Genomic DNA, 72,089 nt, shown 5'->3' with positions numbered 1-72,089 from the left:
GGTCTTTGCTTAAATAAGGCAAATCAAATACTTTGCACAGGACTGATGTCTCCTAAGTGTTTGCATTTATGCATTTGCATGGTGATAAGGCACAAATCTCCCACGCAGTGTAAGGTTCCCAACCTTTCCTTTTAGTTTAATGGGATGAGCTGGTTCTGTGTGTTCTGACAGAGGACAGACCTCAGGCAGCCCAGTGTGTCACTGTCCCCAGGAAAGGAGCTGACACTGTTGGGGTAGAAGAACTGGATACATTTTAGCAACAGAGTGAAATGCCACCTGTGAAACATTTTTCCATAATTCCTTAAAAATAATCTAGCAAAGAAGGTATAGGAAGGGGGGAAAGAAATGTTTCCCCTACTCTCCATTTGCTTGCCAGGCTGGATGCTGTGTAAGCCACCTGGGCACTCAGGCTCTTGGAAAGGCACAGTCCACTGGCAGGATTTATCACACCTGGGCACCAAACGTCCACAGTTTCTAGATCCATTTGCTACATTATTAAAACTGAAATATTAAACACTCCAGGGTATTCAGCTGGAAAGTGGGTTTATTATTCTAAATGAGCTTTACTTGCCAGGCAAAAATGTTCAATAGTATTCCTTTTTAACTCAAATAAATTATTTGTTCTACACAGAAGAGTCAACATAACATTATTTACAGGAACATAATCATGCCATCTCTTTTACTATCTCTGTTTTTTTGCATGGCACAAGGGTAAAAAAGGAAAAATATTGATGCTGAAATCAAATCAGATAGAAGATGATCCAGTGTAAAGAGAGCATAAGGGAAGAACTTTTTTGGATTTGTTTTCACTGCTGGCATCTGTTCCTTCTGACACATAAAATTAAAGAGAATGATAATCTGTTTTCATGGGTGAACAAAGAAATAACTGCAAAATAGAAATAATATCAAAAGTATGCAAGAATGTCTGTAATGGGTCACACAAAGATGAACCAGCTGACAGCAGCTTGTGAAAAAGAAATGAGGAAGAGGATGAATAGAGTGTGATGATTCTCCCTGTTCTTCCATGCTGGCATGTAGGGACTGCCAAACCTGAGGGTCCAGGTTGGAGCAGCATGTTTGCCAGCAGCCAGCCAAGCTCCAGGACTGCTTCCAGGACTTTGTTACACTTCTATTTGTTCAGGAGTGTTTGCCCTGTCACTTCCCTGAGCACTCCCTCCTTCTGACTGAGGACAGAAAGGACAAATCACTCCTTACTCAACGTGCCCACATACAGTTTTACCAATCGCTGCGTTTCTGTTTAGCCTCTCTTTTTATAGCAGTGATTATATATTCCCTGTTCTCTGGATCACTCCCAGACTATTCCCATTCTGAAATGTCTCCTTTAAGAGGAGTTACCAGCCTCCACCCCTGAGTGCTGCTTAAGCAGGAGGGGTTCAACAGCCCCTCCTCACCCATTCCCCTCAGTTTCCCATGCAAGATGGGATGTGTCTTCATAAATCATTTTTTACAAACTTCAGAGGACCTGAATGCCTTATGGAGAGATTATTTTCCCTATGGATAGATGATGTGAGGCTGAAGACATGCATTTCCCCACGAGCATCCCTGATGTTCCCAGCACCCTGGGCCATGCCAGAGGCTCAGTCCTTGTCCCTTGGCTGTTGTCCTCTCTCCCCAATCCCACTCCAGCCCAGCTCCCCTCTGGCATTGCTCCTGCTGAGGCTGGCTGAGCTTAGGGTTTGCATGCACTTTCTCCAACATTACTCTAACCAGCTGACTACCCTCCCCTCAGCCCCAATTTAATTTTATATCATTAAACAACAAGGTACAGTCCAGAACATTTAAAGCCTTTGAGTGGTCAATGTAACCTACAGCAGCCAAAAGCTCCTGATCCCCAGCCAAAGCTAACTCATTAGGTACCAGACAAACAGCCGTGGCAACACTGTTTTTCTTTCAGTGCTGACTGCAGTGGGGATATTATATGAGGAATGTTCAAATGGAATATAATTTTTACTTGGCCTGTAATAATTCTGTGAGGTTTACAATCGCTCGGGTCTTGCAGGTCAGGAGTTATTAAATGAAGTTATGAATTTCACATACATACCAGCGTAGGAAATGGGCAGCGACCTCCTACACCACTGGGACACACTCAGGTCTGTGGGGCCCGATGGGATCCACCCAAAGGTACCCAGCCAATTTCCACCATCTATCATCAGTCCTGGATAACTGGGAGACAGCTACAGTCCCAGCTGACTGTAGGGGAGCAAAGGTGACACCCAGCTCCATGCCTGGCTCCAAGGGTGCTGGGCAGTGAGGCAGTAGGGTGGGGTGAGGATGGAGATGGGGATGTGGATGGGAGCACATCCTTCTCTGCACTGCTCCCTCCCTGCTTCTGGCCTCCCCACTTATAACTAAACATCTCAGCCAGCCTTTCAGGGCTGCTTTGTTCTCTTTCTGCCTCTAAAAACCTTGCAGGGAAATGCTGTGCTAACACGCTGGCCAGTCTGTGCTCAGCACAGGGAGGGAGCAGGGGGGAGCACACAGACACCGAAGCCCAGGGGTCACTGCACCGATGGGAAGCACAGAACAGGCTTTGTGCGGATTTGCCCTGCCAGCTCCCTTCATTCTTGACTTGAAACACTTGCTGATAATCCACTCCTTGACCTCTCCTACACAGGATGCAGTGTCACTATATGGAAGCCATATGGAACAAAGGGATCACTCTCAATACACGCTGAGCATAAAAAATAAAAGTTTACAATGGCACTGTCACCGCAGCAGCTGGGTCGGCTGTTTGCCAGCGTGCCCTCGTGTTGGCAGCTGGAAGCTCGTGTGCCTGGTATGACAAAGCACAGGCTATCAGGCTTCAGTAAGAGGAATTTCTGCCAGGGAATGTGTTTGAACATCTAACTGAGCTAGCTTCTGAATTTATTGTCCAGATTTTTTTTTTCCCCCTGTTGAGTAATCATTAAACCTGTGAAATGTTTTCTAGAACCTGAGAAACAGATATGAGCCTTGATGGCCCTGTTCCTTTGAAGGAGGATACCTGGTTCCCATTAATAACTTCTATATTATGGGATGGAGCTATGGACAATTTGCTTTCTAGTGATTACAGATTGGAGTACAAAGCTCAGGAATAATCAGAAAATGCCTTGAGTTTCTGCTCCAAATGCTTTAAATGTGCATACATATCTCATGTCTAAAATTTAGATTTGCCAATAGAATTTAATAAACGTTAAACAACTCCCACCAAGATAAATGACCTACTTGTGCTTCGAGAAGAAGGCAAAAAAATCAAATAAAAAGTTGAATTACTTTGCAAAGAAACTGTAAGACTCTAACTTTGCCCCCTGAATACAGAGATAAGTACAAGGCTTCAAATAAGCCTTAGAGGGTTGGAGCTACAGGTAGGGTTTTGACCTTCTTGTTCCATATTTCTTCCCTAATCTGTCTCTAATAGCAGAAAAGATGTTCTGGCAGATGTAAAAGCCACCTGATGACCCAATTTGAGCCAAAGTTTCCATGTCACTTTTATCAACAAGGTGCTAGTCATCCCCTGCCCTGCATTCCCAGCGCTTCTGGAGCAGATGGCTGGAGCTGGATTACAACCAGAGTCTTGTCTCTACCCTCCTTTGCCTTTCAGGAAGGTTTTATTGGAAATCTCATCTGCTCCCATTGGTTTGGTCCCGTGCCAGCTGTAAATGAGAAATGGCCCATTTCCCGCTTCATTTCCCCTTCAAAATTCATAGGGAGTGCTTGGCAGTTTTCAAACCAAGCCTTGACCAAAAAGCCCAGCACAGGCTAAATCCACAACCCAAAGGAAACCCAGTTACTCAGCCCAGTGCTGTTGCACTGACTGCAGGGAAAGCAAGTCTTGCTTGTTTTTATATCTGTTGCAGAAACCCTTCTGCCCACACCAGAGAGGAAGACACATTTTTTGTTAATCATCTGGATGCCTGATAATGAGAAATTTCTCATCATATGGCAGAGCACAAGCTGTGGTTTCTTCAGCATGACAAGCTAAACTCTTCTCCAATTTTCAGCCAGGAAGGAGGGGGGGTTAGTTTGGGGATAATTATTTAATTATTAGGCTTGAGAGTTCAGTATCCCTTATGAAATGATAGAGAGAAATGTGATGCGTTTTAAGATAGTGAGTGACCTTCCTTGCACACAGATCCCAGCTTGCTACTCCACACTTTTGGGTGGCAAAAAAAGAAAGGGGTAAAATGTGTCTTTTCTTGTATGCTAGCAGCTGACCTCAGAGTCGCCTGAGGGCATTTTAAACCTACCTCTGCCTTTATTATGTGTGTCATATGCCCCTATTCATCCTTTGTAGTTTAAAGCAAAAATGACCTTTTATAGCTATCTAAAGCGCAATTTTGCTTATATTCTCCACTCTCACCATTTGTTTTGAGTTAAATATCAAACATATGTGCACCCATTTTTAACAAAAAAATGTTTAATATTAGAGAGCATGCCCTCATATAAGACTGGGAAAGCCTTTCAGGGAAATAAGCCTTTCAAATAAAAAGGCGTATTAGTAAATTTTAAAGTGATTTTAACTGTATATTTTCAAGCATTAAAGGAAACAAATCCAGCAAGCCATAAAGTGACAAGTGGGAGGTGGGGAAAGATATACGGTACTAGTTAGAAAGAGAAATTAGACCTGGAACAGGGTGGAAAAATCCACCTACCCTGGAGCTATTTGAATTCACAGGTTTGGAGGTAGGGAAGTTGGAGAGAGGGAGGGAGGGCTGCAGACTGGATGGGTGCATCAGCCCCCTGCCTCACCCCCTGGCAGACAGAGGTTGCTGACTATAGGAATCACACCATGAAGAAGGTGGCAACATCCAGACTCATTTTATATCTCAAAACTAAGAGGCAAACAGCAAAGCTCAGGTTTTTCAAAGCCAGCTCTCAGCTGGAATATTGTGCTGTGGCTCCATGAAGCTATTAATCAGCTCAGTACAAACTTTGCTCTTGTTCCTCCCCTGACTCTGCAGCACTGGTGGTGCAGGGCTGCATTAAGCATTCCACATCTCCTAATATTTCTTGGCACTGCACATATTCAAAGTACAGAACTAAATTACCTGGCTTCCATGATCTGCAACAGCCATCTCCTCTGATGGTTAATGCTGAAATTAAAGTATTTCCATGTGGCTGCTTAAATTTCTTCTGCTGAAGGAAAGAACTTTCTCTGCTGAGATATGCCTGCAAATTACATTTCCATTTGGCACCAAAGATGGTTTGCACAGATTTACTCTATTCTGGGGTTATTCCATTTGCAGTTTGGAGGAGAACTGATTCCTCTGGTGTTTTACAAACTTGGGTTGTGTCTGCTGGTGCAGTCCAGGAAGATGTAAGTGGTTATCACTCCATTAGGCTGCTGCAGCAATACCTGAAAGCCTGAATAATCTGAAGGCATTTTCCTTAATGACTGCTGAAGGGAAATGGTCCTGTTTCCATCCACTTAGCTTTGACAATTCAACCAAGCCCAGGGGTCTGCAGGAATTAGAGCTTTGGGGACTTGGGGAAATAATTCTCTTGCTCCCTCACTTTGTTCCTTTTTCAAGCCTGGCTGCCACCTTGCACATCACAGCAGCTCCCAGAGCTGGCTCTTGGCTCCCCTGAAGGACATGAAATACAGGTTCCTCAACTTTGGGCAAAGGAAAGAACATTTCTGTCTCTTTTAATACCTTTGCTTCTCCTGAGTAGTTGAAGTGTAAATGGAGCATTATTACATTTTGAGAAGTGTATCAAGGCAGTAGAAGATTTATTCCTGGATATTGCACTGCTGAGAGCTCTCTTGACCAAGGTCTCATAGTTGGGAGGCTTCTGAGCCCAGGGCAGACAGCAAATTTTGTGTTTGGGGAACCTGTGCATACCCCTGGAATGGGCCACGTTGAGCACAGAGGTCACAGCTGCCACAGGACTGGCTAAAGGAGCAACTCCATCACATCACCATGGCACTGGGGAAGTGCATTCCCAAAGCTGGGCAAGGAGGGGAAGTCAGTGTGTTCTTTCCATGTCAATCAACCTGGCCTGCCACTGCATGGTATGTCCTTTGCATCATGAGTTTTAAGATCAGAAAGCACTACTTTCATCGAGGTATATTCACCTACTTAGTTGAATTATGAAGCCTATCACCACCACCACAGTTCAGCAAAGGGTCATCAGTTCCTCAATTAGGACTTGTTTTGATTGTGTTCACTCACGAAAGAGCAGCTCAGCCATCTGGAGACCTTCCAGCCCGATCCATCTCCCAGAAAGTCAGTGGAACTAAGGTTGGGCCCTTCCTGCTTTCACCTGGAAGGAAAACAATGCAAAGGCAGGCTGGAGAGCAGGAGCAGTAGAGTAGGCCACTTCACTATTAAGGCAACTCAAATCAGGATCCAAGAGAATTCAATAGTGATTTTTAAATTCAGTGCATTAAATCAGGACAACCTAATAAAACCAGTTTTCCATCCTTAGTATTGAAAAAGAACAATGGAATTATCGCTGCTTGCTGGACCTGTTGCCCAGCTCAGTAGGATTTCCCATCCTTTGCTGAGAACAAATACAGAGCTGACAGAATGTCAGTGTGTGGTACTAGGCAATGAGAATCATTTAGATTCCAAACCATCCCATCCTAATCCTCGCCTCCCCACCAGCCCAGCCATTCAGCGGATAACCAGAAACACCTGGGTACAAGGAATTTCCTGCTGCAATTCAGCCTTAATTTCCTCAGATAGTAAAAACCTAAGGCTTGCAAAGGTGAAAGAAACCAGCAGTCAATCAAGTAAATCACCACCACCACCACTGCAGCAGTGATAGTACATTCTAAATTAAATTTTAATTCCCACCTGATGGTTCACCGGGAGTTACTTATATACAAACCATTCATCTGACCCACCTTTGTATTTCAGGCAATTTGTTAGGGTCCCATTAGTTATTAACACCCACCTAAGTTCCAGAATGCCTTTTTTTATTTTTCTGTGATCGTGATCAGAATCAAAATCAGAAGCAAAGAAAGCAATGTCTGCGGGTATTTGCTGGACAGATACACAGACAATTTTACTGTGGAAAGCAATGAACAACAAAGCCAAGAAAACTCCCAAGTTCAAGCACAAAGTATAAACTAGACAAGTTTGAGATCTTTCATTTTTTGTTCATTTTGGGGTTAGAAAGAGCTTATGGTCCTTACTGGGATCATGACTAAGTGCCAAAGATCACCTCTCCCTGTAGTCAACAGACTTAGCAGCAAAAATATCGGAGAGTTTGGCACAAACACTCAGAGAAGCTGTGGTTGCCCCATCCCTGGAAATGTTCAAGGCCAGGCTGGATGGGGTTTGAGCAACCAGGCCTAGTGGAAGGTGTCCCTGCCCATAGCAGAGGGATTGAAAAGAGATGGTCTTTAAGGTCCCTTCCAACCCGAACCACTCTGTAGTTCTATGATTCCTCATAGGCCGGACAATAATTAGAAAAGTGATCAGGGCTGAGGCATGTGGGCAGAGCTGAGTGAGCAAGAGGGGACATTTCAAACCAGCATTTTCAGTCTCTCATCACCTGGATTAATTAATAAAATAAATAAAAGTAAACAAAGTCCTTAAAGCCAGATCTTTAAAGGCCATATTAGTGGAATTTCCATTTTTACGTACTCAGCACAGCATCTGCAGTCATTTCTGTTTGCAATTCTGCCAGATCTGTCAAAGTAATGCACACAATTAAAGTATGTTTTTGGCAAAATTTATTGCAAAAAAAGCTTAAAAGGAAAAAAGTGAATTCAGTATAAGAGTCATCCAAAATTGCTGACATTCCTTTTTCCTTCTCAGTGAATTTAAATATGAATAGTCACAAATGTCTATGAAGACTGGATTCTTTATCCTAGGAAGATGCTTTGCAAGGCATCTTCTAACACTCTTGAAGGCTATTGAGACCAGGGAGTTTGCTGTGCTCACCAGGCAGGGGCTGTGTTAACAGACAGCTGCCAATACCAAAGGAGTGAGACCTTCCCAGAGAAGGTGTTGTTGGGTTTTATTGATGGGACCCATGAGGCAGGAGGTTCAACATCTACTGCTGCTCCAGCACCCCAAGCACCAGGAAATGTCACATCACACTTCTGTGGTAGCAGGCCCTTTGCCTTCCAGGGGAGGTGAGAAATAAGACTTTCTCTGTCAGCTTTACAATTCTTTAGAGCTGAAAAATGCTGTGGTGATCGATGTGAATGCAGTAGCATCTTTAGGAAGGTATTTGCTGTGATATGTTGCAATGTGGGCTTTTAAAGGAAATGCTATTTTAAAACAGTCCTATCATTTGTGTCTGAAGAGCAACAGTGTGGCAACTGGAATGGGTATTTTTAGTGGGTCAATAAGAGACTTTACACACCAGTTGCCTCTCACATCAAGATCAGTGCAAGGTAACAAACCTTTCCAAACTCTCAGACAAAGCAGAAAGTAGCTGTCAGTCAGTGTCAAGCCAGAAAAGAAAAAAATAGGGGAAAAAAACCCCTGCAACAAAGCTGTATGAAATTCTGTCATGGCAAACTAGGATACAGAATGGGATGTTACTGCAACAACTGAATTATGTTCTGCCAGAGTGAAATTCATGTTGAAAACCAGGAATTCTGCACGCACAAGGAGAGAACAAAGCAGACACTACATTCAGGTCTTTAGCCTTTCTGGTTTCTGTTATGCTAAAAAGTCGACCACAGCCAGCTCCCAGAGTCTCTGTCACCATTACAGCTCATAGAAGCTGCTGGGACCTTCTCAAGGAGGAGGAAGATGAGCAGATGTCTCTGTAGAGCCTGGCTCCTCATGGGTCAGTGAACTCCTTGGGACCCTGTTGAAGTGAAGCTAAAGGGAGACTTTTCAAGCTACCCATCATTTCAATGGGCAGCATTGCAAATCCACTTGGTCCCTATTTCTCAAGAAATAAGGTCAGATAAGCTCTGGTCTGGAAGGGGCAAAATTCTGCAATAAAGAACATATTCCACAGACAAATTCCAGCCTCTGGTGCACCAATTTCCCAGCAGAGAGGGATTCCTTTCCTGCTGTAATGACACACACATGAACAACCATGTCCAGCAAAGAGTCTCTGAGAAGGGAAGGGAAATGGCTGCACTGAACAAGGACTGCACCAGGAGTAACAAACACAGTCATATGGAAACAATTAGAGCTGTTTCTCAAGGGAGGAGATCTCTCTCTGCTTCTTCAGGCTTTTCTACATATTCCACCCTTGGAGTTAGTTAGTTTTTTAATTCATAAACGATATTATGTAGGTGGGATTTTCCAGCCTCCTGCCTGTTTATAGCAATCAGGATTGCCTTTGTCAGGATATCATGTCTATTTAAAAATGTTTATCACTCACTACTTCAACCAAATTTCAAAGCATATCTGTGTTGCCCAGCAACAGGAAAAGATGCTCCTGTTTCCTGTACAGAAAATTAGGAGATTAATCACCTAATGTCATCCTGTTCACTGATAATTAGGCAAATTACTTTCAAGGAAATGCCTTATAACAAGGTTACAGGAAAGAATTTTACTTCCACGTGTAGGATCAGATCGTGGCTTCTCCTCTGTGGTTTGTGGGGGAACTTTAAACTTAATGTGTGATGAAATTCTCATAAGTCCTATTCATTCAGGACAGTCTCAAAGCTTAATTCAAACCACGTTATGAGAGAGAGGGAGGAGCCACACTCAGATCTCTAGAAATTCATCTCAACACACTGACCACAGTGTGAGCCCATCATAACTGTGTGCAGATATTTTCTCTGCCTCCCACGGCCAGGAGACCTGCCTGACTCCACAATTCTGCCTACGGCCACAGCTCAGTGGCACACCAGCAATGCTCTTTGAGGTCTGCCCTCCCACGTGGTCCTCTTGGCCTTATTTCAGGTGGATTCATCTCTATATGTCACTGGATGAGACAGTTATTCACCGTTTTGGGTGGCACTGATGATCCCGATGCAGCCTGGTCCCCTTGTGCAAAGGATGATCAGAAGTGGCTCCTCCAGCGCTGCTCTCAGTGCCTGGGAGAGGAAGCCACGGGCATCCTGAACAGTTTAGAGTCTTCATAAAATGAGAGCAATTAATTTTAATCCCCACTAGATGGTGCAGGAAGTCAATAAATGTCAATCGTCTGCTAACACTGGACTTGTCTTTCAAGTGCTTCCATATTCTCCTGAAATACATCAGATGGTTTCTTTCATGAAGCCCTAAGCAGGGTTTGAACCAGAATCTGAGCAGCACCTGAACTCCCTGCTGTGCACCAGAAAGAGTTTCTAAACACATTTTGGGCATAGTTCTGTGTTTGTACAGCACATTATTATTTTGAAAAATAATAAAAACATTATTATTATTGTTATTATTAATAATAATAATAATACCCATACAGGAGTTGCTTGCAAGACTTAACAGAAATCTAGTTCTGCTGACATTCAGAAATTCTCTATGAGATTTAATAAGCAACTGCATCCTTTTTCTATATTAAGGTGGTTTAATGTATCAAAGAACAAGATCTGTTGTCTTATAATTAGATTGTGAATGTACAGACTGTACAGCTTCTTGTACAAATGCTCTAATTCATGGTTAAAGATCTCAAAGATGCTGGAATAACATAAAAATATACATAAAGAGAATAAAATCCTGATGGATTTTATAATTATTTCTGTCTTGCAATATTATAATAGCTTCATACCTTCAGTTCAGTATTTGGAATCTCAGGCCATAAACCAGAGGGGTCTTGCAGGACCAATATGCAAGTTATTTAGAAGACTGTTTGATGCACATATGATTTTCTGTAGCACTGACACATGGCAGCACGTAGATCTAAACCCAGCAACCAAACATGAACACACTGGGGTAAGGATGAAAGAGAGAATGAGCATGGCAGATGTTAGCTGGATCACATAATGCTTGGCATTCAGATACTCTCTGGTGATGAAGGTGGAATAACATCCTGTATAGATGAGAAAGCAATTTACCCAAGAACTTGCAAGCAAATAAAAAAATACAGTACCATACTCATGAAACGAGCCCTCTCTGTTCAGTCCTAAATTCTGCCATGAGGCAGTGCTCTGAAACATCTAAATCTATATGGATCAGATGAATTTCCAGCTCTGAACACAAATCAAATCCAAAGAGATAATGAGCCAAACAGACATTAATTATTTTATGCTGTCATTTATTTTGTGACATTTAATTAATGTCATAAAAATATATAATATACATTTTCAATAAAGAATTTAAAGTACCACAATCAAAGATCACATGACCCTAGTTTCATTATGAAAAGTACCTGGATTCAATAAAAGGAGGACATAGCTTTATCCAAGACATAAATTTGGTTCAGGCAGCAATATTGAGAAAGGTTAAATGGTAAAGAAAACTAATCTCTTAAAGCAATATGAATCATAGAAAAAGAGGTGGTGGTAAAGTGATAATAAAAGTCAGAGCTGTAATTTTCTTCTCACAGGAGCAATGCCTGCTAGGGAATGTACAGCACTGCTGGTGCCTTCACACCACAGCAAGAACCAGCAGGGTGAGCAGGGACCAAATGTGCAGGGTTAGGAGCCACACCTGGGAAAGGGTGATGGGGGGAGAATTTGGAAAGAGGTTTGACTGCTTAACAGGGCTGTTTTGCCACCTTCAGAGTGCCACAGGGGTTAAATACACACACACACAAATACACACATTGTCTCCTGGTGTCAAAGGGTGCAGAACATCACCCTTATCATTTGTGTGGAGCTGTGCCAGTTTACCCCAAATGGACAACTTGGTGCCATACATTTCCAATTAGTAGAATTGCTTATTTATATTTTTGAAGCCAGTTAAATCAAAGACAATTTAAAACTTCTTTACTCTTCAGTGTACATTCTCTCTGCTGTCAGCCTGGAAATGCAACCACACCAAAGTAAGTTGTTTTCATTGCCATTTGTCCAAGAGCTTTAGACTTTGATGAGTTCTGAACTTTGAGTCCAGCTGAGGAGATCCACCTCTCAGTCAGCACATCTGGCCAGTCACTAAGATTTGTTAGCATCCATATGGAGACATGTAGAACCTTCATGTTGTTCTGCTTTGCTTCTCACTTGTTTCAAATATTTAATGTAAACCTTGGTATGTTTTGAGTTCAAGTTTTTTAATAGTCTCTTTGAAAGGACAAATTTGGTCTGACTTATTTTTTGGTTTACTTTAGTCTTCCTGAGCCCAAACTAAAAACACAATGATGTCTGGCAAGGCTGTCAAGCCATATGATTAAAAAGGCTGTGTCTTGAAACCATTGCTTCCTGAAAGGTGGAACTGCAGCATGTCTCAGATTCACTCATTAGGAAAATGAAGACTGGTTTCCCTCCTGCCACCAGAGAAAGACTCTGATTCTGAAAGCCAGTGCTTGTGAAAGTATGAAAAGAAGACTTGGATTAATTCTGCTTCTTTAACAAACCAGTTTATCCCTATATTTTCCTGACACCTATCTGAAAATCTTTGCTGCACATTCATTATCCTGCTATCAACTGCCTGAAACCATAACAAGTGTCTCTGGCACCAGCTCTGTCTCCTAGCCAAACATTTTTGATGAAAACTTTAGATGCACAGGCTGGAATTGAGTTGGCTCATGAGGAAAGGCTGATACTTCCCAGAAATAAAAATCCCAGCTCTGTTACTCACCAGCTGGATGTGGACAGCATCAGCTCATATTCCTAATAATTTCATATATGGGCATCAACCAAACCATGAAATGGATGAAACTTGAAACCTCCTGCAGTGAAGCCTCTCTGGACTGAAAAAGAGAAAGAGCTGAGTGGGTCTCAAGTATTTTAAGCTCTTGATCAAACCAGGGATCTCCTGGCATGCTGGCTGTGCATGGGACATGACCTTCTGTCATGCCAGTCTCCCCATCATCCACCCTTAAACTTGGAGTAAAATATTGGATATATTCATAATTTCTCTAACCCTCTTACTATTTCTTGCCAGACCCTGCAGAAATGGTTTTTCAATATCCCTTCATTTCCATTTCCCTGGCAGCTCTGTAGCTACACTCAGGATTTATTTCTTCTTGAAAGTACAGATTAAGTCCTAGACACAATCACAGTACATCACTGCACAGAGGTTGTCTTCACATTCTGCTACATTCCCTGCAGTTTCTCTATTATCTTAACACTAATTTTTTGTTTAATTACATTAATTCTTCTTTTACAGCTGAAAGCTTCTCTGATAACTAAAATAGAGATATCAGGGTTGCACACTTAAGTATTTTAATATAGTTCCATGTTTCCTGTATGCCTTCTGGAGAAGTAGATTTAGCCCAGCTAATACTGTCTGGATAATGGAGTCCAGGAGCCAGGGAGAATGAGCTCCTTCAGCATGTTTTACACAGTCTAGAGCACTGACAAACAGCATTATAAGGCAAAATAATAAACACTTCATGTGATACATCACAAGTACTGCCTAATGTGAGATACACATCTTTAGGATGCATATCTGACAGAGGCCTTTATTAGATAAAATCACCAAACTTCTTTCTGACGAACCCTCTTGCAGCCTCAATGGATCAAACCTGCTTACTCCAGCTGTAGTGTTCTGTCCCTTTGCTTCCCATGCTATAATCCCCTCCTCAAAACATCAATAGCAATTCTTACACACTGCAAACTGACCATAACCTCTTCATTTTAATTCAGTAATTACCTCAGTCAGAGAGCAAAACTGGGGTTGCCCTTTGCCTTCTGAAAAACTGCTTTCACAGCCATAGAGCTATTTCCCAGATTGAAAGAAAGGAGTGTGGCAAAGCAGAGCTGTGTGTGTATCACAGCAACCTCCAGCACAGCCACCTGCAGGGGAGCTGCACGGGGGCATGGCACAGCCACGGGAACCACGCTGCTCTTTGCAGCAGCAGGGGGACATTTCAGCCTGAAGAGAATATCCTGAAAAAAGCAGCAGACCTTGGTGACGAGCTACCATCAGTATCCTGAATGCTTAAAGCTATGTGAAATGAGAGAAGAAGCTCCTGCACAGAAACCACGATCCTTAACAAAAATAGTGAGTTTCCTACAAACCAAAGTGATGATCTCCTATAATCCTCTTGCACGACCATTTCCCCATCTTAGATTCCTCCCTCCTTATTCCCTCTGACTGCTAGAAGTCAGCAAAAACGCGATAATAATAAAACCCCCATTGTCTGCTTTGTCTTCGGATTGAGGTGATGGCAAGGATCTCTGCAGAAAACAAAGCCTTGCTGCTGATGAAGTCATTTTAAAACCATCTGTCGTAATTTACTGACTAATGAAGTGAAGGCTTGCTCTCCCCAGCCTCACTGCAATTTGCCATTTTTTTGGCACATATATAAAACAACACTTGCCTCCTCTAGCAGTCTCTGTGACAGTCTTGAGGTGACTGTCCAAACAATCCTCAACCCTGGCAAATGTAAAATCACCAAACTTTGTTTGACCCTCACTGAAAAACATTACAATAGAGTTAGTTTTGCAATACTCTAACAGCAATTTTTCTCCCAGCGGCTGTGTGTTGGCAGTAAAGGACAAGATCACACAGAATATACAGCAAATCCAAGTAAAACTGGAGTTCATTGCAGAATTGATTGATTGAGGTTCAGATGCAACTCAAAAGGTGAAATCATGTGTTACCTCACCATCACCTCTTTTATCTTGTACAGCAATTCACTGTCCTTGACTTTGAATCCTTTCCTTCTTCTCCTTTTTTTTTAACGCTTGTTCACTTCTTTTGATGTCTCAAATAAAAATCATTGTGCTGGAAATACTGCAGTTAATATGTGGGAATCCAAGCAGCATATTACTTGTGGAATCCCATCTGATTTCAAGTGCATCCCATTGACCTCATACCCTGTACACTGGCAGCTAGATTTTGTTTAGAAACTGAGAAAAGAAAAATAATATAGAATCATTGAATGGTTTAGGTTGGAAAAGACCATTAAGATCATCGAGTCCAACAGAAATATGAGAAGAGTTTATTTAATTAAAAAAGAAATTGCCTCATCTTGCCAAATTTTTCCACTTCTGGTTTAGGGAGGTTGATAACTTGCCAGTAGCTTGGTCTTCATTCTTTGCACATTTTTCTTCCCTTATGTCTGTAACTCCCTTCCATCCTGGCAGCTAACATGATGTTGGGACTGTAAGCACCAAAGTACACAAGTATGCTGACATCAGGCATGAAGCATTAAACCAGGAGGCTGGAAAGCTTGTTTATAGTGTACCATTTAAAGAGTGGAATGCCATGTATTTTCTCTGCTTTTTGTAGCTTTCTTTAAAAAGTCTTTGTGGAGTGAGCTGCTGATTCAGCATTGCCTCCTGGTGAGCCATGAGAGGGTGATGATGTGAAACTGAAACACGAGACCCAGCACTGGAACATATCCTTAGATCAGCAGAGTCAGCCTCCTGCTATGGCAGAAAGCACATCCATCGAGGCCTTTGGATTGCTGAGGTTTTCTAAGGTGGCAAGCAAAACGTTGTTGATTTTTGCAGTTGGCGAGACAGCGGGAATAAGCCAGGGCTGGCTGTCTGAGCCCACCCAGGCAGGGATGACCTGCCCCCTGGAACGCTTCCCGGTGTTTTTTATGACAGCCTCCGTGGCCACAGCCGCTCTCCTTCTCCAGCATCGGTTGCCAACTTTCCATTTTTTGGCACTTAGTAAGGAGAAAATTCTTCTTTTTGCCAGGTGAAATGTATTCACTGAACTCAGCGTATTTGGTAGTAAATTCTGGCTCTGGCTTTGTTTACTGCTACTTTGGTCTAGTGCAGTTTGTCCATCTGCTCCCTGGTGCTGCACCCATTATGGGTGCTGAGATGCTCGTTTTATAGCTCCTGTTACTCCCTTCTCCCTCCTAAGGCATTCTGCTGACTGATTTCAGAATACAAGCACATTTTCAAACGCAAGAATCTGAAAAACATTTCAATGCTTTCAAACATCTGGACATTTTCTAGAAGGTTTTTCCAGCCTGTGTTATCTGCTTTGAACATGATTTTTGTGGTGCTTTGCACCTCTCCTGTGAGTCCTTTGTCACAGATTCAGTGTCACTAGTTCAGGACAGAACTGGTTTAGATGAAAGCAGTAGTTTTTCTGTAGCCTCTACAACTGAAATTTCAGTCTGTATCATTTGCTTTTCAGTGTTCTGCCTGTAATTCGCATTGTCTCTGCAGCAGTCGAGTTGTGTCATCATGTGATTTCAATGGCTGCCAATTCTCTTCTCCTGCATAGCTCAGAGGAAGTCAAGGTAACCTGGCAGTCCCTGATCTGCCCATCTGGTTTGCTTCCCTTTTCCTCTTTGCATGTTCCTGCCTGATTTGTGTCCAATAAGACTCCAAATTTTATAGACTCCATTTATGTGAGGTTCTGCAAATCATTCCTGGCCAAAAGGATGCAAAATTTCACCTTTAAATCACCACACCACAGTGTAACAATTTTTCCCCTAAAAATTGTGACATAAGGTCTTCCCTGGATGCCAGTACTGCTTACAACTCTATTAACTGTCATTGTTTCTCTTCACAGTTTATATTTATACACCTGTAACACTGATTGCTGGATAACAGCAAAAGCTGCCTCCAGAACAGCACAGCTTATCATAGCAGCATTTACTAAGGAGTTCCTGTCTTGAACCTCAAACCAGAACTCAGAGTGCAAGATAAAGTGATGCCAGACCGCACAGTTCATCTCTAAGGTTGAGATATGAGCCTTGGAACCTGGCTCCATTCCCAGGCAGATGCCAGCCATAGCCATATCCTGCTCAGAAGGGCTGGCCAGCTCCAGTCTCTCTTGCTTTGCCTGTTGTTCAGCATTAGGTTCAGAATAAAGCTCAGTGACAGATGCAATGCTCTCATCTACCTCCCATTGCTACCAGTGAAGTGTTATAATTTTTGTCAGATACTTCTGGACCCTTCCATCTCTTTCAGTCCTTAATGCAGCTTCCAGTGAAGCACTGCCATCAAATCCTACACTGATCTTATCCTAATCCTATTTTTTGCCATTAAGGCAAAAAATAAAACTGTTTGAACTGGGAATTCAGTTCATCTGAACGCTCCTTCTCATGTCTGTTCAAGTATACATAAAAATGACAGATGACTCCTTTATTTTTTTATTATTTGCACATATGACAATTATTCAGCACTCCTCCACCTTACTCCAAATTTGAGGCAAGCAAGTTAATAAACTGCCCGTGCCACCTTTGCAGCAGCAATGTGGTCTACATATAAACAGCCTGACAGGCAACACAGGCAACAAAACTTTATGGACCCAATGCTCTTCCAGAAGTGTCCATAAGAGGCATTTCCAGCTTCAGATAAACCTTAATCTAAGTCTAAAACTGCTGTTTAAATGCAATTTAAACTCCACCTGCTGGCTGAGCTCCTTAATGGCATCATGTCTGCACATACAGATGGTAAAGGGGCTTAAGGGTGCTCCCCTTCCAGTGCTAAGGGGCTTAAGAAAGATCTATGATACATCCCATTAAGAAAAATACCAGGCAAGACTTTCTAAAGTGATTAATAATCTCCACCATAGCTCTGTTTAGTAGAAACATGTCTAAAAGATCTGATTTGCAAAATCACTAATCACATTTGAACATGTTGGCAAAAACAACAGTGAAATACTCTGAAATGCAAATGGGTCTAAGGAGAAGCAACAAATGTCCTCTCAGAAAAAAAAAAAAAAAAAAAAAAAAAGGGAATGCATTTCATGAAGAAGGGTTGAAATAGGGGTTTGAGTGACCACCAGATGTTTTGTTTCCCATATCCAGTTTCCAGAGATACATTTCAAGTAACTGTAGAACACTGGCTGCACATACACACACAGAGAACACAAAGCACACACGCGACAATGAGGGATTTGTGCAGGGAGTTCACATTTAATTCCATTGGGGCTCCGATATGCCTGTGTTTTTACAAAGCCATACATTGAAAGAAAATCAGGATTTTGGTTTTTTTGTTATTTTAGCAGCTAAAAAACAACTCCAGTGGAAAAGCAATCTATAGAGCAGTTTAAGAATATAAGAGGCATTCAGGAAAAATGTTAGGCATTAGTAAATTTTTCCATGTGTGATAAGGGTAATTTAGCATAAAACCATGCATCTTCTATTTTCTTAAAACTAGCCAGACTTTAGAAAAATGTTATGATACTAATGAGACAGAAATCTCTGAGAATTCAGTGCATGGCATACAGGGAAATCAAAAATTAATTTAAGAGGCATATTTCCAAGCTATGAGGGTTATTGACAATAATCAGTACAATCAGGAAGTCATCAAACACTGACTATTCTCTTTCCAAAACAGTGCATAAAAAGATATTAATTTTGTTTCGTGTTCATATTTCATATTAATTTATTACCCAATAAACAGTTTATGTGACTGTATTTATATTGCATGAATTGTTTGGAAAGTATTCACCACAACTATCACCCAGAGAATGCTTTACTTTCCATAGCTCAGTTTGTGGGGCAGGTCAACTGACACTTGAGACTAATTCTGCTTGCCTGGTTAATCCACAAGCTTCAGAATGACCCTCTAAGCACTTCCAAACAAATACCCTGGCCCATCTCTCTCTGATATTCACCCCAGTGCTTTCCATAAGCCATTCTTTAATGGAAAAAAAAGTCATCAGATGAATCAGCAAGAATCAAGTAGAAAAGAATAACATATCCTGACATGAATTCTAGGGCTTTATATAAACACACACACACAAAAGAATATATATGCTACAGGCACCTGCTGATTCTTATTGTGCCCAGTGCCAGAATCTAAACATGACAGAAGGATGGACCTGTTCAGCTCGTAATACCCTGCTAGCTTGATGCTGCTTACCCCTTCAAAAGTAGCACATGTGAGGACAACCATAGTGCAAAGCCTGTTAACAGGGGGAAAAAAAAAAAAGAAAAGAAAAACCCAGCAATAATCATAGGGTTTCTCATTAACATGTGATAACTCTTTAAAAGCACAGGTTCCGAGTAGCTGTCAAGAACCAAGACTTTAGCTAGAAATAATTAGTTACGGTTCATACCCTCAGCATCTGCACCCATCAGCCCACCCAGCCTGTCTGGAATTAGCAGGAGCAGCGGAGGCTTGGCCAGACAGGTAAGGCAGCACTGATTTCAGCTGCCCAGAGCCTGGGGCTGCAGTACAGGTGATTCCCATAGAGGGAGATGTTGCTTTGTTTCTTCCTTATTTTAATTTTTTTTCTGTCCATGTCATGGGAAAAACTTCATGTGCTCCAGTCACGGCACAGACGCTTGCCAATATGTAGATTTTTAAGATGAGCAAAGCATCCACCAGAACTTGTCAGTCATGTTTATTACTGAATTAAATTTTTCCATTTTCCATATGGCTTTTTGAGCCAGCATTACTGAATTTACAGTTCCCGACTGTTTTCTTAACCTGTCCAAAGGATTCCATGCAGATGCCCAGAGGGCTGGAGCATCTCTGGTACAGAGATAGGCTGAGAGAGCTGGGGGTTTAACCTGGAGAAGAGAAGGCTCCAGGGAGGCCACATTGCGGACTCTCAGTACTCAAAGGAAGCTTATAAAAAATGGATAGAAACTTATTGCAAAGGCAGATGTCCTATCTCTAGTGATAGGACAAGGGAGAATGATTTTAAACTAAAAGAGGGGAGACTTAGATTGGATGTTAGGAGGAAATTAGGGTGGTGGGGCCATGGCACAGGTTGCCCAGACAAGCTGGGATTTCCCTATCCATGGAAGTGCTCATCAGGGCTGGATGGGATTTTGAGCAACCTAGTCCTAGTGGCAGGTGTCTCTAACCATGGCAGAGGGTTGGAATGAGATGAGCTTTCAGATTCCTTCCAATCCAAACCACTCTGTGATTCTATGATTCCTAAAGGGGGATGGAGATGGAAACTGTTCTTACAAAGCAATCAAGCAGATACTGCATTCTCTGTGCTCTCTGGATCCTTCAAAAGCCAGGCTGACCACATCACTTGGCACTTTCGACATGAACATACTTCTGTGTCCATCACAAACAGCTGGTACCATCACTTCCTCATTCTGTACCTCCACACAGAGAACTTATTTCAAAATAAACAGAAGGAATGATGGGCTGTCTCTGATGTAATGAATTTATGAAGCTCAGGTTAAACTGAAAACACCCTCTGGTAACCTATGGTTTGCTATGACAGCCAATGATCTTCACATCTGCAAGAGAAGTTTTGTTTAATTTAAGGAGTAGGGTTTGTCTCACGAGATGGATGTGAAAGCACCTGATTTCATTGCTGCCTGGTATTACGGTGGACTCTAATTCCCTTGCCTCCTTCATGAACCATATTCTATATGTCTGCTGTCCAGCACAGAAGATTTTTAATTAATATTCCTCAGAGAGGTGATCTGATTTTGCTTTTGCAGGCAAAGAAATGGGTCTGCTTTAAAAATAACCTCTTATATGAAATGATGCATCATAGCAGTCCCATGCAGAACAGCAGCTAGGAAAGTGTTCCATAGCAACGGCCACATCTTAATAGATGATCATCTCCTGGACATCTCCCTCTGCATTTCTGCAATTACCAACTATGTCTCCTACCATCTGCAATTACATAAAATCCCTCTGGCAAGTACAGCTATTGCTTACATGGAAAATTAATGTAGTGGAGCAACGGGACCTAATAACTAAATATAAGAAATGTGAGTTATTACTACATTACTCTCTGCCAAGCTTTACACCAGCTACCAGGAACCATTGAGCTGATCATCATGTAAAGTAATTTTGAATTATTTGACTTAATAATATAAATCATAGCTCTTAGATTTAATATTTTCTTTGCACAGTAATGCAGAACTTTCCCCTGAAACTTTCCCCTGCCACTTGACATTAAAAATGTAGGAATGCAAGAGGCTGTTTGGAATACCAGAAAGGAATGAACTGATCTGCTCAAAGGACAAGGTGGGAGTCAGGTTATGTTGGGAGAAACTGTGACCACAGGAGGAAGAAACAAGTGCACCTGTTCCCTGTGTGCTCCAGGGTGCATCAGGCTTGTTTCTATATTCTTCTATATTCAATTCTATTATTATATATATTCTATTCTATATTATATTATATATATAATATAGAAAATAATATAATATAATGTATAATATATATGTTATTCTATATTCTATTCTATTTCTATATTCTTCTTCCATATTGCTGCGAAAGAGGCATTTATGTTTCCTGATGCCTCTGTGTCATACTGCTGTTGGGCTATTGGTTATATAAATCAAAAAGCACTTAGACTATATTTGGAAGAAGCAGGTTTTGAAATGCACTATATTGAAGGTTAATTTTATCCCTAATCTACAGATTAATAATTATTTTACAAACTTTGGCTTTTTCTTTTGTCCCAACATCCATTAATTATATGAATGACTTCCCAATCTGGATTAAAACAGTGAAATTATCATAGTTGCTCTCATTTTCCAGTTAAAAATTTAAGATGTTTGCCTTCTTTTTTAAAAAAGTGACATTTTATTTAAAGTATTCTGAAAGCAATTAAACATTTTCTGACAGTAGGTCTAAACATTGATAAAAAATTTCCATAACTGACATTTTTCTAGAAGAAAGCAATGACAAATGGCATACGTTTGAAAAAGTTGTACAAATATCATCTTGGGGAAAACAATAAGAGGTCACCTGCCTAGAAAGATTTGGAACAAAGTAAATTATTGCTACTAAGTTATCTGTCTACCAGCCTGAGAAAGAAATCCCAGACATCCACTTTTTGTGCCCTGGAAGTATTAATCTCACCATAACATATCAGCATCAGTCAGCACTTCTGCTACAGAACAACACGTCTGGCAATTAATAGTCACCAGTGCCTTGAGAATGTCGAGGCAGGAGGAAATGTTCTGAAGAGGGAAGATATCCCAATTGTCATGACTTGGATGTCAAATCAAAGATTGAGTGTTTGAAAATGGAATTAATCCTGTTCACCTGTGGCAGATAAAGAAAGGCTGAGCGTAAAACAGCAGCTCAGTTCAACAGTCAGCTGTCAGGTTTTGAACTGTGCTGAAACCAAGCTGCAATTCTCTGGTGGTCTAGATAATGGAGATAAAAAGGGATCATTCAGATCAATGGCTCTGACCCTGAACCAAACACACGGTGCTTGCAGCACCAGTTTGTGGGCAACCTTAGTTGCAGAACTTCCTGATCTTGATGGGCTAATTTTGAATAACAGGGAAGCTGAGTATCCTCAGAGTGGCTGGAAAATAGAGCAAAGTGAAAGCAAAGGCCTGGCCCACACACGTTCAAGTCCTCGGGATGGCAATGACACCGGTGGATTACAGCAATCCGCTGGAAGGCCGGGGTCAGCCCTCTGCAAGTCACAGCTCACACCCCCCTGGGACAGGCAGAAGGGCTCTGGGTCACATTAGGAGCACGATGAGCACTGAGCAGATTTGGTGCGAGGTCATTGTGCCCCTCTGATGCTGAGGACAAGAATGTCACCAGCATGATGCACAGCACAGGTGTATTTATCTGTGTCACTGCACCCTGAAGTTAAGAAGCATGGATTAGTCACATGGTCTGCAAAGAGAGAGGACGGGAGAGCAGCCAAAGGAGGTTCAGATAACCCCTTCTGAGAAGAAGGTCACATCTGAGGAATCTGTACTTCCTTCTGACCATGGGAAGGTTGAAGGAAAACAGTAGGGATCTGCTGGTTAGGCATACAACATCCTGAAGGAATATTTCAGCAACCTGCAGTAACCTAGGACATGCATTCTCAATAGCCAATAAACGCAAACAACAAAAACCAGTGACAAAAGAGGTGACACATTTCAAATTAGGAGAGCTATCCCAAGGTGAAAATGCTTATCTAAGTTTAAGAGGATTACCCCCAGCCACAGCCCTTCCCACACTGCCCTGTCAGCATTGTCACAGTGAGGGTGGCTGCGATATTTCCTTCTCCACCACCTCTGCTCATAAACAAGTGTTTGTATTCTCAATCACTCAGAACTCTCTTCTGCAAATAGTCCCTTGAGGTTGTTAGAATTGATTATAGAATCAGAGTGTTGAAATAAAATTAGAGTAAACAAATATAAGAATATGGACTGTTTATATTAGAAATAAAGACAGTGGAATGATGGAAAGGTGCTTTTTATTATTCTATGTATAAATAAATACATCACGACTGCCAAAAAGAACAAAATCTAAGCCAAGGTTTGTTTTAGTGAGGTGGTTCATGTAGTGTAGTTTCACAGGCTTTTGCAGAAACTTCTAGACAGTAATGACACATTGTGTGCTTTCCAAATGGGCACTCCTTGTAGACCCAGCAGATGTTCAATATGATAAATCTGTGCTTTGGTGGGAGGTGAGCCAGTCAATACTAACATTACACATTATCAACAGCAGTCTTCATGCTAGCATCCTATTCCGTGAACAAACTGTTCAGGCCCTCTGCAAACTCAGGCAGCTCCCACTCCAGAAATTCTCACCAGCTGAGAAGGATTTGGAAGTTAAAATTGAAAGTTTTGAAGGCTATGTTCAAAAGCATAAAATCCATAGACCCCCCTTCAAACCAGAAGAAAGGAACAATGATAGCAGAAGAGCACAGAAAGCAACCTTTGGGTTGTAAGGGATTTAGAGATCATCTAGTTACAACCCACAACTCCCTACTCCTTGCAGCCTTCCATCAATCCCATTAGACAATGTTGTGAATTCTTTGATTTTAATGGGCCTTTGCAGCTCGTATCAACAGAGATATTTGGGGGAGGGTTGGCTTCGTGGTTTGGATTTGTTTTTTGTTTTGTTGGATTTGTTTTATTTAAGAAAAGCTTGTGTGGGTGACAGGAAAACAGAATGTGAAGAGCCAAGCACTGGAGGACCAGTTCTGTCGGGTACTCTGCACAGCATACAGAAAAGGTTCCTGCGTGGGCAGCACTACCAGCAAGGGAAAAGGGAGTGGAGAAACATGGAGGAGGAAGAGGAGGAGGAGGTGGGAAGGAGATGATGTGTGTGGATAGGAACACAGGGAAAGCAGAGTGTGTCCTCAGCTGCATAAGAAGAGCTGTGGCAGATGGCCTAGTGAGGACAGTATCCATATCCCTGGGCTAAGGGCAATCAGGGACTACAGGGTACTTAGCCAGCAGGGAGCCTTTGTTAGGCAAAACTGCCCCACTGCATGGCACAGGGTACAATTAGCACTCAGGAGTGCAGCCAGGCCTAGGCTGCATTTGACTGTGTGGAGCACTGAGAAGTAATGAGACATGTCTCATGGGAGACACTGAGTTTAGCTATGTTAAAAACCAGACCAGGTCTGGCCATTTAGATGGATGAGAGCACCACAATTATAATGCCTTTTGATGGATATTTCTCAGACCAGCTACACATTTTACATAGGCAGTCCCCACTCCCGTTTCTTCTTTCTTTTAAACCCCCTTCTTCCTTTCTGCTTTCTGTTTTGTATTACAAAGGTCCTGTGATGATACACTGATACTCAGCAAAATAAGGAGAGCTAGAGCTCTGAGTGGTTGATGAGAAGCGCGGAAGAGAAACTCCTCGTCATCTAGTAGTAATGGTATTATGCCACTTGTCACCTGGTACAGTTCTACCCATGAAAGAACATCAAGGGACACTGCGGAGGAGGCTATGGGCTGGCATTCTGCTTTGGGTACTGAAGATATAACATTCCATTCAAATGGCAATGGCACAAGAGTCTGGGAGCATTAGCAAGCCAGGAATCTTCCAGGACTCAAAACTCCAGCTGCTTCTAGTCCCACCATTGTAAACACAGTGGCAGTCTGTTGTGCCTTGTCTGTCCTGCAGCCAAGATCCGCTGTGGCAGCTCCTCTTTCCCACTGGCAGGCAGTGGGTGAGGCAACTGGGGGAGGCAGGAGAGGAGAGGTGGCAAAGGGACTGAACCCTCGGTCTGGCACAGGGCGTGGGGCAAGAGGCAGCGGCAACCCAGCGCTACCAACCTGGCAAGGTGAGCACAAGGACATCCGTGTGGCCCAGGCACAAAAGGCTACAAAGGCTCCATCTGGGGCCTCGGTAAAATGGCACTGAGCCATTTTTGTATAGCACAAGGAAGAAAGTGCGTGTCCCTCATGGAACAATCCAGCTGCTCATGCTCTTCCCTCCATGAACTTCATTCTTCGGAGTAGCACAGCGCGAACCCCTCGCTCTGACCTCCCCGTCCTGACAATCTGGGAGCCAACACGTTTGTACACAATGGCTCGGCCGGCAGCAGCTGCGGAGGCCGCGGTGCCAAAGCGCAGCCCCGCGCAGGGACCGGGCTGTTCAACAGCCGGGCCGGGCCAGCTGCCGCCTGGGGCCCGTGCGGGCGGGAGGAGAGCCAGCAGGGCCCCTGGGAACCTCCGGGATCGCGGCACCGGTGGCTCAGCCATGCGGGACCGTGAGTGGATCGTGAAGACTGTGAGTGGATCGTGGGCAGCCCGTGAGGGAATCGTGAGGGACCCGGTGGATTGTGCGGGCTGGCGGGTCGGCCCCGCCGCCAGGGGCGGGCGGTGGATGTGACGCGCGGGCGCGCGGGGCATTGTGGGAGCTCCGGCAGCCCGTCCAGCCGATCTCGGTGGCCCCGCGGGCGGAGCGGAGCAGCGGCAGCGGGGACGGGAGCGGGGCCGTCGCCGGCCGACCGGAGACATCTTGCCCGCGCCGTAAGTCGCCGCCGTGGCCCGCCCGCCCTGCGGGAAGGAGGGGGCGCGGGGGGCTCCGTCGCGGCGCGGTGACACCCGGCGGCGGTGGGGGGGGCCGAGCCGGCCGGGCGCGCCGTGGGACGGAGGGGTGCCGGTCCCCTCCTCTGAGGGAAACCGGGAGTCAGTTCAGCTGCTTCTTGCTGTGCCTCGGGTGAAGCCGGGAGATCCACCCGCGCCCCGCGAAATGGTGGCAGCGGGGCTGTATTTCCATGGAATCCGCTGTGGAATGACGGTGTGGGGCTGAAGGAGCCCGCGGGGGTGCCGGAGCGGCCGGGGGTGTGGAGCCGCGGTCCCCCCCGTCCCTGCTGCCCCACGCTCCGTGGGGCTCCGTCCTCGCCGTTCCCACCGCGGGTCGCCGGGCAGGGGAGGATAATCGAGGGAGACTGCAAAAAGCACAAGGCAAAAAACAGCAGGACGCGTTTTCCGTGTGTTTCACTTCGGGATGAAGAACCGGTCGTGTAAAAGTTACCTGCCTCGTGTGAATGACTTAATTTTGAAAAAGCCAGATGATGTATTCTAAACCGTAAGCAGAGGCTTCCGAGAGTTGCAAAAATAAATGTTTGTCTGGGAACGGGTGCTCGTTATTCTTTTAGGACTGTCACTTCTCGTAGAGGCTGCAATATGTCTGCCTGCAGGGTTTGAGCAGCCCATTGGGACTGTCTGGGTGTGGGTGTTCCTCGGAGGGGACTGCGAGTACTGCAGGGCGCAGGTGAATGCAGGTCCTGGCGCTCCGCACCGGCCCCAGCACGGCAGCGCTGGGACCGAGGGCCGAGGCTGCCGTGTTTGTGCGTGTAGGAGACAGCGAGGGCAGCACACTGTTCCTGTGCTTTGCGTCTCCCTGTAAGCCTTTTCTTTTTCCCGTGGTCTTTAAAAGTAAGTTGGAGAAGGCCCATAAAATTGTGTCTGAAGCCAGTAGTTGGAACTAGCTCCTATGAGAGCAGGGTGGTGTAAAGCTGAGGTTGCTTCATTTGTAGAGATGAAAGGAGACTTGTTGTTGAAATATACTTGGATGAGGCTTGTTATTTATCTCCTGACCATGCAAGGGAACAACCATTTTTTTCCCCAGGACTGTGTGGCTGTCACTTAGCAACAGGTCTAGAGAACTTGCCAGATCCACTGTGTCCCCCATTCTGAAGAGTAAAAGAATAAATGAGCGAAGGAGCAAGAGTGCAATTAATAAAAACAGTACCTGAGTTCTCAGGGACAGCCCAGAGTTGAGAGACTTATGTTGGAACAAGACAATTACAGTTGCTTTGAAAATTATGTTTTAATGCAGTTTGGTATGAAAGGTTTTGCATCAGGTAGTCCCTAGAAAACTACCCAGTATGTTTGGGAGTCTGGGGCTTTTTTTTCCAAGTGTTGTGAAAGAAAGGAATTACATTGTTTACTTAGTAATGAGTTTTGGTTGTTTTGTTGCATTATGTTTCATAACCTTTCACACTGAAATCCAGGCCTTCTGGGATTCTTAAGAGCAACTTTGCTTTGCTATGTGTGCTGTACCCTTCTGATGGCTAGTAAAGCCAAATGTTGACAGTGTAGATTAAGCCATAACTGGTCTAGAAACTAGTGGCAAGACTAGAATTTGACTTAATGACAGTAAAGTGCCTAAACACTGCTTATTTTTTAGATCAGCATGAGCAAAAAGCAAAGTCCACCACTGCAAGCTGAGTCTTAAAAGAAACCAGTGTGTTTAAATTTGTTCTTAGGAGTTCCCTAGTTTGGCCAATACATAGCAGTGAGCTTTGATAAAAGATATTCTCTTGATAAGGTAGGTGATATAATCACACACTGGAATAACAGTCATTAACCTTTGCCCTCAGAAAAGGGCAGAAATATTTTTGTGCAACTCTGTCAGCTAGGATCAAGGCCTGCTGTCTGTTCCACAGAAAAGGTACTCCTTCCCCAGCAAGGTTATAAAGTAGGGATAAAGGAGCAGGGATCTGGAACTGATGCCTCAAGAGGAGAAAAAAACCTCCAGATAGATCCTCCATTGGGAGAGGAAATGTTGGCCCTGTGGGCAGTGCTGAGCATTAGATTTTGTCATCTTAAGAGGTAAATTGGAAGAGAAAATGCAGCGCTTGTGGAAAGACAGCAGGGCTGGCTAGCTTGTTTGGTAGGGAAAGATGCTGTGAACACATAAAGAAGCTACAGTTCCTTACCCAGACCCGTTCTAAAGATAGGATAGTCAGAATTCAGCTCATTCATGGTCTTTGCTCCAGGAGTGATGCAAGAATCACACCATTCATGACCTCCTTGATGGGTCAAGTTCTTGCAATCCCTTCTCTCAGCAGTATAATATCTATTTTAAGTTTTGTTCTGCATCTGAATTTTGCCTTGGAAGCATCGACATGAATTCTTTATTATGTTTTTATTTTCTTACAAAAATGTCAAGGGACAAAGTTGTTTTCAAAATTTTATTTAAAACAGTTTTTCTGCATTGAATTCACAAATAGTCCAGTGACTTAAGGCCCTCTATAAATTTTTATGCTTTCTATCTAGTATACAAAAAACCTATAATGTATAAATGGTTATTTCAGGCCAGTTCTCCCAGCAGTGGTCAGTGAAGACAATTGTATTTACGTTTTCCTGACTATTGGTGGCAGGATGCCCAGCAGAAACTCGTCACACTCCCAGCACTGTTCTTAGTGGAGGTTTGCACATTAAGGGGTATTTGTTTTGGTGTTTCAGACCCACTGTGGGAGGGAGGGACTTCTGCCAGTTGAATACAATTGTGCAACAGTATTTTGTTTAGCACACAGATTTTGTGAAAACGTTATGCCTCTTTTTCCCATCCTTTATGTTACTGGTATAGAAATTTTAATTGTCTAAATTGTCAACAGAAAGTACACCTATTGTTCATTCCTAGATGAGGAATGTTCTCTTGGCTTTCCAAATGAAAATAAATGTATGGTGCTGCCTTCTCAGATGAGAAGTTAATGGAGTTTTGAAACAACTGTTTTACAACTGGTTTCACTCTTCTGTCTGTTTCAGACCTCAAAGCACTACTGCTTTGATAAAGAACTTGAGCTAAAGTTTGAAATCACATCAGATCAAATGATAACTGAGTGATTGGCTCTTTTTAGTACTGTTTTACCTCAAAACCACAGTCCCGGGCAGAGGCACTGTTGTGCCAGGCAAACATTATTAGAGATCATTGTATACCATTTTATAAATATGCCCGAGTAGCTTCTGATTAGCTAAGAACAGAGCAAGTTCATTGACCAAATTGTCAAAAGGTGCAAAGTCAAATGCACCTTTTCAGCAAGAGTTCAGAAAGTGGCTATTATGGGACATAAATAGATTTAAGAGAGAATAGCAGCACTTACATTGTTAATCTTTTGAAACAATAGAAAGAAAATAGTGTTGTAGTTAATCTCTTGTGATACAGAAATGAACTTTCCAGCTTAGTCTTTGTACTGAAAGAAAAGAAAAAATTACTACATCTTAGTATTTTTCCTATTGTAGTAATGATCTCCTGAATTCCACTACTTACTGATATGATGATGTAGATCTAAATTAAATCATCTCTTTGCTGACTGCAGTTAATACACCAGTGTGAGCCCATGATCAGAACAGCCTCTGTCTGACAGCAGTAAGATTCATAGTAATTTGTTGTAGTCATTAGGAACCAGTACCTGAAAACTGTTAATAACAGACTGGGTTTATTACTGCTGTTTAATCAAAGTGTCAAATCAACTGAACTAATGAAGTGCTGGTATTTGGAATTTGGGTGTTGCTTTACCAGGATGTTCAGGCTGTACTTTAAAAATTATGTGATGTTAAACCTTTCAGAAAAACAGATGCCTATGTGCATTTGAGGAAGATGGTATTTGAAAGTGTGGTTCAGCAGAGTATGTCTTCACACAAATATGGCCAACCAGAGTTACTCCAGCCAATTTCAAAGAGACAAATGTTAATTATGCTGATTTCATCACTACACCTTAAGGTTGTTTCTTAGGAAATGTCTTTCTGGCTCACAAAGATATGACAGCAGAGGAGTCTTGTAGCTTGAATCTTTGCTGTGACCCAATTAATACACCATCAAATCTTGTTTATGCATTTGGAGGTCTTAGAAAGCAGTGTGAATCTTGCCCAGTCTTTAAGGGGTTTCAAAAGGCTGTGAATCAAGTGCTAAATTCTGTATCTAGGGCAATTTGTGTCCAAGCACAGCAGAGCCACTGAAGAATATAATGTTAAATTTGATTTGAAGTCAAAGGTGAACTGATACTTGACTCCTCAGTGATATCCCCTGATTATCACAGTGATAATTTTGTGAACTCTCACATTGAAACAAAATCATTTTATTGTCAAATCTTTGGCGACTTTGCAACGTATTTGGTAAAGTTCTCAATAATTCAATTGCAAAGGCAGGACAGAAGAAAGAAAGGAAAGTACTGGTCCATTGACTGTGATTTATTTAAAGATATATTTACTTAGTTTGATTATACTGCTCAAATCTTGTCTGAACTATGTCGCGTGTGATAAGGTTGCCTTCGGTTGCCTCTCTGATCTGTGGCTCCCAGTGACTCAGCAAACAGCTCTAGTTCATTAGTGTTGGCAGCATTCCAAAGTTTCTGGTGTTACAAAGATAAACCATTTTGGAACATGTAAGGCACACAGATTTCTTTGGTTTTTGATCTGCTGCCATGCTCTTTACATTTCATCTCAATACATTTTCTTGTGTCTTTTGCAATTGAAATCTCTTTCCCTTCCCTTTTTCGGTGGAGAACTAGAAATAGGGAAGAGACATTTGAGGGTTGGTTGGGCCATCCTGCAGCTCAAAGGCAGGACAAACAGGTTCTGCAAATTAATGATCCTGAATACACAATTAAGCTCTGAAAAAGGTTTCCATGCCAGGCTCTCACTTTCACCTTCCAAATTACGTGGTTGGTAACAGTAAAAGTGGTACTTGAAACCTAATTGAAGTTTTCCTCCCTCCACCCCCAACATCTAAATAATCGGAACATCAGTGATTCACTACATGTAGGAATGGGATCCTTGAGATGGGAATGTCTGAAACTCATCTGTATCACATTTCACCTTTCACATTAAAGGTTTCAGAAGTTCTTGCTTAATTTATTATGCAGTGCTGTGCACCAGCACCTTTCAGATTCAGGCAAAATTTCTCCTCAGAAATAAACTTACAGCTAGAAAGGTCTTTAATGTTCCATATACAAGGATCAAGTGAACTGTCAAGATAGGTCCAGTGTATCCTAATATTAATGTGAGTAATGTGGCCAAGTGCATAAAATAAAGAGAGAATTACCTGTAAAATTTGAAGAGGTGATAAAATAAGCTTATGAAAGAAAAAAAAAAGACACCATTTTATGTATGGGTTGGTGTTATTCTGTATTACTGCCTATTCACGAATGCTTTGGTGCAAATGTTACAGCAGCTGATAGCTCAGATGACACTCTCCCAAAGAAGGAAAACATTAGCAAGCAAGGATTTCTGTATTCTCTTCCAGCTGTTCTGATAGCCCATAAACACACTAAATGATTAATAAAAGTTTATTGCTTAAGGCTTGCAGGCTTTCTCTAGAAAAATTATGTTTTTCATCATTGACCTCTCAATTACAAACCAAATATATTGCAGGGCAGCACAGATATTTCTTATGCCCCTTTCCATGGTGTTTGATTCAGTGAACCTCTTAACATTTGAGGTTAAACATCCCTAGTACTGTTGATGAAAATGGATTATGAAATATGAAAATAATTCTGGCAGAAGGTCTATAGACAAGTCAAAGCCCCACCCAGCCTTCCTGCTAACAAAGACAAAGCTAACTAGAGGAGAAAATGCAATTAAATGAATATTTTTAAAATCTTTGGTGAGCTGCATTTGGGTCATTTCTCAAGGCAAGAAAATTGGCTTTTGTCCTCTTCTTCACAGATTAATGGTTGTTACAGAGCTGAGTCCACAGCAGATGAAAGGAGAAGGAGCCTTTTTGATGGCTTCCCAAGGATTCCTATCTGTTTCTGGACATGAGTTTGCTAAATGTAGTGTGACTTTCATCTGATCTACAAAGATGGGATTATTTTGTTTAGCTTTAAAAAACAGTAAACCCATTGCATTTAAATACTTAATGCTCTGTGCAAGTGTAGATTCTGATGAATGGAATGTGGGAATGGAAAGGAAAAGAAACCTCTGATACTCATGTTCCTTTAGCTATCCTGACTGGTCTTTGTTTGGCAGTTCTGTAGCCTGAATCTTATTGACTCATTGAGGATTGAGGGACTGCAGGGTGTGTCAGCACAGAACAGAAATTGCAAAACCTAGAAGTGGGATTGATGAACCTGTTTTGCCTAATTCTGAGATCACTTCATTGTGGATTCAGGCATGTGGGAAACACAGTTAGGTTCATAAGGGTAAGGAGAGAATTCAGAATAAACAAGTAAAAAGTAGGGGAAATAGAGAAATGGTGTGATGGGAAAGCAGGATTAAAGGGGGTTTCATTGTGGAATGTATAAACACATCAGTGAATTTGCATGTGTGTTAGGATTTGTGCAGCAAGGGAAGAAGCGGGATGCACAGAGGTGTATCACTGATGCATTTCACTGCTTTCCCTAGAGTTCAGACGTGAGAGGGGGGACAGATGGGGAGATGGGCACTGTCTCCTTTCCTCTGAGGTAATTTCAAAACCCAGTGAGTTGCCTAAACCTTCAAAGACACCTTGGGAGCCTGTGAACCCTCCACCTCTTTGGATTTGTCAGCTTCTATTTACAGCCCAAGCGGAAATCAAAGAGAGTACAGAATATGTTTGACAGCTGTATCAGCAGTCGGTTCCCTCAGTGAGATAAACTGAGATACAGTTGTCAGATACGTGCTGGGTGTTCAGATCACTGTGCTGTTAGGGAAAGGTGGCAGATAGAAGATCATCAGATTCCTGGAGGGAATGTTGAAGCAATATGGTCTTCACTGTGGAGATGGCTGTTTCAGGAGATTCAAATCTCAAGAGGGTCATTTCAGATCTTTCTAAAAATAGAGCATTTACTGTACAGGAGATGTATTTTGCCATCCAGGCCTTTATTCTGTCAATTCTCACGCATCTGGAAAATGAAGTTTTTAAAGGAGGTGAATACACTTTATTAAAGCTTTAGTGCATACAGTTTCTCCTAGTTTGGAATGAAATTATGCATGAACATAACTGCCCTACTACAGCTGTTCAAATGCCCTTCAAAAGGTTTTCAGGGAGATCAGGAGGTTGTGTCAGTCTTCTTGCAGAAAGCATCCTCTGCTTCAATGCAGAAGTTCTATTTTAAATCCAGTACTTATCACTCTTTGCTCCATTAGTGGTACTGGGTTTAATCTGTTAGGAATTTCAGGAAAATAGATTTTTAGGAAATATATTTTCTGTATAAAATTATGCCAAATTACAATGGGAAGTAGACATTCTGTGTGAAATTATTTTAGGTTCTTGTTGTGTATACTCTCAAAGGCAACTTGTCTGTATGTTTTGGACACTCTAATACACTGCCTACCCCAAAATGCTTTGCCTTGGAATTCAGTGTGTGGTCTTAGAGTATCAGTCCTTATTAATAACCCTTTATCTTTTGTTCCTTTCTTTTTTTCCTTTCTTCCTAAATACAGAGTGCTGTTTCAGACCTGATACAGACAAGATGTCCAGCAGGGGTGGAAAGAAGAAGTCAACCAAGACTTCCCGCTCCGCAAAGGCTGGGGTGATATTCCCTGTTGGAAGAATGCTCCGGTACATTAAGAAAGGCCACCCCAAGTACAGAATTGGTGTTGGTGCTCCTGTGTACATGGCTGCTGTCCTGGAATATCTAACTGGTAGGTTTTGCTGAATTATCTGAAATAGTAGCAGTAAAAGTTAAACACAAACTGAATTTTCACTGAAAAAAAACCCCAAGCAAACTAAAAATCTTACAGCTGAAGTGGGTGTTCTGCTGATCACACATCTAAGCCAAAATCAAGGTACCCTCACCCCTGCCTCAGAGCTTTGATGACTTTTGTTCATTCCAGCATAGAATTCCCTCTCACCACTTGTAAACACACTCCTTCCACACAGACACTCGGGGTTCCTGCTGCCATCAGTGTGTGTGGACTACATTGCTGCATCCTCCTTGCTTTGATTTTGTGCCTGATGACTTTGTTTGGGTTATAATTGTCTGTTAAGCATATACATTAATTTTAAATAGAGAGCTTGTCCATGTTTACACAGGGCTGAGACTGCTTACAGCCTTGTTTAAACATTTTTGTTCAATTTACAGATTTCTTTTCAGACTGCACATGCTGTTGGCAATTTGTTTGATTGAGTCTGTGTACACATGCACTCTGTTCATCTGCCCTCCATCTACGTAGTTTATTTGCTTACAGTTGTAGTTCTTGCTCTGTTCCCCTCATCACATCAGAATGAGAATACCTTAAATAACTATCTCATCCTCATCTTCTTGGACAAAAGTAGTATTTTTTCCTCCATTTAAGAAGGAGCTTCAGAGGAAGAAAATGCTTTGCCCAATGACATAAACCACCATGAGACATGCAAGTAAAGATCTTTACATAGCTGTTTTGTTGTCAAACAAAACTTAACACATGGCAAGTTTACCCCCCCAAACAACATTGCAAAAGCAGACTTTTGACAGAAAACCCCAACTGTAATAGCATCAGCATATGGGCTTTTTGTAATAATGGTTTGCTTTAAATAAAAAAAAAATGGTTAAGAAGCTTCAATCACTTTCATGTGGCCAGGTTGACATCTAAGTATATACCTGTGGTGTAGGGATCTAGCAAAAAGCACAAGTGCCAGATAGAGGAGTGTTTGGAGCCAAATTCTAATAGCATGACTAAAGAAAAGCTTGAATTGGATCTTACTTTCAAAGCAGTGTTTCTTTTTCCAGTGCATCTGCTAGTGTCAATGTTCTTGCCATAGGTTCAAGTGTTTCAATGGACAAGAGACTTTAGGTGTATTGGTGTGCTGAGCCTCTAAAAGGTACAGGTTTTTCTTTGACTCAAGCACAAAGTTATAAAGCACTTTTCTGGGAGTATTTAAAACTGAAGCAACGTGACCTTACCACAATTTTAGATATATTTTATAATGGCTCTTGACATTGAAGGACAAAAGATTTCTTCCTATAAAGTCTCTTCTTCCTCTAAAGACCAATATTGGTAATAATGCCAAATAATTGAGTGCTTGTTTTCTGTAGGGTGTTCATACCATCAAATATATATATTTTTTCCCCCTCACTTGTTGACATTCCATTTTCTTTATTTGGGCCTTTTCTTTAAAAGAACACTTTTAAACTTCATAGATGGCCTTAAAAATTAACATTTCCTTTAGCTAGGTTCCTGCTTACAGCAATAACAACTCAAATAAAAGCCTTCTTAGGGTGAAGGGTGCTTTGAATGCTGCCCTTTTAAAGAAACAGAGCAATACAGGTGAGCTTAAGGCTCTACTAATGAGCAGCACATGTTAGTGGTTAACTGTTTCAAGTGTTGAATGAGGCAGTGATAGTTTAGGCAGTTAAGAATAGGCTGGGGAAATAAAGGTGTTTCTTTAAGTGCTGTGTGTTTTGGGAACCTGTCTGAGGATGTTACCATCAAGAAGAGAAAAAAAACAAGGAAAAGTAACATCACTTCAGGAAAAGTAAAAGATAGGAGGAAAGGATAGCTAAAGGAAACAGTACTTTCCTTCTTTATCCCTTTAACTATTTTTAGGCAGTTTTGCTGTGTTTTTTGCTGTCTCCTCTGAAGGCTAGGTAGATAATCCTAGTAACCTGTATTACAGGGGTTTTTTTTATTCCTATACATAGATGCATCTCAAAAGCACAGGTACTCCTTTCTTTCCAGAGTTAGTACTGGTTTTATCATTGAATGATTTGGGTTGGAAGGGGCCTCGAAGTTCATCTTGTTCTAATCCCCCATCCATGGACAGGGATACCTCCCGTTAGACCAGGTTGCTCCAAACCATATCCAGTCTGGTGGCCTTGAAGCATCTGGGCCATTTCCAGAGATGGGGCAGCCACAGCTTCTCTGGGCAACTGTGCCAGTGCCCCAACACGCTCACAGGGAAGAATTTCTTCCTAATATCTGATCTAAATCTATCCTGTTTCAGTTTGAAGTGATTCCCCCTTGTAGTCCCATCACTGCAAGTCCTTCCCGCTCCAGCTTTCTTGTAGACCCCTTACTGTTTCAATCTGGTGGGGTTTTTTTTTCCCTTTCTCTATGTTTTTCATACTTTGTATAGTATAATTTTTTAGCCTTTAGTGCTCAGTATGTTTTCTGAACTTGAGGTCATTCATCTTTTTCAGTGTAATTCAGAAACAGCCCCTTGAAATTGAATGCTTTGAGATTTTTGGTTTGTGTTCTTTTTACCTCTTGGCAGTTATTACTTTACAAAACCAGAGAAATCCTGACTTCTCTCCAGGAGAGTTTTTAAAGATCCTCATGTTAGCACGTGGTCTGAGACCAAATCAAAGCATTTCAACCAATTCAAAGTAAAACCAGCAACGTGACTTAATAGGAAGGAGACCATGTGAACTGGCATGCTAATAAATTGGCTAAATCAAAAAGCAATCCTCTGCATCCAGGAAGGAGAAGTATAAAATATCAAAAGCAGTCATAGGAAAGAGAAACTTCAGAAGAAAAAAATGGGAGGGGAAATGACAGACATGACCTAATAGAAAGGAACCTACTAAGGTTTAAAAACTGGTTCATCGGTGTGCAGAATATGGAACCAACTTTAATCCTTTAGAAGGTGAGGTGCTAAATTTTCCTGGCCTTTGCTGAGGTTTAACTTCGATGTAAATCTGAAATTAGCCCATAATCCGCTCAGATCTGCGATTTTTTTGTTCAATTTGAGATTTGAACTTCTGAAATACTTCCAGTTGTTCTGGAAGTTCTGTTCTGGATTCTGTTCTAATCTGGAGTTATGACTTACCCACATTGTATTTTGAAAGTAGCTTATTTTTATCATGTATGTACAACTCCTCATCGAAAAGTAAGAGTACATATACTATGATGTCTCATGTCCTTAGATTTCAATACACTTCACATTTAAACAAGTTGCACAGTGAATATCCTCCTTTTCTTACTTATTCATTAATGGTTCTTGTTACCTAGAATAAAAAATTAAAAAACAATTCTCTCATCAGCACAAGCAGTGTATCCAGTTTGGTTTCTTAAGCCAAGTTGCTTACTGTTTCCTGTTTTTTATCTATGGAAATAAAGTGTTATGTCCACTGTAAATAGGATGCAAGTGTGTCTTTTGTGGGTAAATGTGCAGAAAGTACCTTTGAGTGTTACTAATATCGAAGCAGGTGGATATACTTCCTTTCTTTACTCTGGAGGAATAGTCTGGATGCCAAAGAACTAGAAATGCAGAGTTCTTGTTTCTTTTCCTTCTTTGCAGCAGCAGTTCATGCAGTGTTGTGTGCCTTGCAGAGAATAGTCAGAATAGTGGATCAGTTCTGCAGCACAAGCAGAAATTAATTTTAAGCATTATCAACAGTTTTCAGTGGCACATTCAGTGTTGGTAATTTCTTTTGTCTTCTTTTCTTATTGCACTTATTTGCCTTGCCTATTTGTCTTCCCTAATGTGAACTTCAGAAAATTGCAATCCCCTCCTTAATTTCTCTGCAGAGCAGTGCATCAGTATCAGTTTATGTCAAAAAAGGGTTCTAGGTCAGTCAGGAGAATGGCCACAGACTTCACTGGGGGCATTGCAGCCACTCACATGAATTTCAGTGGTTTGCATTTGTCAGAACTGGTCCTGCCATGCATCCCACCAGGTATGATCTTTTCAGATGTACAGCTTGCACAAGTTACAGTATGTAGTCCAACCTTTCTTACTAATGGAAAAAGATACTCCTTTGCCTTGAAAAACAGAAATCTCTTGAGCATATTTAAAGGCAGAAGGAGCCAGGCCTGCAAGTGATTTCTGCTCCCCCTCCCCCATCATCTGTTTTACACTGTAAATAATTTTCAATTGCCAAAATGTCATAGCAAATGAGGATAAGGAGAAGTTTATAAAACAGCAGGAGCACAGGAATACAGAAGAAATGAGACTCTGATTTATATTTGTTGCATACATATGAAGGTAGGAGAAAAAATTAAATACCTCTTTTCTCCATTAGATCTTTTCCTCAGCGGTGTTTCTGGATTTTTTTGCACTGGGGTACTGTTGATCATATATTTTCTTGAAATGTGAAACAAGCTTTTCTTGAACCCCACAGTTAAAATTGCATCTGAGGCATTCCTGCATTTACCTGAGTTTTTGATTTCAGGCTTTCTGATGTCACCAGAATCAAATAATGGGGGTTCATGTGCTGGAGCTCAGTTCATTGCATTTTTATCGTGATTAATTTTCAATGTGAGAAGCATTCTTGATCCAGCTGCTGATTGGCTGCACAAGGGAAGTCCTTCCTGAGAGCAGTAGGTTTAAATGCTCACTTCAGATGCTCACTTTGCAATGTGCAAGCTGAGCAAATTGAGCTGCTGTTCACCTCTTGTGTTCTGCTCCCTGACCAAAATCTTCACAGGGTCACGGAGGAAAACAATGATTTGCACTCTTTGTCAAAGCAGATGTTCCACTGAAATCTGCTTGGAAGCAGAGGGGAGCTCAGGGGTCCACAGTAAAAAAGCATTAAGTTAAAAGCAGATTCAAGCTCCAGGTAGTCTGATACTCCCATAAATAACCATCCTTGGAGAGTAATGAAGTTTAAGGACATAATTAATAGACAATATCTTTTTTATACCATTGAAATGTGCATTCACTACCAAGATACATTTCTTCTATTTAAGCAGGCAGCTTTAGAAACACCAGTTCATTTTATGGTGGTGTACCACAAACTCTGTCCCAAAGATGCCTGAAGTAAATTGGGGGCTTGTAGGACCTGTGCCTTCCCTAAAAATGGTGCTAAACCTTTCTGAATGGATTCATAAAACAATTAAATGCATCCATTGGGTGACTAAACAAGAAGACAGCATTTCTAACTTGGGGAACCACTCAGCTGCACATGGCTGAAATCAGAGGGAATGTTCTGGAAAAATAGCATTTTAAGTTTGCTTGTTCCTTTAATGCTCCAGCCCACCTGCCCTTGGGCACTGGCTGAGGACTGGAGGTCAGGCTGGATGTGGGCTTTGCTCCAAGGAAGTTACAGCCAGTCCTCTTGATTTCTTTAATGTTTAGAAATGCAGCATTAAAGACTAAGCCAGGCCCGGGTCTCAGGATGTGAGTAGTCTCCTGTATTCTTTAAGAGCCAGACCAAAGCATACATGGAATCATTTAGATTGGAAAAGCTCTCCAAGATCATCAAGTCCAACTGTTAACCTGGTGCTGCCAAGTCCAACACTAAACCATGTCCCCAAGTGCCACATGCTGCACTTGATCAGGTAACGTCTGGCAGCAGTCACTTTAATCATGTTTGAATGCATTTCTGGAACATATGTAAGCTGTTAGGAGGAACAGCAAAGTGCACTTCCAGGTAGAGGAAGCTCCACTGAAAAAGCATGAAGGCTGAGTTGAGTTAGATCAGGATTCTTGTGGAGGAGAGCTAGGCTATCTCTTTAAATTAGTACTCAGGGTGTGGCCACTGTAGTAAATAAGGCCCGAGTTGAAATTCAGGTTTCTCTGACGATTGAACTCTCATGTCTTTTATAGATTAATAGTAAACAAGAAATTAAAATAACAAGAATAATTAAGAAATAATTAAAAAACAAGAAATAAAAAAAAAAAAAAAAAAAAAAAAGGAAGTTAAATAACATTGGGTCTCTTACAAAAAAATAATGGATGAAAAGCTGAAAAGACATGTAAGTCAGATCAGAAGGCTCTAAGTGGAAGTGGCTTTTGTGGCCTGAATTTGTGTTTTATATAAACAGCAGTCTGTCATCTGCCTCACAGAAATGCAAAACTTAAAATAACTTGGCAAAGTTCACAGTTTTTTGTTGAAGGGGCCTAGTTTTGATATAGCTCAGATACTCAAGACTGAAAGGATTGGGGTTTTTATCACATCCTAAGAGAACTATTGGCCTGCTGAGAGTTAAGGTTTCATCACGGCCTGTTCAAAGCAGTAAAGTTTCTTGAACTGATTTTCACTGCATCAGATTTCCATGACTTTGAACCAAGGCTGAGAACTCTTTTATTGGAATGCATAAGAGAGAAAGTGTTGTTAAATGATTCTACCTTTACTCTTGCAACTGCAGATTCCAGGGGGATTGGGTGGAATACACAGAGAGAAGAATGCAGGAAACCCTTTAATAGCCTTGGTTGATTTGGGTTGATTGGGTTAAAACCTTCCGGAATCACGGAAAATGAATCTCAAGTCAATAAAATGCTGATGGGAAAGATGATTAGTTTGAAGTACAATAAGCAGATTTCTTGTCATGTAGTTGGCTTTGTAGCAAATACATGTTTTCTCAGTGGAATTGTATCAACATTCGTTTTTCTTTGGTTTCTGGATATTGTTTTCAATTTTCTTTTCAGGAGTGGCTTCACAATTCTTTTAGAAACCCCTGATTTGTTCCTGTTGGAATTTGGATGTTCAGAAATTGGCTTTGTGTCAGCACATCACCTGTTAGTTGTTAAAAGTTTAATTTTCAAAGATATGATTTCATCTCCCTGAAGACAAGGTGGACAAAGAGATTCAGTGCAACAGCTATAATTTATCTTGAGATGTAAACCAAAAATAAAAGAGAAAAAAAAACATTTTGGGGATGAAGTCAGACCAATTGAATTGACTGTTTACATTGAGAAAGTATTACAGCCTGGAATGCATGATAAGCTAAAGGCTTTGTCATTTAGGCTTGAGAGGAGTTTTAGTCAGTAATAACCAGTAATATTTAATTTGAAAACTAGCAATAAATGAACTAGAGCACTCTCCAGGAGTGAGAGGAGGATGCATTTGCTTTTGCAGCATCCGGGTCTGCAGTTTCTACTGTGCCTGCTTTGTTCTGGTTTTAATAGTAATTAGTTTCATTTTAACCACGTGTTGTGTTCTGTTCCAGAATTTGCAAGTGAAATACCAGTGTAACAATACTCAGAGCAGAGAGCAGCCCCCTGTGAAGCAGGAAAATGCAAGTAGTGAAATTGGGAACTTAGTAGGATGTCTAAGAGATGACCAGAGTCTCTGGGAGGAAAGGATGAGGAAAACTGAAATCTGTATCCTGAAACTTCAGGATGAGGTTTCTGTGGAGACTTCTGACACGTTTTGGTTGTATATGAGTAGGAAATGTCTTGAGAACAGCTTTTCCTGTGGTCTTATCTCCAGCTGAAATGTGACTATACACAACTGGTTTACTTTTCTCCTTTAAAAATATTTAACGGAACTTTTTAAAACCTCAGCTGAAGAAAAGCAGTTTTGGTCCAAGTGCTGAGAACAGGCCTAGACCAGTTTTCACTACCCGTATCCCAGTTGTAACTACTGCGAAGAAGTTTTTCAAGTGATCTAAATGAAAAATGCCTTGAAGATAAATTTTAAGGAAAATTTCTTAACTTTTAGGGTTTCCCACTCAATACTTCTACTTTAATAATGACTGAAAAGAAGAAAAATATTAATCATAACTATATCTTTTAAATCAAATTGATATGCTCAGGTTTTCTGAGGCATCCATGCCTCTTTTGCTATTAAACAGCTGTCCATACATGAATATATCACGTGCTGAATGGCATTCCTAATTCATTTTCTTTTCCTCATTATACAGCTCTCACACTTTTTCTGGTTTGTTTTATATCTGTACTTAAACAATACATGTTGGTTTGCATTTTTGTTTAAAATTATTCAAAAGCACAGAAAAAGGCATTTGTGCAGATGGAGTTTCCCTTCATATTAAGCTGATTTCAGTATGTAGTAGTTGAAGGATGCCTTCCAAACCATATAATATTGAAAAACTTGGGATTTTTTCATCATTTTTTAAGAAATAGGGCTCTTCATGTTCTGTGGTTCTGTAAAGTGAGTCCTGAGTGGTGGTGATGTAATTATTCTCTAGGGGGGAAATGCCTTGAGTAAATATGTGAAATGAATGGAATAGACATTATGCAACTTCCATCCTTTTTGCGAGGCCTCATTTTTGTAAAACATTTTTGTTTTGGTCTTCTGGCTGGATAAATACAAGCTGAGTGAAACCTGATGTCATGGAAGCTCTTAACATTTGCTTTTGCCTCAACAATTCTAAGCAAAGCTTTCTCTCTTGACCCTGCTTAGTTGCTGGAGTTGATTTTTGGGTGTCTGTTTTTTCCTACTGTGGGAAGATTAGTTTTAATGAAGCAGAACTCCTCAATGACTCAAACCTTTGAACCTGGTAGAATGACACTTCCAAAGATGAGTTGACCTAAGTGTTTAAGTCCAGTCTCAATTTTAAGTACTTTCTCCTGCCTACTCCTTTTTCCAGGAAAATCCACAGTTACTCTTCTGAAAATTTGAATCAGATCCCTTACAGAGAGATCTAGATTTTCCTTTCATTTAAGATTGGTTTTAAAAAAGGGCAAAACACCATTTAAATCTTCAAAATTAAACCAGCACAAAACAGATGTGAAAGTAGTGCTATCTGCAAGAAAAATCCAGGCAAGTAGTTTGAATCCTGTCTGCATCCAGAAAGCCTTCGTTTCCAGCATTTCTAAGTGTTCTGATCTGTTGGATTTGGATTAGGTTTGTCTCTTGTCAGTTCTAAATCAAAAAACTGTTGCCTATATTGGCTTCAGCTTGAATACCTCCTAATCCTCTGTTTTTAAATAGGAGTCCCCCTCTGACCAGACTTGTGTACATAGCTGAGTTTGGCAGTTCTCAGTGCTGTGGGTCTCTCTGCATGTAGAAGCAATATTTGATTATTGTTGGAGCACTGAGGAGAAGGCCAGAAGAGAAATTCCACCCTCCATGGCCTCCTCCTCTCTCCCTCTCCCCAAGCTCCTCTTTTGTGGTCCTCAATACCAGTGCAAAGCGTTCTCTTCCTGAAGGGGAAGTGGGGTACCTCAACTTCCCTAAAGGACCATTAGAAAACTGTAATTTCAAAGTGAGTTTCCTGTCCAAGGAAGAGGGCTTAGCACTTACAAGAACAGTTCTCCACTGTGCAAGGCAGACATTTTAGTTTTATGAGGAACAAATAAAACATTCCTGTGTGCTTTACAGGCATAACACTTTCTTAGAGTCTTTAGTTCCAGCGTGCCCTGTCTGCATAGCTGTGCTGATCCGTCACAGAGAGTAACACGGCCCGACTGTTCAGCAGGGCCTGGTGCCGGAAAGCAGCGGACGTGGGGGAGCAGAGGCAAACCAAAAAGCAGCAAAGCCTTCCCTTGCTTTTCAGCTGGGATTCAGTCTGAGATACAAACAGTTGCATTCGTGGTGTGAGGAGGTGGGGGTGGTGGCGTTACTCGGTGACAGAGCCTCGCTGAGGTCACTGGGGATGCCCGGGTGTCCGCTGGGAGGTGATGCAGGGCTTTGCCACCACAGGCTGCAGCAGCTAAACCTCACATGGCTGAGCTGGGCCTTGCCAGAAGGATGTCAAAAGGATTGTGCCGGCTTAATTCAGTTCTTTGGAGGTGTGGAAGGCATGGGCAGGTTGACCTTACCCTGCTAGTCCTGCTTTAAAAGTAAATTAAAGCAATTGTTGTCAGCATGAAATGTTGAGTTACTCTGGGGGTTTAGACTTAATATTCTGCCTCATGCTATAATAAAGTTGATTGTGTGCTTTGAAGAACACAAAAACAGTGAAAACACACCAAAGTCCTCAATGAACTTTGACTTTAGAACATCCAGAAGCAGCTGAAAGTTTTCTAGTAAGCATCATGGCTTACTTTTTATTGGACTTAGGATGAAAAATAATTGAAGAATCATGTTAAATTCAGTCTAATGAGAAGCTGTAGTCTGTGCTTCATAGTATTACTGAAGATTTACTGTGTCCTATGGTAAAAGCATGTGGTCACATTAACTTTGATTTTTGTCTTTTTTGTTTCCACGTTAATGCCTTAATTCAGTTCTCTTTCCCTCTAAAGCAAGCTTAGGGAGGAGCTCTTATGGTGTAGTCAGCTCTTAAATGTGAAATCGAGCTCATATATTATTGTAATGTTACATTTTAATATTAGTGTGTAATAGATGTAAAAAAGGTATTTCCTTTTTTTTCCCCCCTCTTTTTCTCCAAACATTACCAGATAAGCAAAAGGAAATCCACCAAATGCAATAGAAAAACACATATTGTAGAGAGGGAAATGAAAGGTTAGGTGTAATGAAGACAGAAGTAGCACATAATTGCAAAGTCTGATAAACATGTTATGTCATTTTTTTAAATTGTTCCCCAGACTTTCTTGTAATTAATTGCATCCTTGCCCAAGGCTTGTAGATAGATCAGTCAGCAGGTAAGGCTCGCTCCTTTCTCTTCAAAGATCCTTGCAAGTGGAGCAAGTTTATCTTTCCTAATTCAGTAAAAGCCATTATACGCATAGCTGTTAAAACGTTTTGTCAGCGCTGGAAATATCTTCTGAGGAAATAATTTATAAGGAGCAAACAAACATGATTCATCAGTTACTTTTTCTAGTTAAAAACTTCTCAGAGAAAAAAAAAATCCTTAAATGAGTGTAGCAACAGAATTTATATTTTTAGTGTCCTGACTTGGATGTGTGCTTACATGGTTCCCTAATGCTAAAAATGAGTCATTGAGAATAGTGTCTTTTCCAGTAATAAAAAAGTAGAAGCAATGCAAGCCAGAACTCATATTTGACAGGTTTGAGAAAAAGACCTGTAGAATTTATGTGTCTACTGTACTCTAGAGTCCCCTGTTATGAGAGGGTTCCTAAGAGATGAGCACACAGTAGCTTTGAGAAGATCACTGAAAAGTGAGGAACCTAGGGAAACTGCTTCAGAAGAATAAAAAAATAATAATTCTAGTTTAAAAGACTGGACTTAAGTGTGCATTTGTTCTTCAGTGATTAGACATATAAAAACAGGATAATAATTTTAGAGTTAGATGTCTATTGAGCATATCTACAGCAGTTAGGAGTAACATGATGTAATTCCCACACCTTTTTGCATGGATGCTAAATAACACACTGACTTTTCTTAATGACCACATTGTAATTAAAAGAAGCTTACTTTTTCCCCAGCGGAAATTCTGGAATTGGCTGGAAATGCAGCAAGGGACAACAAGAAGGGTCGAGTCACTCCTAGACACATCTTGTTGGCTGTAGCAAACGATGAAGAATTAAATCAGGTAAGAAAAACCTCTGCCATGTGAAGGTCAGGATTCCCTTTAGGGCTTCTTAAATTGTCTTTCCATATAGCTGACTGGTAACTCAAGACCTCTACTTACTGAGCAGCACAGCAGTAAACACTCACTAGCATGCTGGCTGTGTAACTAACTACAGCACTGAGCTTAATTATGTATTTCAGTACTCCTAAAACATGTAAAAATGCAATGGAGATGTAAAATGATGTTTTCTAACACTATTTATAACTCTTTCTGTTCAACTAGGGTATTGTCATAAATTCTTCTAGGATACAGAGGAAATCCTGCAGATGCTGGGTTTTTGTTTGTTTTTAGTTTCCCCCTTAGGCAGCTGAGAACTCAGTGGGACCTGTCCTGTTCTCACTGAAGTCTCTTACTGAGACCACAGAGGAGCTCCAAACTCCTGCAAATCTGTGTCCTTTGCAGACTTAAAGATGCCTTTAACCTGGCCACAAAAAAATCTGGCATTATTATTACAGTGCTGTGGTGTCAGCCAGAGGCTGTGGCTGAAATTAATGTACCTTTGTACGAGGTGCTGTAAAAACCCATCTGAAAAGATGCTTTTTCCAAATCTGTGTATCATGATGGAGCAGGAAAAAAATAATACTCCCCAACCACCCTCCTTCTGTCTTTGCCTGAAATTTGGTAATACTTTCCATTTATTATCCCTTTGTAAGCTTGGAGCCTCACTGAGTTGAAAGTGGGGAGCAGTAAAGACAAATCAGAAGGTGGGAGTACCTGGGGGACTTTGATGTCACTGTCTGTATCTTCCTGAATAGTGAATTAGTCCCAGTTAGATGTATAAAATTGAGTTAAAGTGGTTTTAAATGCAGAACATGATATATTTTACCTCTGCTTTTAAAGGCTTGAATGAACTGATCTTCAACTGTATATTTTTTTCAAGAAAGATTTACAGGTATAGAGATTTGTGTAAATATTACCCTCCATTTTGAAATTTCTTTTTCTAAGAAAAAATCTAGTATGTGGTCAGCTCCATTTCACTCTTATCTCTTCTTCAAGGATAATGATGGAGAAACTCAAGGCAGTATACAAAATTTGCAGTAAACCCTATATTCTATTTATTGGTGAGTAATTACTAGAATTTGTCATTTATAACTTTTTTTTTTTTTTTTTTTTTTTATTAGCTATTGAAAGGGGTCACCATAGCCAGTGGTGGAGTGTTACCCAATATTCACCCAGAGCTGTTGGCAAAGAAGAGGGGATCAAAAGGAAAACTGGAAGCCATCATCACTCCACCCCCAGCAAAGAAGGCAAAGTCTCCATCACAGAAAAAAACTGTATCAAAGAAAACAGGCGGCAAGAAAGGAGCAAGGAAATCCAAGGTAGAGTAATGTGTTTAAAATAAACCCAAACAAGCTTGCCAGCAGTAGCTGCAGGGAGCTTCACACTAGGTCAGCTCTGCATTGCGTGTGTTGTGACCAGTGGTGATTTCAGCCTCAGCGTGAACAGGGGAGGAGGAGCTCTGCCCTCTCCTGGGTGCAGCTGGAGCATGAACACCCTCAGGAGTGGCCCAGGTCTGCAGCACAGACAGATGGGCCATAAATACTCTGTAAGAAGCATTCTGAGGTGGGCAGAGAGTGTACCAGGAGAGGAAAGCATCTGGGGGCTGTACTGGCCATGCCTTACAGGTTTCAGTTTGTAGGAGCAGGGAATCTTTCTAATGAGTACATGTGTAGCCAAGGATGTTTTTAATTCTGCAAAACAACTGCAGTTAAGCAATAAATTAGGCAAGTAGGAAGAAAAGTAAAGGAATTTCACATGAAATGGACAAGGAATGTGAAAGTTGCCTCTGGGTCAAGCAAAGCTTCTTCATCCTGTTGCTATTTACTGGGTCAGTCTTCTGATTGTTTCACTCGTTTGACTTTTTAAACTGTTGAATTTAGTTTTCTGCCTCAGAACACCTATTAGTTGACATTTCAAATGCAATGCTTCCAATGACATGCACTAATAATTCCCCTAAATCTGGAATGTTTTTGCCCTGCTTGATTACAAAAGCAGGAAGTCTGTTGTGGGGTTCTGTTTTTCTTCCACACAATAAACTGTATTGTCTGCTTACTATATTGGTATTTGGCTAACAGTAAACTCCTGGGGAATTGAAATAAGACCCATGCAAATCTAATTTTCAAAACACTTGTGTAAAGTAAAGCATGGTTACAGCTTCTAAGTACCCTTGTATCAGTCATTTTACTTGTTCAGCCTCAGACTCAGTTTCTATACTTTGGAAAGGGACAATAGGAGAACAATGGCTTGCTCAGTATTCCAGGTGTCCTTTTTGTGCTTCAACACAGATATTGCTGAGGCACTATAACTCATAATCAAATATTTATAATAATCTAATAACCAATATTTATAATGCCCAAATATTTATATGAAATTTTAAGTAATAATTTTATTGAAAATGTGAAATTGTTCTTGGTACCAATTGAGTTTATAACCACAGCCTTCGTGAATTTACTTCCTTTTCAGATGTTCCTAATTCTCCTTTTTGTGCAGTAAATCAGTTAATTCCTGAAACCTGGTATTTCACTGCAGTAATAAAGTTGAAAAAATAAATGGTGATTGAGGGAAACTCCTCTCTCCTCCAGCAGTTTCACTGGAGGTGAAAGTAGGTGATGATGTTAAATAAGACAGAAAATTGTTCAGCCCATTTCCTGCAAGCAGGCAGATAGAAAGTAGATGTATTCTTTTGACACTGCTTCTAAGGACAGCTGCATTACAAAGGAGAATTTCTAAAAATAAGTCTGTGGAATCTGGGAGCACCTCCCTTCACAGATAAAATTTATTCTCTGACAAGTCTGTTTCTAGCTTAGAATGAATGTCTGCCCACACAGATCTGTAATCTTTGTCCACACAAGCCATTAGAAAGCTGTTAGAAGTTTGGGGCTGTTTATATGTTTTCCTGCAACATTTAAGACAACTGTCATCTCAACTGTGCACTGTTGTGGGCAAGAGGAGGCACCTGTAGCTCTGCAGACGTTGAGGTCGTTTTTCCTATTGATCCCTTGTGCTGTTATCAGGGACTTTGGCTGGACTACAGGATAAAATCCACCGCCACTGTTTGTACAGGCGTTTTATTGCCTGCTAAGCATTTAGTGCATGTCATATATCTTAGTGGCATTAAACTGTTTTTCTCAGAGGCTTGAGTTAACTAATTAACTGTATTTCTGGAAGAAGAAGCAGGGAGAAGTGAGCAAATCAGCCAGTGCTGACAGCACAACAGAGGGAACTCCTGCAGATGGTTTCACAGTCCTGTCCACCAAAAGCCTGTTTCTTGGCCAGAAGGTATGATCCTGCATTTTTATGAATTAATACCTATTTTTCTGTGCTGCTTAGGGAATAGCCCCCTCCTACTACCCCCTTTTCCAGAAAACATCTAGGTACAATGGACATTTCCCCACTGAGCAATCAAGGAGATGTATGATACTGGTTTTTATAATTTCAAAGAAATTCTCCAAAACATTTCTAGAGCATTTTAAAAAGTACATAAATAAGTCTTCATGTGACCACATAATTAAATACTTAATTAGAAGGAAAGCCTGTGTGCTTGTAATCTGCCTCATTCATAAGCAACATAATTGTTACAGATAAGCATCTGCCAAAGAGATGATTCTAAGCATAAATTCATTTTTCCAACAGTCAGCCCACTTCATTGCTGATGTAAATGATTTACAGGTTTTTATCAAAACCTGTTTTAGACATTTGTTCATAATAATGGTTTTATGCTGTGTTCTGCTTTGTGATTTACAGAAGTTAATGCTGTGTAATAATGAATGATGTGTTTATGAAAAGCTAGAGATCAACAATTCTTTTTTTCCCTGTGAATATGATTTGGGATGTGGGTTGGTTTAATGCAAATACATATCTGCTTAAAGAGGATCCATTTAAAGAGACAAGTCATTAAATTAATTTGGTCTTTTATCCTGAAACCTGCCTTTAATTTGTGATGCAAAATTTTCATAAGTAAAACTGCATCTTTCTGCTATCATTCAATAATCAAATCATTGTGTCGTAAGCCATAAAAGATGAGCCATTGTCCATTGTGGAATGTAACTCCTCTGACTCATTTTTATTTTATACTGAGGGTGTTCTCCATTTATCCTCCAGTTTGTTTGCCAAGTTTAACATGCACGAGAGTAAAATTTTTTTCAACATTTCTGATTTTCCACATTTAATTTTACAGCTACAGCTAGATGGCTGGTTTGGTAGGGTTGGTTTTTTTTATTTTGCTCCTATTAGGGGGGTGGCTTTTCAAAGACAGTTTGATGACTAAATTAGAACCCAAAATTTATAGTCTACATTACTGTTTCAAGAAAGCAAGTAACGTCAGACTTCTGGAGCTGATTTTGAGCTCATTTTAGTTACCATAGGAAACCTGTAATAAGACCCAGTGTGTTCCAGCAGGACTGACGCAGCAAATCAGTGGGGCTTTCCTGCTGGGCTCAGTGGAAGAAAATCATGAGCTCCAGGACTGCTTTAAGCTGTGGTGGGCAGAGTCAGAGTCTGTTGTAGAGCTTCCCAGTGAGTCCTGGTACTGGGAGTGGACTGTCTGGCTTTCTCATTCACTGGAGTCCAGCCCGTGAGAAAAGTCCTGGTGTGACACATCCATCCCTGCGCTGGCTCTGTGTCAGTTAGCCCTGCACATGAGAGAGACCAGGGGTTAGCCCTTTGTTGGAACATGTAATGAAAAGAGAAATTAAAAGAAAATGAAAACCTGTTTGTCTCCTGTGAGGGAACAGTCCAAATCAAACAGATCATGTTCTGAGGGTTAGAGAAGGCATTTGAAGAATTGCTGCTGAGATCAATCAATCAGGATCTTTCAAACCTCCTGTGACATTCTTGAATACCTTTTCAGCACGTCTGTTTGGTTTACAAAACCATTATCTGCCAGATCAGAAAATCCTTTGCTAAATGCAGAGAAGAAAGAAAATAATCTTGGTTTTGATATCACATCATTCATAAGTGTTTAATGGGAAAAATCTTTTTCTTGGCTCCATGTTTACAGAAGGGAAGGAGATTACTAGCAAGAGCAGCTCTTCATCCTTCTAATAACCCCAGATTTAATTTGATGCAAAAAACACAAATGAGAATGTTGCAAAACTGGGTATTGTTCAGTTTTTAAAATTACAGTTATTGCATTAAATCTTCAGGTAACTGCTGACATTGAGCTGGAAATTCTTAGAGGTCATGAAATGGCTAAGAACCCTTCAGTTATACCTGTAGATGTTTATTAGTGCCACATTAATTATTAAAATCTAGTTAATATGTAAATGATTGCACATCCACAAGTGACATCCCAGTGGAAATGTGGCATTGTGCGCATTAACTAGTTTGTTTTTCCTGAGAGGATTACAGAGTAGAGGCAGAGTTGCAGAATCTCAAGTCTAAGCTTTAAGGTTTGGACCTTCCAAGAGATCTCAGTTTGTGGCCTGCAATAGGCATCTTCAGTTTTCAGTAGGAAACTCATACCAGAAAAAGCTTCAAGACTTTTAAGGTAATTTTGTCTGAAATTAGAAATGCCAGGCTTGGCTTAGGAAATACTCATGGATGTGCTAAGTGCCATCTGCATTTTATCTAACTAACATTTAATTGAAATGTTACCTCAAGTTTTGTCCATTCTTTGTTGCACATGTATATGCAAGTTGTGTATATATTTTTTTTTAAGTGGCCCTTTAGGGGATCACTTGCTATACATGCTATTGGGTAGTGAAATCAAGCAATTACTCTTTGGAGGATTTAATTCCACGGGAAAAAATTTGATTAATATTTGATTTGTTTTGGATAGCTAACAGTGCATTGAGCAATAAATGCAGAATTTTGTAAAATAAGACTTAGCTGCCAGCCCATGCTATCAGTCATGGGCAGCTTTTTAAACATTTTCTTGTTGTTGTGAAATTGAAACTTTAATTACCAGCTAGCTGTTATGTAAATCCCATATATGAGTGGGCTCAGAGACAGATTTAAGGTCCAAAACAAAACGAGTCTGCAGCTGATAGATCTGGGGCAAAAACTTGTGGAGCTCAGAATTAGGAATCAAAAAGATCACTTACAGAATAAGCAAAATATGTTTAGGAACATACTATAATCTCCACAATACAGTCATGGTGTGTGCATGTGTTTTGCTGTTGTTTTTTGGTTTTTGGTTTTTTTTAATTTTAAATTCATGAAGTTTTTTTAACATTTTGGTTTGATTTGATTTGACTTTTTTTTAAACAGCAGTTGCTTGTAGTCAAACTCAAGACTCAAACTCCAGCATGAATAACTCACCACGTGTGAAGTATTAAAGGATTCCAACCTATTTGGAAAGGAAGCTTTCTTAGATTTTATTACAAATTCCTGAACAGACACATACTTAAAACAGGGCTGAATTATGCTCATTTTTAGTCAAAATCACCCTAGTTTGAGGTAACATAGTTTACTCAAGCAACATATGCAAATTAGATGAAATCGCAGGTTTTTAAAAAGAGAAAAAGGGTCATTTCATAGAACCAAATGAATGAAGTGGAATTTTTTTCCAGAAAATTTAAATATAGGGATGGTGGCCTCCTTAAATGTCCCATTCACTTGTATGGGTTTCATGGACTGGCTCATATTCCCTGTTAATAAATTAACATACACAAAGAAATGATTTGAAGAATTAAGTTTAAGAACATGGGCTATAACAAACAAGAGATAAAATTCTGATATTGATGATATGAAGTACCATGCCTGAAGATGTATGTTATGCTTTGTAGGCTGAGGGCTTTGGATTAAAAGGAAAGGCTGGCTTAGCTGCAGCTGGTTGCAGGAATTACATAAATGAATGAGAGCTTTCTCCTTCATGGTTGCTTTCTGTATCACCCAAACAGCTGCTGAAAAAATAATCTAAAATACGTATTGTAACCACAGGCATAGGTCATGCTGTAGCTAATGTATTTCCCGAAATGAAAAAAAAATCTGGAAAATCTTTTGCACTTTTAAAGTATTTAAAGTTTTGTCCATATAAACTTGGTGCCTGTGAAATCAGACTTCCAACAGAAGCCATAAAGCAGCGTCACAACCTGCTCAAACCCTGGCTAGAAACTTCCCATACCTGCAGTTTTGACCTTTGCCAAGTTCAGCATTCCCATTAGGTTGCCTCAAATTGTAGAGTTGCTTCTGTGGTGTTGGTCACATCCTATGAGAAGACACCCAAACTGTGTTTTAAGAACACCTGGTGCAGATGTGAGGTCAGTCTCCAGATCTCTGTGCTGCCTTGCAGTTTCCTGTGTGCCCAGGAGAGATCCTCCTGATTTATAACAATAAAGAAATTGAAAGACATGCTTGAAATATATGGGGGTGCTTAGAGGAGTAAAGAGCAGTAATGGGTGGGGTTAAAAATCTTTGCTTTCATAAGGGACAAAAGGAAGTAAAGCAAACAAAATAAATACTAGAAGCAATGAGCACATAATATCATATGCCTGCTTACAGTACCTCACCAGACGTTCCCAAAGGCTGCAGAACTGTAATGAGGACTGAAGTGCTGTGATACAGAACATGGGGACCACTGATAAGGAAAGAAAAAAAACCACATCTCCTTGTTGGGATGGAGGAATCGCTGGAGACAAGTGTCTGCTTTCTCAGAGATAGGCTCATGTTTGCTGGCTTTAAGGAGGAGCAGCAGCTTTGATCCTGTTTCAGGGCAGAATGGTCCCAGCATCCCTGTAATTGATGCTTAAGGGATGCTCAGGGTGTCCTTCATCTTTACGTGGGGAAGAAACAAACACACTCATTTAATGGCAAAATTAGAATCACAGAATAGTTTGGAAGGGATCTCATCTCAATCCAACTCCCTGCCATGGGCAGAGACACCTTCCACCAGACCAGGCTGCTCCAAGCCCCATCAGCTTCTCTGGGCACCCTGTGCCAGGGCCTCACCACTCTCACAGGGAAGATTTTTTCCCTAATATCTAATATTAACCTCCCTTCCATCAGTTTAAGGCCATTTCTCTTGTCCTGTCACTCCATGCCCTCATGAAAAGACCCTATCCAGATTTCTTGTAAGTCCCCTTTAGATACTGGATAACAATAAGAATCCCAAATAGTGATCAGCATAAAACCAAAATAGAGCTTGCTAGTAGATACATTCATGTTCTCCCAGTATGAACAATGCTTGAGTCTTGTGTTTGAATTTTTTTGGGCTAATAACCCTTTATGACCTGCCTTTTATTTTGCATATTTGTTTGCAGTGATGCTATCTCCATCTGTGTTGCAAAGCTCACTTTTCTGCAGCTTCTCTGTGATTTCCCAGCTGTCCTGTTATTTCCCACCTCATGCTTTTCTTTTCAGCTGAACCTTATTCACAGTGAAATCAGTAATTTAGCCGGCTTCGAGGTGGAGGCCATTATCAATCCTACCAATGCTGACATTGACCTTAAAGATGACCTAGGTAAATGGGGCATGGGTTGACACAACTAACGGTCACATGGAAATTATGGAACCCAGAATTTACTCTCTAGGGCTTCATACCTTTAATCAGAGCAGAAATTCAAATCTTGCAGGTCCTGCTTTGTTGAAGAACTATATTCAAAATGCTTTTTGACCAATTCTAAATACTTGCAGCTATTGCTAGTCTTCAAGCTGATTTCAGTTCAAAAATTTTAAATTCTTTTCCATAATGATCATATGTGACTGTTAGCTATTTTGGGGGGTTTCTTATTTGGATACTTTGAGGACTAAAATACTTTTTTGTCAGGTTTTTCTCAAAATAAGCAGTTTCTCCATTCTACCTGCGGTCTCAGGGGTTTTATTTCGATACTTCAAGTAGGCTTAAAAATTTTGGAAAGGGCTTATTACATAATAAGCTATCCCCAAATCTTTCATGCCTTGGTTTGATGTTTAATTCAGTCAATAATTTGTTTCCATTATGTTTTAATTCTTCTCTGTCACTTATACATTGAGCTGGAAACAAATACTGGTATTATACCAAGAGTGAACTGTCATGGGTGGAGAATCACTTTTAAAGCTTTTCTCTTGTTTCAGATTGATAAGAAATCACAAAGTCCCTTTTTAGCAGAAGTTTATTCTTCAGCAAAACAAAAATTGCTTTTCATGCATTATGTACTGCCATCCCTTCTTATCTGAGTAGACCTGCTGCTGTCTTTTTTTGACACTACCTTAATGGAATACAACCCATATTTCTAATACTGCTGCATTTCCTATGGGAATGTAGAGAAGTAACTTAACAAGAAAAATAGTCTAAGAAAGCTAATTTTTATATCAGCCTTTCTTAGAAATACAGATATTTCTGCAAGTGTCTTAGCCATTCCAGCACATTATTAAAAGATATGCCTCAACTTTTAAACTATACAAACAATTATTTGTAATTTTTAAAGCAAATTCTGTACAACCATGGCTGCAAATACACAGTTTCCTACATGTGAAGGAAACTGGCATTTTTAGAAACAAAATGATGAATGGCTTTCCATATGAAAATCAGTGCCTGTCAGCTTATTAGTGCTGACAAAATGGAGAAACTAATTATTTTGTTTGGTTTGATGATGCTGAATTTCTCTTTTTTAAACAGATTCCATATTTTAATGTCATGCTCTGTGGGGAACTGGTTGTTCTAGGTTTCTGCAAAGTGAAATGGGGCATTAGCTGATTTTAAAACTTTGGAAATGATCTCATGTGATTGCTCTGACTTGTCATTTTAACATTTATTTGATCATGTCATACTCAATATTCCTCCTCCTGCTCCCTACACCCCTTTCTCTACACACACCTGCACACACAACTCAGCATACTCCTTTGGCGCAAGGTTTGGAGATGTAAAGGTAGGAAAATATGGACGTTGGTACATGTGTAAATGTAGAGCCTGTGCTGGGTCTCTGTCCAACGTGGTTGATATACATCTGTTTACCTGTTGTAGTTGCAAGTTGTACAGGCTGACATTGCCACGATCGACAGTGATGCTGTCGTTCACCCGACAAACTCTGACTTCTACACCGGTGGTGAAGTAGGTAATGGCAAGTTCAGTGCTGCGGAGTTCGTATGTGTGTGCATGGTCGATCAGCAGCCACCAGCTTGTTGCAGCTATGCAGATTTGCATTCATTTCTCACTTCCAGCAGTCCCGACTGATCATGACAAGAAATGAACAATTGCAAACCTAGCGGGCATTTTTGGTTTTTATTGCCAAATCGGCCTTTCAGAAGTGACAGTGGAGTGCACCACCAAAATTGAAGTGCAGGAACAGTTGCATTAAATGCAGGCACGTGACCAAGGAAAATGAATTACGCCACTGTTGGTTTGACGTGTAAAGTGCCTAGTTGGAATGTGGCTTGAGTATTGATCTTTAGATTTCCAACCAGTTCCAGTGCACCCTCTCCATGCCAAGTTTCAGATGTTCACATCTGGATTCACTGGCTGGATCTAACCTGTCTGTATTTCCCAAACTCTTAAGATTATCCTTATGGACCGATGACCCTCCTAGCCCTGCTCCATGGTCCTCACTCCCACAAGCCCAGGCTAGTGCTGCACACACATCAGTCACCTGAGCTACACGGATGAGAGAAGGCATGACAGGAAACAGGACAGACTTCTTAATTCAGCCACCTGAACTGTCCCCTGAGTAACTCTACTCCTAGCCCTTCTCTTTAATCCTCTCACATACAGAATTTTGAAGGATTTTATAAAATCATAGGAGTACTTTGATTGAACTGCCTTGGTAATTTGAGAAGGCAAATCAGAATTTGGGCCAAATGCAGAAGTTGCTGGCAATGCTTAAGAACAAGTCAGCTGATCCCAGCCTCTGTTCTGCATCTCATCTTGACCTCACCATCGCTGTGAGAGTTGGCTCCTTATGCCTGAGGCCTTGTTTTCAGTACTCACATGTCCTGCACCACCTGCTTTTTCTGAAAGGGCTGCTTTCTGAGTAACAAGCAGAGAAATGTAGCTCTGGTCAGCCTGTTGGGACAGAAGCACTGTGACTTTGCTGGCTAAATCACATGCAGAGTGTCATAGTAGCCTGTACCTGAAGAATAATGCTTCCAAAGTCTGTCAGACCAGACCCATTTAGCCAATGTGCCTGTCTCCTACCCTGTGGCAAAGAAATGCTTTGCTACCCTGCAAAGAAAATTGTCTCTTGAAGCTGGACTGCTCATTCCTTAGTGTAGGTTCCTGTTGCCTCTGACTGCTGTAAGAAAGAATAGAAGTGCACAAATGCTTAGCTTCCAATGATTAACTTTTACCCATCTAAATTTTTTTTTAATTTTTTGTTGTTTTTTTTTCCCTAACAATTTAAATGTACTGAGGGCTTATCCTGAGAATTTTAGAGCCTCAATTTCTGCTAACGCTGTTTTCAACACTGATACCAATGCCTGCTTGGAAAGCATGAGATAATGATCTTATTCTCATGGGAGTGACACATATTTATGCCTGTGAGCACATAAGCTACTAACCTTGAAGCTGTGAAGCAAGACTTCCATCAAGAAACTTGCTAGTGTAGTGGAAAATGGTTAAATACAGTCTGTCCCTTGCCAGATTAAGCCAATTTACAACATAGATGTCAAGTATGATTTCAGTATAAACTCAGTATTAATCAGAAGAGCATAATTGAGGAGTAAATGCAGAATATTTCACTCATTCATACCAAATATTACTTTTTCTCTTCTTTGTACCAGATCTGCAAGAAGAGAGCTCAGTGGAATAAACTGACATGGTTGTTCATTGCTTTTAATTATAAATTAATTCCCAATAGAAGGGAGAAAGCTGATCCTTCTGGATTGAATTAAACCTAACTAGGCTAAATTCCATTAAGTGTACAACAGCTTTGCAATGGCAAAGAAATGACCTACTTAATAGAACTTTGCTGTTCCTAGGTTCTGTACAAGGCTTAATTATGTTTCCCCTTAAAGGGGAAAATTAAGGATTAGGAATGTCATGGGTTTTAGGACTGATCAGAGTTCATGGACTCATGGGAAATATAACTGGCATATATATAAATATAAATAGAAATGATATGGAAATATATACAACAAGAATGTAACTAGAATGGAAGGCTGTTTCATTCCCTCCCCATCCCTTCTCAGTCAGGGGGATTTTATAAGGCCCTGGAGTCAGGCACGCCTGCTGGATGGGCTCAGCAAAGGGCACAGGGTGCTGTGCTTTTCCACTGCCTTTGAAGGGCAAAGGGCTTTTAAGCACCTCAGTGCTGCTCTGGATCTCCTTTCCCAGCAGTCTCCTAAGACACCGTGCTGCTACAAATAAAGCCATTACTGTCTTTTCTAAGAGATTTGTAAGGTGATCCTCTCACTCAGTTGCACTGGGATAGGTATCTTTAAGTTTCAGAAAATTCTTAGCAGTTTGCCTGAAGTATTCATATTTAAAAGCTTAAATGAGCACAAAGAGCAAATTACACTCTGACCTACACAGTCTGACCTTGCAATCCAGTTTTTGGCAAACCCTGTTGTGAACTGGTTATGAAAAAGCCAAAGGAAAGGCAGAGCTTTTGTAATTGTCCTCAGCCACTAACAAAATAGACTCAGGGTCAGAGTCAGTTTTTGAATGGAAAAAAAAGCATTGTTTTCAGCTTTTCAGTTTGGAAGAAATTTAGCAAAACAAACCAAAAGCATCTTGCAGTCTTGTTAGTTCCTAGAGTTATAACCTGATTTAGTAACCAGAGTCTTGGAAGAGGGCCTGTGCTTCCTGGAGCATATAGTATGTGCACTTCCATCAGAAATTGCATTTTTTTTCTTTCTTCATCAGTGGAAGTAAGGGGTGTCACCAAATAAATGTATAGATCTTTAGAGATCCTAGTTCTGAATTTTTGGAAATCAGTTTTCAAAGCAATAGCGCAAATCAGAGCCTTTACGATATCACTGCTTTTTACTTATTTACCTTTATCATTAATATGCACAGTGCAAAATTATGTGGGATGCTTATGTAGTTAGGAAATTGCTTTCTTGGGCTGTTTTTTCTTTCATTAATATTTAAAACTAGAGCTGCAAAATAAGATCTAAACCATTTAGTGATGGACTGCCTTTGTAAACAGCATACCTTTTGGTTGCCCTGACACACTGCACAGCTCTTTTCCCAGAATGACTTTGTCCAGCTCCTTAGTTGTAGTTAGAGAAGTTCATTGGAGGAATGTGTTCCTTGGAGATTCTCCTTATTTCTGAGGCTCTTCCTCTTGGTTAAAGGTGGCTCAACAAGCTGGGCAGTTACCAAGTAAAGCAGCCCGCTGCACTCACGAGACTGTTTCATTCCTGGGGCCACCTGTTGGGGTCAGGGACCAAGATCAGGTGAGTTTCAAATTCTTATTGTGGCAAATGGCTCTTTAAAACAATTTCTAAGAGAAGAGGGGAAATGAACCCTAGGGGAAGGAATTACGAACCTTCAACCACTGTTGAGCTAGCACATTCTTCTGGAACATTTCACACTAAGAGATGCTCATGAGAAGGAAGGAGGTAGGGATGTCATGTCAAATGTTTTTTGACAGTAAATTCAAGTCTGAGAATGTTAGCAAGGGATACCAGTGTGAGGTTTTTGGGTTGTTAGGGTTGTCTTTTTGTTCTTTCTGTTGTTGTTTTGTTGTTTTTAATGACTAGCTAATTCTCAAGTCCCAAAAGGTTTAGATCTTACTTTGCAGTCCCCAAAAAACGTTTGGGCAGAAAACTGTAGAGTGATGTAACAAAAGCGAATGATGAATCACATGCCTGCTGAGATCAGAGGAGTAAACTAACAATTCTCTGTTCAGGGAGCACTTTGGAAAAGAAAGGCGGCAAGGAGTTTGTGGAAGCCGTCATTGAGCTCCGCAAAAAGAACGGGCCGCTGGACATAGCCGGAGGTGAGGCTGCGCTTCGGGACCCCGCCCAGAGCTCTGCCGGGGCTCGGCTCACACAGCCCGGCTCCCCCTGCGGCACTGCCGGGGCTCGGCTCACACAGCCCGGCTCCCCCTGCGGCACTGCCGGGGCTCGGCTCACACAGCCCGGCTCCCCCTGCGGCACTGCCGGGGCTCGGCTCACACAGCCCGGCTCCCCCTGCGGCACTGCCGGGGCTCGGCTCACACAGCCCGGCTCCCCCTGCTGCACTGCCGGGGCTCGGCTCACACAGCCCGGCTCCCCCTGCGGCACTGCCGGGGCTCTGCGGTGTGCAGGCAGCTCCCAAGGGCTGTGTTTGTGTTCTCCACAGTTCAACTGCACACACTGCATCTTAAGTAACCTTTCCCAAAGCACCTGGGGAATGGGCAGTGCTGTAGTGTTACAGTAAAGCCAGGCTGTTCACAGGTATGTGCGTGCACACTCAGTGTGGATCATTAAGGGCACAGTTCAGAAAAGCAATTAATGAGATGCTTATTTTTGAGTCTCCGACTCTGTTAAACATCTGCTTTGCTGAAATGCTGCTGACTTTCACTGAACTTAAGCATGTGCTTAAAGTTCAGCATCTGCTTGGGTACTTAGTTTAATCAGTGCCAAAATCATCACTATAAAAGCTTACGACTTTTTGATGCCTAGTTATCAAAATTTATGTAATATCGGAGAAAAATCTACTATGTGAGTAATAAAGTTTGATAATGGCAATATATAATTTTATACCATCTGTGAAATTGCTGATCCATGTTGTTCATATAGAAGGCTGATTCTGCCATCTGTGTTTATGCTATAAAAATAAATACAGTGTGCACAGTTTTGTAAACGAATCCTAACTGCAGCCGAAGGGGAGATGTAAGAATTCAGCTCTGACAGGAAAAATTACAACTGTTTACTTCTGGAGCTTAATACTTTGGGGGTTTCTCTCTTGCTTTTTAAAAATTTTAATAAGTTTTTCTTGGAATTTTTGTTCTGCAAAGATATGCAGAATCAGTTACTCATATTTTTCTTTTTTACTAACTTCTGTACAAGATTGCTTACCAGCCAACCAAATAGGTGGGAAGTTGAAAAGAAAAGGGTTTTTTTCTCAGCTGTTAGTGCATCCCTCAGATCTGTGGGTTGCTTGGCAGTGTTACTCCATGGCAGCTCTGCACTGCAGTGGGATAAACTGGCTGTTAAGGACTTGCTGGAAGACTCTAGAGCAGAACTAATACATCCATTTTTCAATCCTACATATACCCAGTTTTCAGATTTCTCAGTTCTATGGACATCCCTTTAATCTACCCATAACCAGAATGCTTACCTGGAATGTGACTAGCACAGAATAAGTTCATAGTTGGCTTTCACTTTCTCACTTCCCATTTCAGTGCATTTGCATTTGAAGTAAGGGGCAGCTGCTCTTAGCAATGAACAGTTGTCCTCATCAGAATCCTAATGAGTTAATTAATGACTACCTTGGAAAACACTCCCTGAGAAATATTCAAGTTGGTCATGTGTATCAATACAGTATTTTATTCCTGCAGGGTGGGGATGATATCCACATTTCACATCTGACTAGAGATATGTCAACTGCTTTTAATAGATTTTTCTTGGATTTATGATGTATTTTGAATCTGCCAACATTTGAGTTGCACATTATGACAAATTAACATTGCCTAACACTCAGACTATTCAACATGTTTGGACTCTGCAAACCCATAAGAAATAAAATGCTTGTGCTTCCATTGTCCTTCAAAATGTTCTGGGTAACCCCTGGTCAGGATCCATATGACAAAGTCTATTTTCTCTTTCCTGCAGCAGGCATGAGATAGCATCCATATGTGATGATCATGTGCCAAGAATTACTTCTACTATACTTAAATAGAAAATGCCTCATAAACATTCCAGAATGGAATAGAGGATTTCAGATCTCTAAGCACCTTTTCAAACCTGATTTTTTAATTTTTTAAAAAACTTACTGGTATTTTTATGAAGTTTTGTGAAGACATAAGCTGCCATTTTATACCTACTCTTTTGTGGGGTATTTTAGGGACTGAATCTCTGTGAACACTCACTATCTGCTCTTGTGAGATTTCAGAGAGATGTTTTTGTTCCCTCAGCTTGTGATTAAGGTGGTTTGCTTCCTCCCACCTTTTTTTTTTTAACAAACCAAGTTACAACTTTTTGTTTGCAACCACAGCCCAGTGAGTTTGGAAATGACAGAGATCCTCTTAGCCTGGTTTCTGGCAGGCAGAGCACAGTCTGTTGTCGCCCTGTGATGGGAAGTGGTGAACGCAGGACGTGTTCTCCTACAGAGAAGGAGGCCTCTCATCTGGAGAATCCCTGCCTGTCACCAGTTTGTAGGCAGGGTCTGCTGCATCTTCTTAGTCCCCACATGTCCGTGATAATATTGTGGTGATAAGATATGATTAGCATGCTAAAAATTCTTCTTCATTTCTTTGTACATACAAAGCTTGGCCTGTTGTTACACAAACAGTGTGAATCAAACACTGCAAATCTGTAAATGCATCCTCTACACCTCTCTGGCAAGAATGTGATGAAAGAGAGAAACTAAGCTCAGCATTGTTCAGGTGATCTTGGATGACCCATACACAGAAAAGCTAAAATAAGGCTAGGCCCAAAGTCTTGAAATCACACAAAATGTCTTCATTATAGTTATTCAGAGACAAAGCCAGAATCTGAATTCACCTCTTTTCCATCCTTCCTTTGGTATTTGCAGAGCACTAGTAGCTCTGAAGTGCTCCAGTTTGGGCTGGGGTATGATCAGAAGCTAGCTGAGCGCTCTGTACATTTAGCAGGACTAGCTGAAAGTCGCTGCAGTTGTAACTCCCTGTGCTTGTCCAGCATCCTGTTATTTACTGTATCTCTGCAGTAAAGCCAGCCAAAGCAAGATCACCTCTTGTCTGGGTTTGGATTCTAGCAGCTCCTGCCTTTCTCCTTACCCAGTATACATGTGCTCCCTTTGATGTCAGCCATGAATTCTTGCTCTCTCTCAAATAAGCTCGATCCTAGCTATGATTTATAAATTATCACAGCAAAATGCAGATGGAAATGGAAAACACAAAGTCTCTGTAATCAAGTTATATTTTAAGGCTGTGTGATTTGTAATCTAAAACATTCTCAGTGGCTAAAGGAACGTCTGTTGACTGTTTGCTATTTTAATCACATGTACACTCCTTTAATCCTAAAGAGAGGAAAGTAATTATATTTCATTTTCAATTCTTCCTAGCTGTTGTCAGCGCTGGCCACGGACTGCCTGCAAAATTTGTGATCCACTGTAATAGCCCAGGCTGGGGCTCAGACAAGTGCGAGGAGCTGCTGGAAAAAACAGTGAAGAACTGCTTGGCTCTGGCTGATGAAAAGAAGCTGAAATCAATTGCCTTTCCTTCCATTGGCAGTGGCAGGTAAGGCTGTCAGGCAAACCTGATGCCAAATAGGTCACATTCTCTAAGTGCCATCTGGTATTCCAGTCCCTTCCCGTGTACAAAACACATTGTTACAATGCAGGCTTTTTTCTTCCGTGTTTAAACCAGTTCCCTAAAAGAAGAGTTTCTTCTAGGTTTGTTCAGGCAGTGCATGGAGCCTGCAGTTTTTCCTGAGTCCTAGTTTAGTGTTGGCATATCTCATAGTGATCCCTGCAAATCTTAAAGCATGCAAATGGATTAAGAGCATAAAATGAACTTTCAAGAGAATATTAAAAGACTTCTCTCAGACAATCAGTTCATTCATATAAATCGGAGATGTGGAAAAGAACATGAAGAAAAGGGGTCTTTTTGCCTGATTTTAGTGTGTAATGAAACTGAACTGTCTTACAATGGCCAGAAGACATGGTTTAGTGTTTGTTTAAGCAGCAAACCTAAAGTGCCTTGATTCTCAGGATTTGCAGAGTCACTTCAAGCTTTCATCCAAAATCCATAAGCTGAATTCCATGCAGTTTACATCATGGGACTATTTCATTACCCTTGCCAAGGTCTTTGAAAGCTTCAGGCTGAAGTTCAGGGCCTCTGGCTCTCTACAGTGTGCTCAGTGCCTTTGAAAGTCAGATCATGTTAAAAGTCTCAATCCAGACTGACTGCACCTTTAGTCTGAGGCCTCTGGGTTTGGGGTGCAGAGGGAGGCTGGGAACACCTAGCCCTCATTGATGGCTCAGTAAGAAGACCAGGGGCCAAATCCAGGCTGAATTACACAGTTGTATCTCTTAACCCTGAACAACTGACCCTCTTGAGTTTGTCATTAAAGAAGTTGGCTGGAGAACAACAAGAATATTCTTCCCATTGTGCTGTGTTGGAACACTAGACTAATTCTTGCATAATCTGTGGTCTAGGGCAGAAAACATTATTTGAAGTTTTGGGTGAATGACAAGAAATAAAAGTTTCATTAGGATGCTAAATTTAAGCAACATGCATCATACAAATCTCCAGCTAAGGTTAATTTGCATAGGTGTCATTTTAAGGAGATAACTTGAGCAAACTTTGCAGAACAGTAGAGAAATAGAGAAAAGGGTTCGTAGTAACCTGCTGGATTAGCTGTCAGGGTCACAGGCTGGTCACTAGAAAGAGAAGCTCTGAATCACTCTCTGGGAGAAACTCTATTCCTCCATGGAATAATGTGGAGAGTGCAGAGTGACTGTGGAATTTGTTATGTAAAAGTGGGACCATGTAAAGTATCTTCCACACAGCCCTGTCTTTTCTGGATAGCTCCCAGCAAAGAGCCATTCCCAGCCCTTGTTGTGAAGTGTGTGATTGGTGCTGGAAGATGATGAAGCCTTGAACAATCCTCAGGATTCACATTCTGTTCTGAAGTCTGGTTACTGACAGGCAGGATCGGGGGCAAGTTCTCCACTTGGCATATACATGTCATTATTACTTGAGCCAGTTGAAGTGGTGCTTTTAAAAGATGGAGAGGAATCAAAAGGCCTTGAGTAATATATGAGGTTATGTATTTTTCCTTTTTTCCCCTTAATTAGATATACTCGTGCATAAGTTAATTTTTGAGAGAACATAATATATTCTGACAATACTCTATACTTGTTTTTATGAAGTCAAAATCATTAAAAAAAGAAAAAAGTAAAGCTTTAAAAGATAGCAAATGCCAAAGACACCACATGTATGCAGCTGTTCTAGTACAGGCATCTGTCAAGCAGACATCACCCAATAAACCCACATAAACAGTTTCATTCTCTTTTATAGTTGAGGAATGGGATTACATGAGGGCAGTTCAAATAAATCACAAGGGGAAATAAAATAGCATACTTGTAGCATTCATTGGGCCAGATGCTCAGCTACAGCCAACTTATGGAGAGCACAGCTTGGGTGCTGTTCAGAGGTAGCCTAGAGTTCAGTCTGGTAGGGCCAGCAGGAGAAAAGGGAAAGGAGAGTTAGGGATTGAACATGAAATCATCCTCTGAGAAGGGATTTCATTCTGAGGCTCTGACCTTGATCTGAATTGACACTGGTTTGGCAAAAGTCCCAAACTGCCTTTTCACAAGAATTTAACTCAGACCCATAGATCAGTGCATAAGGCTTCTGTTTCTTGCAGCCCACACATGGCCATCAGGCCAGCACCTTTCTGCTGATTTTTCTGCTCTCTTTCATTTCTTTTGGGAGAGGTGTCCTGAGCAATGGATTGTTATCAGCTTGCTTGGCACTGTGCCTTCCTTTCACCAGCCACTCTTCTTTCAAGTGCCCTGGTGTGACCACCCTGCCAGAACACGTGGAAGTTGTGTGACTTTAGAGGCCCCTGAGAACAGTTCAGCAGCAGTGTATGTCCCCATTCTGATGCTGCCCTGCATGACAGTTCAGGAGCAGAATTCCTGGGACATCTCTTCACTGAATGCAAGGATGGAACATTCATAAGTAACCTGCAAGTGCTCAGGTGTGGAGGCTGCTACCTCCTGAGCAGCTCCAGTGTCAAAACTGCTCTCAGTGGATTAACTTCACACACAGCTGATTATCCCTGAGCAGCTCATTTGCCTTTAGAATAGTATGAGCTTTGCTCACAATGCTTTTTCCTTTCTTTTTTTATTCTTCTTCAATAGAAGAAAAAAATCAGTTATTTTCAGGAAAGAAAAAATAGTGTAAGTTATTTCATGCCATCATTTTTTAAATACCACAAACATTATCTTCAAGCCAGCATGTATAATATCACATTACAGGCAGGACTGACACAGAATTGCTGTGTGAGAATGTTTTTTGGTAAGGCAATGTGCAGCAAGTGGGCCATGTCACAGGAACTTGCCCTTCACATTTGGTGTGTTGCAGCAGAGAAAAAGAGGGAGATTAAATAGCATTTTACTACCAGTGTGGTGCTTCAGTGAGCAAGTGCTAAGAAATGTTCACCTGTTAGAGCCAGAGGTGAATTAAGCCCAGCTTCTTTGAACTGCTTACAAAATACTGAGGAACTCATCCATCTGTGTAATCTGTAAATTATTTGTAGTATTAATAGTACACACTTTATAATGGGGAGTGTTAACTACCAGGTATCTGTAAATGCATGTCAAGGAACCAGGTGATGTTCAACAGGCTCCTTCAGGGTTTTTTTGGGTGCTACTCCTAAGAGAGTCATCATGTCCCATCACCTTCAGACTGACTATGGAGCGCACAGCCCTGAGGCTGGGGGAGGGCACAGAATTTGGCAGGGTAAAGCCATGGTCTGGGTGAGCAGCAGTATTTCAGGAGTGACATAGCAACAAAGTTCAGGCCATGTTCCAAGCAGTTACCAGGTGTAATTCCAGGAGTTTGCCATGATCTATAAAAGTCAGGTCATAAAGTTCCGGTCATAGCTTTGTTCAGACCATTCTACTTGTGCTTGACTTGTTTGAAGATTAGATGAATGTTTAAGACAAGGATTCCTAGATAAAAATATGAAGAAGTTTATAAGAAAGGTTGTCAGGTTAGGTCCTGTAAAATCCTGTGCTTAGTTCTCATTAGTAGTGGTAAGACCATATTGTACTTTGGGTCTTTTCATGTTTCATATTCTATATCAAGATTTCTGTCCCTTTTTACTTTTCTTTAACAGTTCCTTTGCTTTCAGGACAGGTTTAACTTTGCAGCTCCAATATACACTGCTTTCCAGAACACAGCAGGCTCTTAGTTTACTTACCTGTTAAATGAGAATTATTGACCCATCAGGTATTATGAGGTTCAACCCATCAGTTTGTGTAGACTCTGTATTCATATTTTGGGAATGCTTTTCTTCTGTTTGAGCATTTTAAGTCTAAAAACAACAAGTTTATAGCTTCTAATTCAGACTGTAAACACTGTCTTTGCAGCTTTATTTACCATGAGGTGTTGGAGAAAAGCTGGAGCTTTCCCTGGGAGGTTAAACCATCAAAAGTTGGTTCACAGTGTCTTGATTTTTTCTTTTTTTCCCTCTCTTCTTCTAGAAATGGCTTCCCAAAGCAAACAGCTGCTCAGCTGATCCTGAAAGCCATCTCCAGCTATTTTGTGTCAACAATGTCCTCTTCAATCAAGACGGTGTACTTCGTGCTCTTTGACAGTGAGAGTATAGGGATATACGTGCAGGAAATGGCCAAGCTAGATGCCAACTAAGCCTAGAAAGCTACAGTACCAGCCCCCTCTTCCACCCATCAGCATCCCCAAATCCTTAACTCATTGTGAGGCAGAGCATCCCTTATTTTAAATTTTGCTCATCTAGGGAAATAAAGGTGAGGTTTTTGTTGTTTTGTTTTGGAATTTTTTGTTTGTTTTGTTTTTCCTCTCTAAACTGTTTTATGTTGGCACTGATAGTTGGCATTACTGCTGTTAATGCATTGTTATACCAGGCATTGTCTGAAGTTAGTGTAATCTAGAAGATTTTATAGTGTTATTTTAATGAAGTATGGATTGAAGCAGGAAGCTGTTAGGAGTATGTAGTCTTTTACTTGTGAAAGAAACAGGCCAACCCTATTTTGTAACTGTGTTGTGGTGCTTTATCAATACATCAAGTGGCGTTCCTTTCATTTTTTAAAAGAACAGATGCTATAAACCTAATTTGTGTTTGTTTATTGTCTTAATGATTCTGGAAGAAAAAAAATACAGAAACCCTGTTGTCCTTAATTATATTTACAATTTTGAAACTGTGTGAATTGATTTAGTAAAATGTTTGAACTGTTGCTCTTGGTGTACCTGGATTGATTTTTCCTTTAAGCCTTTTTTTTTTAAATTGTACAAAGTTAGCTCAGAGAGGGTTGAAAGCAGATCAGAATCAGTGACCTGGAAGCTTGTTTGGATATGCTGGGCATCTTCCCTGTGCTGGCTGCACGTGAGTGTGCTCAGTGACACTCACAGCTGGGATTTTTCCTGGAAGTGTTCACACTTCCCAGTTGTTGCTTCAGATCCTCCCCTTCAGAATGTGCCCTAATTACCTATTCAGTTCGGGAGGTTGAAGCCTTTTAGATCAAGCAAGGCCCAAGATTTTTTGAACTCTTTCCAGTCATCTAATACTGGCCTGTTTGAAGCTACTTTGTATTTTTTCCAAATATTTATGAGCCCTGTTTGTAGTGGTGGCCGTGTCCTTTGCACAGCTGAAATCCATACCAACATAGACCAAAGAAGTTACACTGTTAAAAGCTATTGCTTGTAGATGCTGCTCTGTGGGAGGCAGCTCTTCCTTTGAAGTTTTTTGCTGATTTCTAGGTAGGAGGCATACGTTTTCCATCTCTGTTGAAAACTTACTGATGAAAGAGTATTTCACATCCAGTCTGGATTGGCCTGGAGCAATAAACAGACCAAATCTGACTTCAGTAAGTTCAGGAATACCAAGTATTGAAAATGTGTAGCTTGAACTCCTGCAAAAGTTTGGGGTGTTTTGTGGAGAAGTCAAAATACTTGGAGGCTTCAAGTGTAGAGGAGCAGTGGCACCAATAACAGAAGGCAAAATTTAAAATATAAAATAAAAGTTATTCTGAATATATACCCAAAGTTAAAAAAAACAAAGAGCAAGTTATTTTTGTGCTTCAAATGCATAAAGTGTTTGACCAGAATAGGAGCTCAAACTTTAAAATTTTTAGGGGCCAAAATGCATTTAGTGAATTTCTTAGACAGCAGCTTAAGGGACAGTAAATGAAATAAGGTGCAATACTTTGGACATTTAATTGTGAAGCATCTGCTACTGCAGTTGAATTGATCCTTGGAGTTCAACTGAACTTGCACTTTCCCCAAGTTTCACTAGATGTCACTAAAAGAATTGAAAAATATCAAAAAACCCTTATGAGCAGCTAACTTAGAGTGAAATGGGCCATGATCTTTTTCAGCACAGGAGGGGATTTTTAGCACAGGAGAGCACACATTACTCTGAGCATTCAGATAATAGAATCCTGATCTGTTTGCAGTTTAGAATTTACTATACTGTATTAAATCTCACTGTTCTAAACTCTGAAAGTTTTTACTATTTATCCAAAGATATTTTCTAGGTATTTGAAAGTACAATCTCCAGTGGCATTTAATAGATCACTTACAATAGGCTGGGAGGGCCAACTTTTGTCTTTCAACTAGAAAATCCTAAGTAAACTAAATTGTAATTCAAATCACATTGACTTGCTTCTTCTGGCCTCACATCTCAGCTCTTCATTTAGCTGTGGGCTACATGAATAGCTTGGCTGCCTTCATTGGGATCACCTGTCATTTGCCATTTTATTTGCTGGGATTATGGTGCTTTTGTAAGGAAAAAACAAAACCAAAATCATTTGCAGTGTTGGAGCTGGTCTCACACAGGGCATTGCCACGTTCTCTTTCCATGCAAACACCAGAGCATCCTCTTCTTCCTCCTCCTACAGCCCAGAGCCATCCGTGTTCACCCACATCTCCCAGGAACCCTGCTCCAAGGTCCCAAAATCCAGCAGGCTCTGTCAGGAGAGCCAGAGATCCCAGAACAAGCTTGACCTCGGGCAGCCCGAGTAGATTATGGCACCTATTCAAGAACCTAGAAGTAACATATCAGGTTACATCCATAACAAGGAAAACAAGAGGAGAAATTCCTGCTAACATGTGCACTGGGGCCACGACATAACTTTGGGAATCTCTGTGGCATTTTGCTTATTGGAGCTAAACATGCATGCTTCACTTGCTAAAAAAAATTAATAATAATAAAAAAGAAAATCACACTCTGGGAAGACCACACATGGAAAAATGTCAGTGAGGTGCCTTTACACCTTCTTCTCTTACTGGTAAATTTATTCTGGCTTTTGCCTGAACACAGCAGTTAAAATAGACATTCTCTAAATCTTTCAATACGTTCAAAGTAAAAAAGTAAAAAAGTTAAAAGCATTTTGTGGCCAATAGCATTTTTAATTCACATCAGGAGAAGTCAGGTGGCTGAGCAAGGATGACCCTGACAGGAGGTACAGACACATGGCAGAGACTGTGCCTGTCCTGATCCCTGCTGCATCCTGGAGATCCCACTGCTCCCTATTTTTGGGCAACTAGGCAAAGAATAAAAAACTAGGCAAAAAACTGCACTGCTTCCATGACTCAGAGATTACAGGTCTGACACTACATTTTATCATCAGCATTTAAACTAGAGCATAGCTGAGAACAAATAATTGTTCTAATTGTTTATTGAATGATTGATTTTTTTTAAAAAAAATAATTAATTTTAGATTAATAACCCAAGCCCTTTTAACCATAACGTTGAAGAAGCACAGTGTGCAGCAGGGTAACAGAAGGACCAGCGGGACATCATCAGGACATCTCCAGAGATTTGTCATCAAAAATGCTTCCATGTGCAAGATTTTATCACAATTGAGAAATGCAATTCAAGGGTCCACTGGGAGCAGTACCAACATAATCATAAGGATAATATGGAAATACAAAAAGATAGGTGATAATAGCTAGATAGGAGAGTGTGTAATCCTCCAGCCACCACGTGTACCAAGGAAGAGCCACTGAAGTGACTGTAGTTTAGTAAAACTGTGAGGAAGACTGGGACTGGAGTAATTAGGTGTGAGCAAAGCACTTTTAGAAATGTTTTTTTCAGTAAGAAGGTAAATCAGGAGCCTTCCTATTTGTATAAACTCTCCAAAAACCAGAGTAGAATCAGAGTCCTAGGATGGTTTGGATCAGAGATCATCTCTTTCCAACTCCCTGCCTTGGGCAGGGACACTTTGCACTAGACCAGTTTGCTCAGAGCTCAGCCCAACCTGGCCTTAAACACCTCCAGAGAATTTAGAAAAAAACCTCCAAAAGGGAAAATAATAATACACAGACAAGACATCAGAACCATACTCAGACTGAAACAACCAGAGAGGCAAAAGTTTACAGAAAAATAAGGCTCCAGGTTTCCAGCATTCATTAGCACCAAGTTTTTGTGAGCTCCCTTCCCCTTGATCCTAGCTAAAATTGGGGTTTCTAGCCTAAGAAACAGCATTGACAGGAGCTGCAGGTGCTGGCTGCCCGAGGATGAGGTCTGGAGCCTGTGCTAACCAGTCACAGGCTCTGCTCTGTGCTGCTTTTACAGAGGACGGTAATACCTCAAGTTGTAACAGCAGCTCGGAGGGAGCAGCATAATTGATAGGCCTGAAGAGTGCAGGTAAGTAGGAGGATTGTATTTATATCCCTGGCACGAAACCCAAAGGGAACGGGGCTATTGCACACTGGCTAAAGTGCTTGAAAATTGCCACCGATTCTTTTTTGTGTCAAGTTCTTCAGAGATTTAGTTCACCCCTCCATAGAATCCCACTTAATGCCTCCACAATTCACGTTTAACCATTATCACTAGCAACCTGCTCATAAATGCTTCTTCCTTGTTAGATTCCACAACCAGGAATCAAGGGGAGATGATACTGCTGTTCCCTAATACAAAGAAAGGAGCCACAACATTTCACAGCACAGCCCATAAAATCCCAACTCTTCCCCACTTTTTCACCAGCCTGGTTAACGGAAGAAATTTGATATTTTTGTACCTTGAAATGACTAACCTTCTTAGGCTTAGGAGAATAAATTAAAGTTGAGCCAAAGTATGCCTCAGCTGCAGCAATGGGCAGATTGATTTGCTTTCCATCTGGGAGATTAAATTCCACTGCCAAAAAAATGGCACCAGCATAATTAGCTGTCAGTCAAGTTGCAAAGAGACAGACTATGTGGGATAATTGAAAGCCCTGCAGCTTCTCATTACATACAACAGTAGTCCTATTTGCAAATTTCCACCTTGAGGAGGTTCTCCCAACATGGTCAGGATTGTACTCATTCCTCCTGGCACATTCTTGTGAAGAGAAACAGGAGCGTTTTGCAGAGATGGATTAATTTTAAGTAACTCGCTTAACCTAAGTTGGTTATAATATATTTGTCAACAGCCCCTGACAGCTCCACTAGACTTTAATTGCAAACAAATCCAAACAGCTAGAAGGAAATGGTACATCTCCCACTCTGGTTACGCCCAGGAGACACCTTCACAGGCATAAAAATCACCTCCCTCCCTTTGCCTTTATTTTTTCTCCGTGCACTGTGTCTCCTGCAGTAATACTCCTATTCAGTAAATTGTAATTCATAATAAACCCATCAGTATGCGACATTACAAACATGTACCTTTCATAAAATAATGAACTCTCCTTTTTCTTCCCCTGTTTCCTGAGGCTCGAGCATGCTTTAGCAACTGCTGAGTGTGCAGGAAAGTTTGGAATCTTAGAAGAGAATCGCAGAATGGTTTGGGTTGGAAGGGTCCTGGAAAATCAGCTGGTTCCAACCCCCTGCCATGGGCAGGAACACTTTTCACTAGACCAGATTGTTCAGAGCCCCATCCAGCCTGGCCTTGAGAAAAGAGTAGATCTGATGATCACTCAAAGCCTTACTGAAGGGTGTGGAGTAATCTTGGTGATGAGGCAGCGGGCAAAAAGGGTTCTAAAAGTAAAATATGTTACTGCTTTCATCCTAAAACTATAGGGAATATGTAATCCACATTTTTCCTGTGATTATAATGGGAGTCAGCACTGCCTGCAATCTCCTTTTAGGGCGAGATGTAGTTTCTGTCCCTCTTCCCCGATAAACTGAGCAGAATTGGGTCCATCCCACTCTCCAAGCTCCCAGTTTTCAACAAGGCACGGTTACCACCATCTCCTGCTGAAAACCCCGGCCCATCCTTCCCTCCCCAGGAGAGGAGGCAGCCGTGCCCCGCCTCGCAGCTGGGCGTAACCTGATCACATCTACAATAATGTGATTTATACCAATGTCCCGAGGTGGGAGGGATGGGGGAGGGTTCGGGGGCTTCATCTGCTTCTGGCGGCTTCAAAGTTCTCCACCCAGAAAAGTTACTGGTTCCCACAGAAGAGGGAGCCAGTGTCACACCTCCCACACGGCTGTGAAACCTCCGAGCTAATAAAGCCCGGACTAATACACTAATAACTCTTCTTAAACCAGAGCTTTCATTATAAATGTAATTTATGTTCACCTTTAAGAGCACCACAAACCTGAGCCCTCTCACAGGCACAGATTTGCCTCTTTGCCTCCCTGCAGCACTTCCTCAACACTGGGACACACTGGTGTGAACTGGGAGCCAAACTGGGAACG

The 72,089-nt window shown here is 41.1% G+C and overlaps 1 protein-coding gene across 5 annotated transcripts; it reads left to right on the top strand.

The window, feature by feature from the left end:
• Window positions 1-25,390: 25,390 nt before the first annotated feature.
• On the top strand, window positions 25,391-66,703 carry LOC134558887 (core histone macro-H2A.1). 5 transcript variants are annotated; one of them, XM_063413182.1, is made up of 9 exons: window positions 25,393-25,542; window positions 33,169-33,369; window positions 44,624-44,730; window positions 45,891-46,088; window positions 47,941-48,048; window positions 54,653-54,743; window positions 58,479-58,568; window positions 61,820-61,994; window positions 65,975-66,703. In XM_063413182.1, the coding sequence occupies exons 2-9, from the start codon at window positions 33,198-33,200 to the stop codon at window positions 66,138-66,140; spliced, it is 1,107 nt and encodes a 368-aa protein (XP_063269252.1). In that variant the 5' UTR covers window positions 25,393-25,542; window positions 33,169-33,197; the 3' UTR covers window positions 66,141-66,703. The 5 variants fall into 5 exon arrangements, 4 of the variants coding, with proteins under 4 accessions (XP_063269252.1, XP_063269250.1, XP_063269249.1 ...); XM_063413180.1 differs by lacking the exon at window positions 54,653-54,743 and adding an exon at window positions 53,071-53,170; XM_063413179.1 differs by lacking the exon at window positions 54,653-54,743 and adding an exon at window positions 53,071-53,170 and having other exon boundaries at window positions 47,938-48,048.
• Window positions 66,704-72,089: the final 5,386 nt, after the last annotated feature.

Source organism: Prinia subflava, chromosome 16 (assembly GCF_021018805.1).
Source record: "Prinia subflava isolate CZ2003 ecotype Zambia chromosome 16, Cam_Psub_1.2, whole genome shotgun sequence".
In the NCBI taxonomy this organism is placed as follows: Eukaryota; Metazoa; Chordata; class Aves; order Passeriformes; family Cisticolidae; genus Prinia; species Prinia subflava.
The sequence above is the reverse complement of the archived record's forward strand: the minus strand, read 5'-3'. Positions and strand labels throughout refer to the sequence as shown.

What these genes read in the sequence shown, in the direction of transcription:
- LOC134558887 (XM_063413179.1), top strand. Translation starts at nt 33,198, where the DNA reads ATGTCCAGCAGGGGTGGAAAGAAGAAGTCAACCAAGACTTCCCGCTCC. An exon ending in GCCTGTTTCTTGGCCAGAAG is followed by an intron (nt 48,049 to 53,070) that starts GTATGATCCTGC and finishes TTTTCTTTTCAG; the next exon opens with CTGAACCTTATTCACAGTGA. An exon ending in TGACCTTAAAGATGACCTAG is followed by an intron (nt 53,171 to 58,478) that starts GTAAATGGGGCA and finishes TTCTCTGTTCAG; the next exon opens with GGAGCACTTTGGAAAAGAAA.